Genomic DNA, 54,919 nt, shown 5'->3' with positions numbered 1-54,919 from the left:
TGCCAAGTGTAAAAATTCTAAAGCCCATACAGAAGTAGGTAGCATTTTAGCGGTGTGAATGTTGAAATACCTAGTTCTGTATGGGCTTTGATATTCTTACACCATCTTACTACAACAACCTCCAACCATTAAGCGAAATATTTATGCATGAAACAAATTTACACAACACAGTGAAAAAACAATGTAAAATAATTGCACAAATCAAAAAATCTTTGAAAAAATATTATAGAAAAGAAAAATTATATTCAGAAGTATCAACCTTAATAACAAAATGTATATTTCCAGGGATAAATATGTTAAAACAAATCTTATTTAATTTAATCTAAAAAGTTATATTTGGGCAAAACTTTATGAATTTTAGTACAATTTGTTATATGTTTTCACCTGATTCAAGGTTTTAGTGAAGTTAATACGTTATAACTTGGGTGGTTGTTAATAGAAGGCAGACTAGTGATGTTTGTTAGAGCGAGAAAACCAAAGTGACAGCATTGGTACTCGTCCTATTCTAAGATGACAAATCAATATTTGCATCTCAGTAAATTGCAATCTAACTAAGCGATTTCCACCTGTAAAAGTAATTATTATGAAAAGCATGGACAATGGACATCCCTACTCAGTATTTAAATTAACAAACTTTAATAATAACAAATCATTCAAATAAGCAGAAAACCCACAAGAGATACAGTTTCTAAGTTATGCAATAAAGCAAACTAAAGTTGTCAGCTAGATTTTGAAGTGCCCGGAACATCAGTTGCAGGTTTGTCATCGCTCATTAACGAGTTGGTTTGTTGCAGCTGCGCTTGTTTTCGCAATGTTTCCTGGTGGACAGAGCGTTGCAGTCGGTTCAGACGATCTTGGACGTTCTGAACGATGTTGCTCACCAGCACAACCCGGCGTTTGGTGTTAATTAGTCGACGAATGTACGGGTCAAGTTCAACGTTTAAAGGCTGCTCTTCGCTGATTCGCTGGAGTTCGTTCGCGACAGCATCGATTGTTGTACGAAGCTCAAGCTAAAACATATTGAACAACGAAATCAAGAAAGAACTTAATGTTTTTTCTACTATCTAGGTTTGGTAAAGTGCAAGGACTTTGTTAATGGTGCTGTGCATTGGAAACCAGTTTATGTTAACAGAAAGCATCAAACAATTTAAGTGTTAATAGTGTTATAATATGATTTGAGAGAGCTCCTTAATGATGTTGCGTAACTTCTTTTCTGAAAGGCGAGTGGGGGCAAACATTGTTGAGGGATGGAAGGGACACAACTCATGAAAGGTTGAGAAACACTTGTTTAGTGGTTCAAAGTAAAGATGAAGGGTGCCCGAAGCACAAATATACATTGTTTATTTGTTTTTTTATTTGTCATTTCAGTAAAAGTTTTTGGGATCTGCCTGTACCCGCCAGGGGAAACTATTTATTTACAAAAGATTGAAAGTTTAATCAAACACAGTGGATCAATTAATCAGTGTGAATATTTAACAATAAATTTGACTTCGATCATATCAAAATGAGGCTTATTTTGCTTTTCAAAGAACAAAAAATGCAAAACATTACGAACTTGACAAATAGATAACATAAAAAAATGCCCTTTTTACCTGGCTTTGTCGAACGGCAGCGACGTTTGCATCAACCTTTTCAACAGCAGGTTTAATAATAGTGAAGAGGTTGTCTGCAATATCACTTGGCTTGTTTGCTTGGCTTGTTGATGCGCCAGCCATGATGTCAGAATATTAGCATTACTCAAAAATAAAGTACAACATATATTTCTGCAACCTAGAAGGCAAAAATACATATCAGTGGAAAACAAAACAGAAAGTCAAATTAAGCTGCTAAAGTTATGTTTTTGTTTTAAGCTTGAATTGAAGCGGCATTTGACTTTGCGAAGAGGAAAAGGTTATAAAGCATAAATGCTTGTTTGTTTGTTTGTTGCACAATTTTATGAAAACAAATCAAAGACATTTAAAGACTTTATAAAAAAAATTAAAAATTGTAGGTTTTCAAAAGCCTATACAAACTAGATAGCTCGACATGTTTTTGAAAACAAAACAGTCAACACCAATAAAAGTTATGTTTTAATTGTTTTTAACAGCATTTTCTAAACACATAAGCTAGTTATAAAAAAGACTTTTGGAAAAACATGAGGGTTTTTAAAGACTTTTTATTAGGTAAATTAATTTAAAGACTTATGTCAAACTATGTAAAATTGAAAATACAAGCATTCTCTGTTTTTAATTAAACACATATACATTTAAAATACAACAGGGAAATTGTTCCAATGGTAAATCTTGATTTTTACAACTCTTTGGGTCAGAAAAACAAAGTAAGAACAGAAAGTAATAAATTACGTCTTTCCAATTCAAATACAATTGACACCACATTGGAAACTTAATTCAACTTTCCCTTTGAGTTCATTCTGAGATGTTGTAAAATTCACCAAAACTGATCTTGTAAAAAATTGTCCATCACCACAACAACTTTTTGTTTTTTCCAATCCTCTTAACTCCTTCTTTATTTTTTTTGTTATTTTTTCTCTCCATGCGCATTCTTTTCATCTGGCGTGCGTTGACCCATGAAGGGTACTGTCCGTGGGAGTCCAGTAACGTTTTTTTATTTCTCTTGATATCCAATTCCATTTCCGATTCTTTTTCATCTTCTGCATTAAATATGAAACATTTATAATTAATTTTTCCGCACAATTATCTGAATTTAGAATTTAGTATTTATGATTTCTGATGCTGAAAATTTTCAATTCAAAACTTTTGATTTTGCGTGGGTGGTGGTAGAGATATATGACGCTTAAAATTGTGAGGTTGTAATACAGTTACTTCTAACATGTACAAATTTCATGGCTATTTTACACAACATGTAGGAAAACTATTTAATCTGGTTTAAAGAAATATCTATTCTAGAAATAAAATAATTGTGAAACATTTTTAATATTGAACATTTACACAACTTTTATTATAATTTTATTTAATAATAAAAAAAATTGACCACCACTGTGCAAAGTAGCAATTTTTTACTTAAGCTTCCTATGTTCCATTGTGGAAAGTAAGGCAAGTGCACCCGTGAGTTTTTTTTTAGCCTTTTTAAAGTGCACCCCGAAAAAATCTGAACTGCACACAAAATATGTAAATGCTTGTGCGGAATATGTTTACAGTGCAATGTATGCAATACAGAATGCATCGGAAAATCATAAAGAGCACACGAGGTGTACTTTTTTGACCTTTGTTGCACCCGGTAACCCGAATTTTTTTGGGTGCACCCGCAAGATCTTGTCAAAATCAGCCATACTTTCCAGACTGGCTTATGTTCAAGAAATATTTCAACAACAAAAAATAACAAAACTTAAAAGCTTACCAATTCCCTGCATCTTTTTATCTTTTTCCTTTTCTTCTTTTCTTGCCTTGTAATTTAATTCTATTTCCTCGAACTTGCACATATCCGGCGTCAGGTTTATCTTTCCGTGATTTTTTAAAGTGTCTTTGAGCTTCGCGAGAACTCGCTTTTCATTCTTTTCGCGTTTCACGGCTCGCATTTTCCGTTTCCACTTGCTTCTTAAACTTTTTGCCATCGTATAAATTTATATTAACTGCCCTAAATTCTGTAAAAAACAGATTTGTCAAACCGGCGCTGGTCTAGAATCCTGCGAAATTTATTTTTACACTAGCAAAACGAGTTGTCAAAATTATAATTGCAAGAAAGGCATAAATATGTAAGAATAAATATAATATTAATACTGAATCTACCCAAAACCAAATGCCAACTCTCACCCTAAGCCAAATATTGTTAGCAACATACACCCACGGACGAAAATGAGGTGGGATTCTAGACCAGCGCCGTTAAACCTTATAGTTATACGCGTTTATGTAGAATTTAACTTCGGACTTGGTATGTAATTAGCCGGTTATATCTTAGATTCTACAGTTTAGGTTACATTTGGGCGCTGGTCTAGAATCCTACCACAACGAAACACCATTTGGATTAGGGTGCGGGTTAGCGTTTGGGTTAAGGTGGGTTAAGTATTATTATTAAACAAAGAATATAATAATACTTGACCCACCCACACCCGAACGCTAACCCGCACCCTAACTCAAATTTTGTGCGTTGATTTTAGAACTGTGGTAGGATTCTAGACCAGCGCCCATTTAAGTATTAGCAACTTTACATTATCTTGCGCCTGTCCAAAAGTTTTTTATTTGTATTAAAACACGAAAAATTGTTAGTTTTTGTCACTTTATTAAAACATCAATTTTACATGCTTTTTTTACCGGCTTAATCCGGACCTATTGAGGACCATCATATTTTATGTCTGCCTAAATTTCCGGAACTTTACCCTTAAAAAGTTTATTTTCGGAAAACGGGCAATTTAAAAAAAGATTGAAGTTAAATACGTCAATTGAATATTAAATAAAACTTATGAAATCTGAAACCTAATGGCATTTATAATCTTGCCGTGTAACTTTCCAAAAAACCCAAAATTCCACGAATTTTACTGATGTATTTTAAGTTTGTAATAAAAGTTGTTTTGGTAAGTATAATTGAACTATTAAAGGTACTCGGGCCTTATTCAGTTACACACTGGCATTAGTTCTTACTATGTGACATAAATTAACATGGTACTAGGCATTTTATTCCGAAACCCTATATTTGTTCAAAAAGCATTCTCTAAGGGCTTTCATGAATATGTACCAGGCATAGCACTATAAATAGAAGCTTACTTTCCATTACGGCACTTATAATTGCCGCAAAAGCTCCTTTTTATAATAGGCTTTCATATTTCCAGGACGACTCGTTATAAAATTACCAGGGGTGTAGATAGATAGTTTGTCAGACAAAAATAACCTAAAACCTTCTATAATTTCTCCACGACAAAGAAATACATCGTTATAATAGATAAAAGGAAAAATTGAAAAAACTTTTATCTATATTAGTAGGTCACAATTTGCTTCAAGAGATAAAAGTTTGATTTCCTTTGGTTGTAACTAAATTATTTTAATAAATTGATCTTTGAAGCAGGGAGTCGAACCGTTCGACTTTTCCGGTTCAGCTTCGGTGTACAGCGCACGGCTATAATTTACCGACTAAGAGATTGTGTTTACAGTAACTTTTGTGATGTATTTGCTTATGCCACAGATTTATTGCCTACTCGCTCCAAAATGCAAAGTAGTTACTGGCTTGCATTATCTCTGCTGTCAGCACAGGGATTTGTGTACTTAAGACCGCTTTCCGCTTGTAAGAAGGAACTGCTTCTCAGTTATCGCCCGGTGCTGTTGACAGCGTTGTGCTGTTTCGCCGATATAGTTGAAATTGGCGACCCGACGTGTCTCCGAACACCAGGTACTGTAGCAAATTTTCGCTACCATTAAGCGTTAAATTGAGGGTTAAACCGCGTTATCTGGGTTACCCTGAGGCGGAAAGAAGAGTTCAAGAACATCTGTTTTACGATTTAGCCGTTTGGTTATTTTCGCAGTACCTGGAACGAGTTGGTTCTTGGTGATTTTCTTAAACCTGTTCCAAAAAGGTTAAGAATTCTCAGAAATACTGCGTCCTGGTATCATCTGCAACGACTACCACTCCAACGCTCGTTGTCATCAACCTAACTAAGGACAGAACCTTTGGTTGTACAAACGAAGCCTTGGACCATAACAAGCTTTCTTTTGAACTTGCGGTCATGTTTGGGACCTGCAAGGTGCCAGCTTTTGGAGGAACTGATCTCGTCCCGAGACGCACAAAGCGGAGCGCATCAAAGCACTTGCTGAAAATATGGAACGCCATTGATAAGTACGGTACAAACTAAAGAAAGCGTCGCCGATGGAGGACAAATCACCACGCGGAATCATGAAGAACGCAATTGCCGTTTTCACAAAAACTGATTCTGTCGTGTCAACCAGGTGAAAATACCTTTAAAAATGTTAAAAACATATATAAGTTAATATGCCGACCAAAAGGTCCGTAAATATTTCTTTTTTTGTGTACGAATTTAAGTTGAAACTTTGATCGCAAGATTTGTGATAAATTTTAAAAAAAGCTTACTTTTTTGTACTTGGAGCTCAATAGTTTGAAATCAACGCGTTAAACATGTGAATCACGTTTTATTTTTGTTGTGCACGAAATAATTTTGTGTCAAAATTCCCAATTCTTTTAAACATTTGGTACGTTTTTGGGTTTTAGTTAGGGAAGTCTAAATCAAAGAACGCACAAAGCGTCTAGTTAGGTAGAAAACAAACACGAGACGAAAAAATTCCTCGTTAAAAAGCGTAATGATTTCTCCACGCGCGACACATATGCTTCAATTCGTGCAAGTCCAAACACGAATTTAGGGATAAGCCCATTTCCATGCCTTTGTTAAAAGCAATAGCGAATAAACAGCAATTTAGAATGTATTTTCTTATGATGCGTCGTTTGTTTTAAAAACTTACATTGAACGAATTGTGCAAACTAAAAAAAAATTGTAAAATTATAAGGTGATGTTGCTCAATGTAAAACATTAATAGAATGTTTTTTCGAACAATTTACTGCTCCTTTCTCTTTTATGTTTTCACAGTTTCACGTTTTTGGGACGTGGACGAGACAACAACAAAACACCTGTCGTTCGTTGGCTAATCGACAGAAGAATAACATCTTGTTGTTGAACGTGTTGCTAAAAGCTACAACTCGTGTGACTCATTGCCTTGTTCATGTTCATTTCGCTCTAATCGTCCAAAGCACAAATCTTAATGGGTTGGATAGATATATGTAGCGCGCACGGCTATAATTTACCGACTAAGAGATTGTGTTTACAGTAACTTTTATGATGTATTTGCTTATGCCACAGATTTATCGCCTACTCGCTCCAAAGTGCAAAGTAGTTACTGGCTTGCATTATCTCTGTGCTGTCAGCACAGGGATTTGTGTACTTAAGACCGCCTTCCGCTTGTAAGAAAATACTTCTTCTCAGTTATCGTCTTGCTGTTCGCAACCTTTGATATTTGCAAGTAGCATCTCCTATATGCTAACTCGCCGCCTTCTATAGTATAACTGGTTGTTCGCTTATCAGATAATACATTTCTAATAACCTATACGTCTTGTGGTTGGCTAACGAGTTATTCGCACGCAACCTTAAAACGAGAGTCAGAAACTTCAACTACTAAACTCGTGCCCCACATCGGTTTAGGTTCAAGGATTTTTTCGGAATCTGGTTCAGTTCCGGTTCGGAGCAATTTAAAAGTTCCGGATCAGCTCCGATTCGTCTAAATTTATATTCAAAACTGGTTTATAAAGTTCCGGTTCGGATGCAATACGAGATGAAAACGTGGCTCAATAAATGTAGAGTTACGCGTTCCGGTTAGAATCTGACATTAAACGGTTCAGGTTCGGTTCCGGTTCGGGTAAAATTGGACCAAAACCGGTTCATAAAGTTCCGGTTCGGTTCCGGTTCGACTCCTGGTTTGAAGACAGAAATTGTAGATCCATAATTTCCATACATTCTGTACTAATTCATAAATATGCACAGACAGATTATTTCACAAGCTGTTGCAATAGCTGTGCAAATACATTTATTTCATGATGAATATCTGGAATAAGGACAGAAATTAAAGCAGGTTTTGAAGCAGCAAAGGTTACTCAAACGCTGTCACAGAAATACTCTATAAAACGTTGAGAAGGTTGTGTCTAGCAGTGATTTACATATTATGGGATTCTTTAGAATTCTCTATGCGTTTTTATGTAGTACAAATAGAAGCCTAAACTTAAAGGTAAAAAAAACAGCAGACTATTGCATTCCACATATTGGAAAAAAAATACAGAACAGACAAAATGGCAAATAAACTGGAAATAGTTTTATGCGGTAAACAGTATTCTCTGATAAATATATCTTCGATGGTACATTTAATGTTCTACTGAAAACATACACAAATAAACAAACAACTAATGTCACCAGACAGCCTAAAAGCACCCACACAGAACTTTAAATATTATTAAACATAGAAATTCTTTAGACTACAGGTTCAGATAAATATAATCGAGGCAAGTTTGCTTTTAAACTGCTATCACCACATCACTATAATTGTAGATAAAAGAAAAACTATCTATTTGTGAAAGCGAAGCAAATTAATTTGTTGAAACACTTAAAATGTAGACAAACACCTATATTTTTACAGTAAAATGTTATCAGGAATAAGCTTTAGTACAATTTTGAGGTTTAGAAGATGGAAAGTGTTTTAATAGAGACCAGCTTAATAACATTATCATACAGTCCAAGACAATGTTAGCAATGCCCTTTCGGTTGGCAATTAAAGCGTTTTTACTGAAATAAAGCATAAATATATAACAACATCTTATAAAACAGTTTGACATGATATAGCTAACAAGAAAAAGAAGCAAACACGTTGTTAAGTGTTATTTCTTGAAATATATGCTCCTGTTTTAAAACACTTTCTCTATTATTTTTGCTCTTAGTTGAAAAGGCCTCAAGACTTTTTCTCTGACAAAGTCTTGGAGAGCCAATCCAGGCCTTCATAAAGCCCTGTTCCTTCAGTTGCACAGGCCGCTTGAATGAACCACTGCAACAACAATAAAACAATTAAAAATACCCAGTATTGGAAATAAGTCATTTTAAAAGGGCTTGTGTCCCAGTTGAGTTGTTTGAAAAATAACTAAAAACCTTAAAAAATAAATAAAAAGTAATTTACAAAAAAATAAGTCAAGACTCAGTCAGTCAACAGTTGTCCCCACCAAGACATTCCTGAAATAGCTTTCAAGTCGAGTCATTTGTAAAATAAATTAAGTTTAAGTCAATTTATTTTCAAATAACCCAGTCAAGTTTTTTACAAAAAAAAGTCAAGTCCCAGTTAAAGTCAACAATTGTCCCAGTCAAGTGATTTATAGGGCAAGTCAATTTCAAGTCAAGTAATTGGCAAAAAAACAAAACATTTAGCTTTTAAAGCCAATAAACTGGTCCTTGCTTAACAAAAACGCAATATATTTCAAGCAAATTGTTTTACATGCAAAAAATAAGAAAAATAACCTATTTTAATAAAAATACTCAATTTCAATCGAAGTTATTCGACTCGATGACTGAAGTTCAAGTCAAGTCAAGTCATTTCTTAACTGGACGAACTAAAGAATGCCTTGATGATATTGATCCGACACCAAACGGACAATATTAATAGAAGTTATTTAGGCTGATAAATCTAATGGCAGAACTTTGTAATCTTGCCTCTTACTAAATTTAAATTTTAATTATGTAGAGTCTTTATCAAACTAGGCTTATGTAAGTAATACAAAAATGGCAACACCAAACAGTTCAACTATGGTTCAAACTGGTAATAACCAAGTTAGTGTATCACATCATTGTATTTAAAAAAAATAATGTTTGTTTATTACAGAAAAGATGAATATGTTAGATCATTTAATACTTTTTACAATACTTATGTTCATATATTTGTAAAATATTGTTAAACTTATATGTCCTTGCAAATGAGATTAGCAACTTTAAACGTAAACCAAAAAGCATTATATATTCTGGTTATGATTTCTTCCAATGAATTAAAATAGGCTTTGAGTGGAATTTAACCTTCAACCGTAACATACCTGGGTTTTCAGATTTTGAAGCCCTAATCTTTGCGACATTTCTGAAGTACTTTTTGCATTAGGGAGGTCTTGTTTGTTGGCAAACACCAGAACAATGGATTCTTTTAGGTCCGTTTCTGACATCTACAAACAAAATGTTATTGAAATATGCACTGAGTTTGACTTTGATTCCAAATTAACAAAATAGGTGCCATAGGATTGGGTGCTTCACATTTTTTATTTAAATTGGTTCTCACCAATGTGAGTGCGCTCAATTTATTGATCTGCGACAAATTAATTATCATAAACATTAAAAACTGAATGCTGATAATTGCTTACACTGCAAACAATACACGCTTGTGTAACTTAACCAACCAAGTGCATCAAACGTGATAAAAACTTGCAATTGCAATAATATTTTAAATAGCAACAATGTACCAGCATAATGCTACATGCAACGCACAAAATTCTTTACCATTTTAAACAGTTCGTCTTTTGCCTCACAAATTCGTTCTTCATCGTTGCTATCGACAACAAATATTATTCCTTGTGTGTTTTGATAGTAATGTCTCCAGAGAGGTCGGATTTTGTCTTGGCCGCCGACGTCCCAAACTGTGAAGCTGACGTTCTTGTATTCGACCGTTTCAACATTGAAACCTACACAGGTATTATTGGTTACTCAATGAAAATTCTTAAACATCAAACCAAAATTAGAATATCTAGACAAAATGTAAGGTAAGCAGGTTGCCAAATATTGAATGTAGTTTTAGTGTTAGCTAAAGGCATAAAAGTCTGGAAACAGCATTTTCTAATTAGAATGAAGTGCAAAAAATCAATAAAATTGATTGGGTGCTTAATTAAAAGCTGTAAAACACAAGATTATTTCTCACCAATAGTTGGAATGGTAGTTACAATCTCTCCCAGTTTAAGTTTGTATAAAATTGTTGTTTTTCCAGCAGCATCAAGACCAACTAAGTAAATAAATAAATATATATTAAGTATTAAGTATACAGTAAAATAACTGATTATTAGTGATTTTATAGTTTAACTGTTCACATGACTAGTTGTAAGTGATATGTTCTGATGGCATTATAATACAAAGTTTGCAGTCGCCACACAATATTATAGAAAAATACTTTTTGAAATTTATACTTTTTAAAAACCTTAAGTCCTAATTAGGATTGCTTGATGATGTAGTAGCAAAATTTAAATGGTCAACACAATCTTAACTAATAAAAATTTTGTTCAACAAAGACACTTTCTAAACGCATAGCTTAAGCTGGACACTAAATAAAATCAAAAAACTTTGCAAAAACATTACAAATCAATTTAAAGACATTAAAAAACTTCAAATGCTTTGTGGAAACTAGGGTTCCTCCTTTTCCCGGATGTTTCATTCCCGAGAAACGGGATTGAAAAATGAAAATTTCCGGGAATCTCGAAAAAAATTTTGTTTCCTAATTATGTCATTATATATAATAATGTCGAACTTTACTTTATATTAGCTTCAAACATTTGATTAGACTCATTTATGTTCTGTACTATTGCTTCTGCAATCTTACAAGACCTTCTTGTATTAAAGGCTGCACCCTTATTTGTTTTTACTTAGAAAACAAGCGCATGCAGGGTGCATTTTTAATGGTAATATAAAATCTAAGCTTTTCTGCTAGTAAGTGCAAACTTAACAACCCAGGCAACGACTTTAATAGGTTTGGTAATATTTTTTTCTTTATATTAGTCAAAAGTTTTGCTATGTTGACCAATAACCGGGATTATAAAAAATTTCCAGAGATTTGAAATCTTTATTTCACAGGAAATGCCGGAAATTTTCCGTGGAAATATCCCAGGAGAGGAAACCTAGTGGAAACCGTCTAATAAGACATCGGTTAGAAATAATTAAAATATTTATCATTTTAGGTTACACAGGAAAACATAACTATAAAACAATAAACATTTATAAAATAATTCAATTTGAAAGATACAATTAAAGAAGTATTTTAACAAACACCTAATTATTCTTACCCATCAAAATCCTCATTGGGGTTTTGGAGAAAAGTCGATTAAATATACCGGAAATTGACAATCCCATTTTTCAGCAATAATTTAAAAATGCAGCACAGGAAAAAGTGGGTCGTAACCCTTAAATAATTCTGTTATAAATTTTTTTTGAGATCTTTTCTGAAAAACGTGATTTGACAAGTTGTCCTGGGTGCAGCAAAGGTCAAAAGTGTAACTTGTTTGCCTAGCACCAGGTTGGAAAGTAAGGGTTGCGTGGGGGATTTACCAAATCTGGGCGCATGTCAGAATTTATTTAGTCTGATGCAAGAAAATTTAGCCGGAGTTTTATCCAAAATCAGCGCTTAACTTCAGAGAAAACTGCTGTAAAATGTGTTCAGCACTAAAAAGTTTTAACGCCGCATAAATATCTGCGCCCACCAATTTATATAAATCTTACAAGCTGGTTGATGATCTACAAATAAATCACTTCAACCTAAGTTATTATTTTTAGATAAGATTATGGGCGCTGGTCTACAATCCTAACACAACGCAAATTATTGGGTTAGGAAACGATTTAGTGTTCGGGATTTGGTGGGTGAAGCAATATTATTAATAATAATTCATCCACCCTCACCCAAACACTAACCGACACCCTAACTAAAAAATGTGCGTTGCTTTAATAATTATTTTAACGCTGTGGTAGGATTCTAGACCAGTGCCAATATTTTTTGAACAACGTTTCATATTAATAACAACGCTTTACAACAAAAGTTCGAAACTCTTAAAAATGTTCTATAAACCAATTTTTTTACACACAGATTAACTTGGGCTTTAATAATCGAACCAGGACGAATAGGGAAGCTATTTGATGGCAGTGACAATGTTTTTATTTTACATTTTACAGGATTACGTGACGTTAGTTTCGAAGACACGACACAAATTGCATGCATTATCTCGACACCAAAATCCAACCAGCAGCAAATTACGTCACGAATCTCTGTTCCAGGCACTATAAACATGGAAATCATAAGCAAAAGAGTTTCGGAGATACGTCGTTTTAAAATTCAGATGCAATTAAAATAAACTGCATTTTATTAAAAATAAATGTTTTAGTAAGCTTTTTGTTTTGAAAGTCTCACTTAAACGGCCAATAGATTTGATTTCGAACCTGAACCGGTTTTTATAAGATTTTAAGGAGCCGAACCGGAACTGAACCGAATAATTTGAAAGTACCTGAACCTTAACCGAACCCGAACCTGTAAACAAAAGCGGTTCGCTCCAGCATGACGCCACAACTTCTATTTTAGAAAGTCAAGTTACGCCACGTTCGAAATTTTATGAAAAAAATATGAATATTGAATGAAAAAATTGTTGATTGTTTATTTTTTAGATATTTCAATAATGAGTTGCTGTTTTTTTTAATAAGTCACGTAACTTAGATTAAATGACTTACAATTCAAAGATTATTCCCTACATTTATCAACCCACATTTTGAGATTTATCGCAAATTATATTGTATCTGAACCGGAACTTTATAAACCGGTTTTGAAATAACGATGGTCGAACCGGAGCTGAACCGGAACTTTTAAATTACTCCGAACCGAAACCGGAACTGAACCGGTTTCCGAAAAAATCCTTGAACCCGAACCGAACCTGAACCGGAAAAGTCAAGCGGTTCGACTCCCTGCTTAAAACATACAAGTGAGCTTAAGATAGTTAAAAAAAAGACAAAAACAAGATATGTCCCGAAAATAAATTTTCGGCCCATATAATAACTGATCAGCTACATCAGATGTAGGCAAAATTAGAGAACATTTACGGTTTTTCACGTGTTTAAACTTTTGTGGTGCTATTTTGAGGTGCCTACAATTGAAACTTGAAGATGTGTTGCTTTTTCAGGTTATTAAGACAAAATTAGCGTTGGAAAGTTAACCTTAGATTATTAAAAAATTGAATTGCAAGGTTTAAAACGTTACGCTACTTTGTACCAATGTAGTAATGACTTTAGTAGGTAACTTAACTCAAGTGCACTTAAGTACTGTTTGCAAATGACTTGACTTGTCTCAAGTATTTTAGACAAAATAACTTGATTAAGTCTTTCGGACAAACGACTTAATCTTAATCTTTGCATATTTTGCTGTTCGTTGCGCTAATGAAACATTTTACTTTCAGGTATAATCATAATAGGACTGGGAAAGTCTGCTGCAAATATTCGCTGAAAATTCACGAAAGTTAAAAAATATCTCAGATGGAATTAATAATACTTGACCCACACCCTAACCCAAAAATGTGCGGTAATTTATTTGAACGCTGGGGAAAAAGCCCAAACTCGGGTGGGCATTAGATAATTTCTCGCCCGGGGTATATAGGATTGTTACGTCACACATTGATGTATTGGAGCTAAATTATTATGTAATTATAAAACCAACTCACATTATGGGTCAGGGTGCTGGTTAGTGTTTGGTTACGGGTGGGTCAAGTATTACTAAAATTAATCTTCTCATGCACATTTGTCAAGTCAAATTAGTGCATTGTCCAAGTCCTCAAAGTTTAAAGTCAATCCTCGTTATGCACTTATTGTCGTAGACCTTTTTGCTTAGAATTGCACCACTTTCTGACGGATCGAGTGTGCAGTGTGCACTGTATACCTGTAGCAGCGGCTTAAAAATATTTTTACATGCCAGCCCGCGCTAAGATTTTAGCACCCTCAAGAATTCAAAAAGTGCTCAATAATTTGAAGCAGGGCTGCGGAGTCGGTTAAAAACAACCCGAGTCCAACTGCGGCCAAATGTAAGATTTTGTCGAGTCCCGAGTCCAGCTCTGACTCTACAGCCTGTATTTTACCCATTTACGCAACTGAATTAAGGTGGATTTTCTGCAATCCACTCATATTGGTGTCACAATTGGTCCACCCGCATTACATGGTTTAAAAATATTTCACCATTTGCTATTACACTTTTACAACTTACATTTTGCCTCCTTAACAGTTTTAAAATTTGATACTGCGCATGCGCACGTCGGACTTGGGTAGCTTTACGCGGTCTTACTCGAGTCCCGAGTGCGACAAAAACAAACCGACTCCGCAGCCCTGATTTGAAGTATGTAATGCAAAATAAAAATATATTGAATTAGGTTATAAATTAATTCGCACTGTGTTACAATTTTCACTAAAAAATCGTGTGTGTTTATCCATCTGTTCTATCTGAAGTAACATTTCTCCAACCTCAACCTTCACCAAAATAAACGAGCTTTGACAAGATAAAGACCCATTACCTCCTTAATTGTTGACTTTTCTAAAATCAAGCTTGTACAACTAAAGACTAGATAACCCCTTTTTGGACAATATTTAGAGATGACGCCACAAAGTTAAGTCAGAACGTGACGTAACAGAGTTTGACCAAAAAAATAAGAATACCGGTACTACAAACGCAAACCAGAGAAGTTTTTTTTGCTATTGACGTGGTTACAAAAGCAAAACACAAGAAGCACTGCCTGAACTGAAACTTACTCGACAAAAACCAGACTCGATGTTCATGACGTTGTATTTATAAACAGGGCGCAAAAAACTACGTCAGCATTTAACAAGGAATTATAAAAAATTAGAAAATTCAACATTTGCTGCTAACATTGGACTAGACATAGCGGCAGCGATCGAAAAAAGGTCAAAGTTCGAGTAAAAAAAGTCCAAAACTTCCCAAAGCGGTCTCACCCGTGGGTATTTCCCTCCACACACACACAGAGGCACTCACAGAAGATGAACTATGCGGAACCGGCGCTGTACCAAAGAACATCGGATGGCGGCAGATTGGCCGCCCAAGATACGTATATGCGTGTGTGTGTGTGTTTGCTGTTGGCGTCATTTTGTGCAACACGCGAAAAAAGAACAAAACGCAATTGCGAAGAAATTGTAAGTTTGTTTTTTGAGTATTTGCTTCTTTGGGGAGAAATTTCCGCTTGAAATCAAGTTCTAGCACGGGGCAAGTTGCTATTCCAGGTGCATCACACAAATTGTCTAATATTAAGCCGGTAAACACCAGTTAACCCCAAGAATCGACGTTTAGTGTTGAACAAGGCAATTTTTTCGACTCTAAAATCCCCCAAAACAATCGTTATTTAAGGAACTTGGAAAACGAAATAAATACAAGGCTCTGTTGTGAAAGTGAGCTGGAAACACAATTTAGCAAGATGTTCAAAGGAATTACAATCGTTTTTTTTGTAAAGCTATAAAGAGTAACTGGCAGTTAAGGAACGGTATATTTATTTGTTACTTGAGTTAATTACGCACCGCTCCACTTATATTTCGACGAACCATTTATTGGGTGTTAAGTTATTTTGAGCCCGTAAAACACAATGTTCAACACAGCTTAAAATGCGGATAGGTTTGTGGAATACTGAGGTGTATTGACTATTTAATACGTGGATTTTTTATCAATTTTACCAACCGGTCATAGTATTAGTGATACTTTCTTTTTTATCGCGATATCCGAAGCCCGATATTTTGGTAAGCACGACCGCCGATCCGAAATCAACTTGGTTATTAATGAATCCAAATAAACAAATGGTAAAATGTGCAAAGGATAAGTTAGCCTTGTTGGTCAAAAGCGTTGAGAATAATTTTGATTGGTAGTTTAACATTTTCAGATTTTACCTTGGATCGTAAAACAATTGATATCGGTCGGTAGCGATACAAACCAGGTATCAGGCAGTGATACTTCCACTTCACACCAGGTATCGGCCGCGATCCGATACTATCGGACGTCCGCATTTGTCGTTGCCCGAATTCTCCGAAAAGTTCTTTGTGCGGAATGAGTCGCACTTTTGTTGCAAACAATTGAGCGAAACGCGACCAGGAAGGCGCGAGTGAGGTTTCAGCGGCGACCCGGGATTGAAAATATCTCGGCCTCGTTTCGCTTCTCCGCTGTGTTCACCAACTCACGCTCACGTGAATGCGCTCACGGTGGTTTCGTGATATTGGGGCTTAATTATCTGCGACGGCTTCGACAAGACGCGGCTTTTTCCGCGCCGGTTCGTCCGACAATTCGTCCGACAACTTCGCGCCCGGTTCCGGGATTTTCGCCGCGTTTTCTGCCGTTTTTGTTTCGGCGACTTTATCCTTGAGCGCAGAACCGTCCTCGGGCACAGCGCCACCTTTGTGCGCAGCAGCGCCCCCCGGTGGCGAGCCCTCCTCGTCAGATTCGTCGTCCGAATAATCGACCAGGCCGATTAATCCGTTTGTGATGCCGCTGGAAACTTTCTCCGCTCCGGGTTTGTCTTCGGAGTTGCTGATGTTGATCCCGTTCGAGTGAAGCGACGTTTCTTTGGACTCGGAAGCGAGACGCTCGTTGAGTTTGTCGATATCGGCTTGCTTCTTCGACGCGGGAGTCTCGCTCGCTAGGATGCTGTCGATGTTGATCTTGGGAGTGTCCGAGTCGAACGAGTCGCAAGTTGCAAAGCTCGAATCGACTTGACTCGGATCTTCGTCGTCTTTTTCAAACCACAGCTCCTCGTCTTCGTCCATTGTCCTCGCGTCGCGACGGAATCGGTGGTTCCGCGCCGAATCACCAGACTCCAATAAGCCGAGCTTGTGATTGTCGCGGTTCTTCTGCTGGTCGTAGCGCAGTTTCAGCCCAGAGAAGGTCTTGACGTAGTCGATCTTCTCGAGCTTTTCGTAATGAAGCTCCACGATGTGGTTGATTAAGGACTTTATGTCTTCCATGCGGATAAACTCGAACATTTCGAGGATCGCCGAGTTGATGAGATTGTACCGCCGCCCAGATTTGAACAGCGCTTCCACAACCGGCTTTATGAGGTCGCCTTTTATGATGTAGCGGTTGTAAAATTCGTCCAGGGTGCTGATGATTTTGCGCATGAAGCGTAACGCGGCAAGCGCGAGGAAAATATGCTTAGAGTTCAAAAGCACAAGAACCCTCCGAAGCAGGTCCTTGTTGAGAATGTAGTGCTTGACGTGGTAGGTATGATGCTCTACGGAGAAGGTGACAAGGTCGAGAATCAAGCTGAGCAGGTGCGCCGTTTGGTAATCGTCTTTTCCCGGCTTTTTTTCGTCGGCTGTGTTTGCCAGTAACGGAGCCATGAGAATGTGCATACAGTTTTTGTAAAAAAAGGCGAGAAACTCTGTTTTTTCGTTCTTGTTCGCCATCATGTTCTCGGGATCGAGGAGGATTCGAAGGAGTCCGGTGAGCTGCATCGCACAACTCAGTTCTGGATCAGGATCATAGATCATCTGCTCGATTACGAGGTTCAAGAGGAAGAGCTCATCGTCTGCTGAGTCGACGTGCGCCTCGTTCATCTGCTTGTGCGCAAAGTCGCGCACCATCGAGGGGCTGTGCTCAACGACGTGCGCGAACATGTCGATCGCCAGCCGGTGCAGCTGCGGGTCTTCGCTCGCCAGCAGCGACTCGACGCCCTGAAGGATGCCGAGGTCGCCGAGTTTGGTGAAAAAGTCGTCGCGAGGGATCGGCTGGAGAGTTTGCGAGAGCGAGCAGAGTTCACGGATGAATCCGGCCAGCTCGCGTCTCCTCACATCCTCCAGGTTTTCGTCCTTGAGTTGGCCGAACAATGTTTTCAGGAGGTTCTCGTCTTCTTGCACCATGTTCACAATCTCAATCTAAAGCAAATGCATTTGTTTTTAACGTTTTCGAGTGGAGTAACATAAATTGGACTTTGTATCTAAAATAAAAAAGACTGTTTGGGTATTTATAATGTTTAAAAATAAGTGATTTAATTTAAGATAAACCGATATACCTGTTTGGTTAATAATAAAACGGCTGGAATTTTCATTTGCCAACACACCAGTATATCGCCGAATTTGGGCCGATAATTCAATATTAAAACATGAGAGTTTTTTTTCTATTTTTGGGAATTTTTTCTTTTGTTTAACATCATGTCAAGTTAATATGCAATATAAGAGTTAAACTAGGTAGATAAACAGAAATAAGTAAAATATTTTTTTTAAATTAGCTAAGCTAGAAGGTGCTGTTTAGATGTAATTTAAGCAAATTTTAATAAACTTAAAATTAATCAAAAAATTAAAAAAAAGTTGTGTTTAAAAGTTGCGAAAATTAAAAAAGTTGTTTAAGGTTTTGAATAATAGTTTTAATTTATAAAAAAAATATATTATTTTATTGACGTTATTATGTTATTTATTGACTACTAAGCAAGGTTTCTGGAAGGAACATTAACATGTTGTGGGTTGTTTTAAATTCGCGCTATATCAGACAAAGTTGATAAATAATTGATGCTCCATCGACTGAACACAACACGCAAACATGTAAAGTTCACAAGTTCAACTTTGTTTCTCACAAATGATGTTAACTTAATATTTAAAGGTAACAGCATGTTTTCCTGAGCAGTAGGTTGTGCTGTTGAAATATAAAATTAATCTTTGAATTAATAAGTTAAAGCAGAATGGAAAAATTTTACCCGACAAAGGTTTCAATTAATAGAACACTTTGTATTTATTTTAATAGTAAGCCTGATTTAGTTGTGGCAGACAAATGTATCTGCATCTCTTTAGAATGAATGAAAAACAATTCCCACTTTAATATGTTGTCTATTTCATGTTAATTATTGGTTTTAAAACTTGAAAAGAAAAAAAATAGTTTAATTATTCCATTGGGAAATTATATGGCAACAAATTTAGATTCAGAAATTTTAATAACTCATATCTACATCAACTATTTTTATTTATATTTTCATATAAAACAGCTAAAACTGAGTGACATATTATAACATTTATGGCATCAACTACAAAAGCGACAGTTCATTGGTGGAACGTGGAAGGATTAAACAGTTTAAAGACGTCAAACAACAATAGAATTACGTCAACAGGAAGTAAGAGTTGTAACAAAAATCAGAAGGCTTTCGTGGTAAACAGTCTGCTACTTTACACCAGTGGTTGTCAAACTTACATTTTTGTGTCCCCCCTTTAACAAAGTTTATTGGACTTGCGATTGCGACACACCAAGCTACCACCAAACAAAATGAAAGAAGAGTATTTTTAACTTTTTTATTTGTTTGTTTGTGAAGGTAATACAAATCTAAATTGATTGCTCCAGTTTCAATGATTTCAGGTGCAAATATAAAGGGTGTAAAAAGATCTGTTAAGATATCTTTCAAGTATTTTTTTACCAGAATTGAGTTTAGATTTGAAACGTAATCATTGCGCGCCTTTGAAGTGAAAAAAGGGCGTCGTGGCAGGTAGCTTGAGAAACTCTACTGCACACTATAAAGTGTTTTTATAAAATCATTCTTTTCCTTACTGTTACCACAACATTGGGGAATAATGCAAGGGCTGTATGGTTTACCAGCGACAATTATTGTTTGTCCATTTGTCTATGCATTTAGGCTTTTGTAGGGGCTGGCGATTAAAAAATTTCACCTTTTCAAGTTTATGGACAGAAATAGACAGAGAAATATTAAATCCGGCTCAAACCAAATAGAGTATTTACCAGTTCTACAAAAATGAGTGTCATATAAAATAGTTTATTTTACACCGTTCACCTATTAAACATTTGTAATTATATCATTTCGTTTCTTTTTTAAAACTTAAGACGCCTGTTTGATTTGACAAGAAATATATTTCACTTTATTTCATGAAATAATTTGTTTTTTTTACCCATTTTATAAAAAGTTTAAAGATTAACACCTAGAATTTATGTGAGCTTTTAAATTGAAAATCTTAGCATATTGCTTTCAGCAAAAATCTATTTAATTTTCAAATAACTAAATTCCACCTGGATTAGCTGACACTAGTAAAAAGAGTTAAATCAGTCAGTCGTGTTTATGCAAAATATTAATCTGTCCGACCCCAATTAACCCAAGACAGGAAGTTAGTTTAGTTCCAACCATTGACTGGTAACATAATTTGCTGGCAACTTGTTTTTAGAAATCTAGATTGTATTTACTACAACAATCTGTTATCTCTTTAAATGCTTGTTTTGCAAAGTATGCATAAATCTTAAATTTCATTTAAATGTATATTATCACTCAATTTGTTGTATGAAGTTATAATGCAGGTTGTGAAGTGGCCACAATGTAATAAAATGATAATATGCGTTAATCATAATTCAACAGTTAACTATCACATTCCCTCACGATGATGTTCTGTTTAAAGCAAAATACCAATAACCTTATATCTACTGTATAGGATTTGATATTTGATTATCTAATCTATAATTTAGGAGTGCAGAATAGCATCTTAATGCAGTGTTTCAGAATTTACAACCTATTTAAAACACATTTACATTGTGGGTGTGTTGCTATTCTTAGGGAAACTTTACTCTTTTAAGTGCACTTACATTTGAAAAGACTAGCAAACTGTAAACACAACTTTGCAGTCAGATTTAAATAAAAAATGCTTAAACACAAAATGCTACGTTAGAAAGCCGTTGCCAGGCATTTTAAAAAGCTGTCAATTTCGCGGACCCCCTGTAGATTTTTTATATCCTCTTTGATAACTACTTCTAAGTTTATTTGTTGTACCACCAAAATTATAGCTGTTTACTAAGTAGGTCATTTAAAAATTAAAAAAATAGGCGACAAAACCATCATGCTTATAAGTATAAGCTATTAGGTAATTTAAGCATAATAAAATTGAATTGTTTCTAGTTGTGAATGTCCTATTTTTCAAAAAAAGTTTGGCACATCATGTACGGACCTATTATGTAAAGAAGGTCAAGTAATCGACATAATCTTCAGAAAAAAATTTCGATACTTACTTCTATCATCTACATTAAGGATGATAATACAAGTGCGTATTGAAATGTCCTAATCAAGATGATGTCGATCTACTCAACCTTTTGGCTTTGACATTTATTTATCAAAGTAACAAACATAAAATTGCTTATCTGGCAAGTAGTTTATTTTTAATGAATGTGCCAACGTTTCGACCACCTATACAAGCAACCTTCTACAGGGTAATATTATTCCAACTATGGGAAAATATATCACAGGTAAACAATAAAAAAAAACTAAAAATATTTGGTGGAAGAGCAATTTTACAGTTCATGCAATGTCTTGCATCAACGAATTTAGGTGCACATGCACAGATCTGTAATGTAGATTATAATGTAGATTATAATGGATCGCAAAGTCAAAAAGGTCGAGTAAATTGCATTAACGGATGATAACACAAGTGCATATTGGAACGCCTTTATTAAGATGATGTTGATTTACTCAACCTTTTTGGCTTTGAGATTTATTTTTGAAGTAGGTTTACCTTGTTGAAAAAGATGAGCGAGCTTAGTGTTGAAAGTGTGTTCTCCTCGAAGACTGAAGGAGTAGGGAGCACAACATCCTGGATGTACTGGAGACGAAACGTCTGGTGGATCTTCGTTTTAAGATCGGGATTCTTAAATGGGACTACCTCCTTGAAATTTACTTCCTGTCGTAACAAAGCAAATAAAAATAATGACAATTAAGCAATTTTCTTCAGATGAGGGTTTCATTGCTATTCAATAAGGATTGACTTGATTCTATTGAAGCAATTTTTTGGTGTTCAGATACGGGGACCATTTTATTTAATGTTTATATTTTTATTGGGTTAAATAATTTTTTGTTCAATTATAATTTTTAATGAGAACCTGTTACAAACTTGTTTTCATTAAAGCAAAATAAAAATTGTTCCTTTTCTTAAACAATGACAAAGAAATTTACCAGATTGTTAATTTAAAAAAGTTTAGTCTTTAAATAAAATAGCCCTTAGTTTAATAGTTAACTAAATTTATAAAATAATTACCTGCAGCAAATAATCCCTGTGTTTTCTAGGTTCAGGAAGTGCTGGATCGTACTCCAAACATCCGACAACTTCCATAATGTTTGAATCTTGAAGCAGAACGTCAAACAAACTGTTCCGGTTCAGTAGAAAAATTCCTTTCATGATCTCATAAAGGCGATTAAGTCCTTCGCGGTTCTCCAAATCTTCGCAAGTCCGAAACAAGCCGAGTAGTTTGGGAATGTACTCCGACTCTTCGACGGCTCGTGCCAGTTGGTCGCGACGAACGAGCGACGACAAAGCGACTGTAAAAAGTTCTGCGATGTCGTCTAGTTCTCCTAGCTCACAAGGTGGCAGCACATACGGGGAAATCGATTGTCGCTGAAGGGATTCAACGCTATCGTCAAGACGTCCGGATAGAAGTTCATCTTCGTCGTCCATATCATCAACGATATCTTGCGTGATTTCAACCGAAGGGTCCTTACCTTGTACCTAGCAATTTACAATAGTGCGATTAGGAAATACTAGCAATAGGAAATAGTGCGAATATATTTGTTCTAACATCCAATACAAATAATTTGGTCAGGGTTTCCAGCATAAGAATCACTTTTTTCAGCATATTTACCGAAAAAAAACACAACCTAATAATACCACCAGGGGATATCGGCCAGTGTGATAGCATATTAACTTTGTTGGTTTTTTTCCCATATTAACACTAAAAATAATTAACACTTTATAATTGTTAGTAAAAAAAATAATGGTATTGGACTCTTATTGTCCCTTAGCAGGAAGTGAGTAGCCTTGGAGGCCTGAACATTTAATATTTTATTTGATAGTCAAACTTAAAATTGTGTTTTTTATAACATAATTAATTGACTCCCTTGTACCGTTGACTTTCTTTAAAACAAAAACAACGGTGGCCACAGAGTGTGGAGAATGAGTAAATAAAGGTTTAGTTTTTCGCTAGATAAGAAAGTTGACCCTAAATTAAGAGAGGTTAAGACAACTTAAAAAAAAATTATCCTTAAATTTCATCTGTAAAAAAACATTTGTTTACCTCGCAAATCTTCTCCCATATTTCATCACATCCAGCTTTTTCCTGAAAGCTCAGGGCCAGATCAGTATTTTCTCCCTCCGACCAAACGATCAATGTTTCCTGCTGCTTCTGATATGCTGTGTCCGTCAAAATCTTCGACTCGAGCAGCACCGAGCCGTCCTGTTCCGCTCGGACGATTAACGTCATGCCCTTTAACCTCTCGACATGTGCGGAAGACACGTGACCGGTTCCTTTGTCGTCCCATTGTCGGTAATCGTTAAGCGTGTAAACCTTGACCCTTCGTCGTGTGTCGGCCATCGCAATCTGCACCATTCACACTTTTTTGGTGGATTTTTTGTCTCGTTTTTCGTCGATTCTTTGACTTTTGTTGATACAAACTTTGGTGGACACAAAAATTTTATCGGCGTTTGAGCGCTTTCGTGATTTCAAAGCGGGTTCTTCAGTGGATAAATCTTGCTCGCATATCGCAGCAAACGGCAAAGAAATCACTTCGATCTGGGCAGACAAGGTTTCCACAAAGTTCTTAACAAGCAAATGTTCAGGGTCTTTGACAAAAGCGATCGTAGAAGCGCGTTTGAGTCCAAGAATTGCAGATAACGTCTCGCTGAGGTTGTAGATGGAAGCAGAGGTGATTTTTTGTAGCGACGAGGACACGAGAACGTGGTTGACGAGGTATGTTGGTTTAATCGAGCGACAAACGAGAACCAAGGAGAGGTTTTTCTTCTCAAGTTGTTTCGTGATTTCCTGGAGACCCACCACAACTTGCTTGCTACAAGAAAAAGTTTGTATTTTAATATTTTATTCAAATAAATTATTTAAAAAAAAATTAAAACAATTTTTTAGTTAAATTAATTTCTTTTGAAACTTGTTTAACACACAAAAAACATTTCGTTTAAAGTATTTTTCACTCCTTGAATGTATTTACTGCAAACATATTGATTAAAAAAAAAAATATTATTAAGTGTTTTTCTGAATTGTTTTTTTAAATTTGGAATCAAAATTAAAACAGGCCTACTGCAAAATGAGTGGGGTAGTTTGTTAGGTTTTTTTACACTATAACTGTATTTTATAACAAAAACATCGGTTGATTTTTAAGATAAAAAATATGGTTCATATATTTTATAACTTTTTATTGCAATTGCTATTTTTTTAAAAACATCATCTCCTATATTCTTGACTTAGAAAGAGATAAATTGAAACTTGAGTGTGAGTTTTGTCTTCTATTAACAATTGTGGAATTAAGGTTAAACTTTATAAATGCAATTGTATTAAAAATAATAATAAATAGGCAACAATTTCGCACATTAATTGAAATAGTTAGTCAAACATTCTTTATAGCCATCTATTTTTCCACAGCCTAGCATTTCCTAACATTGTCTTATTAATAATAAGTACTTACAATGTACTTACTTATTATTAATAAGACAATGTTAGGAAATGCTAGGCTATATTATACAGGCCTTAGCCTTTCACTTCTTTAAATTCGGTGAATTGACTGTGTACCAATCCTACAACCCTATGAGTCATATGAAACTGAAATAGAAATGGGGAAGTAGACTCATTCCAGTTTATTAAAACACTCAAATGCTTATACAGATAACTTTGTTGTGCCCATAAGCACCAAACATTCAAAAATCCAGGGCGTTGTTTTCCAACCAGTACAAAATTGATTTTTTAAGTAAAAAATGTGAGCTCTTATATAAGAGCTTTTGCATTGTAGCATGTTATCACTGAAACCACCCATTTCTTTATTTAAAACTAAACAAACCATTCAGTCTTCTAATACTTTTGTACAGCACCTATAGGCTAAAAACGTTTCCATTGAAATGGGCAAACATTTTAGTAAAATTAATAATATAGTTTGGGGGTTTCATGGCTTCGCGCAGCATGCATATGGCAATTCGCGAAAGTTTCGAACACTTAAGGAATTAATTTTGCTTGTTTCAAGAGATTAATTCTGCGTATTTATTAATAACTTGGTCAAATTCTAGAACGTTTTGGCCCTACCAGAACTCCAGGGCGCTTTAAAACACACCACTTGTTGAAATTATTGTGCAGACCTTTAAAACCTAAACACAAGAAATCATGGATTTTACCGCAAACTTTAGAAATTTAGAAAACAAAGACATTATTATAATGTAACCAACTAAATAAAGCTAGGTGTAGTTTCCTTTATTTTGTGTACATTGTTAGTTGTTGCAAGATTATCATACGTTATCGATTGTTCATTATTTACAAAAAAAAAAAATTATCCATTAAATCAGTTGTTCTTAACCGGGGTGCTGCGGCACTCTAAAAGTGCCATTTTAATGATCAATGGTGCCAAGAGATATGTCAAATCCTTAAGGATTCCGATTTTTGCTCTATTGGTATGCTCTTCTTAATAATTTTTTTTTACGATAAACGTGCCAAAACTTAAAAAGGTTTTTGCAACTTTGTTGCAGTTAATGTGTTGTTTCAATCTTGTTTATTGTAACATTACAGATAACCACTCGGCAAAAATGTGAGCAAGGGTGCCGCAGACTATTTATAATTTCTGTAGGGTGGCGTAAGTCAAAACAGGTTGCGAAAGACTTGAACCTTTGTTGTCTTACAAACAAATGGATATTAGTAATATTTTGCTATCATTTCAAACTTTTGTAATGAAGGGTTTATGGAAATTGGATATAACTAGAACAAATTTAACTTAATTTCAATGAGTTTGAATAAAATTAATTGTAAAATATAAAGTTAGATTTTGCTACTTTAAATTTAAAAAGTGTTTATAAATATTTCTATTTGCTACAGTTAATAGGCAATAATTGAACCTTACTATGGCAGTATTATATGTTCACACAGTGGAATAGCATGGCCTGAAAGTAATGATTCACTAAAAATTCTGTTGTAGGTAAACATTGGCTGTATTTGTGCAAACAAAGGTGCTTGGTATAGTAGTTCGACTCAACTATCACTTGCTGCAATACTCAATTACAAGTTTGGAAAACTTGTTTCTACGGTTTGGTGTGAAACTGTGATGCAATGAAAGTAGATCATTTTCAAACTAATACACAAAACAATGACTCATATTGGTATTTGCATATTAAAAGTTTGATCAATTTTGTGCGGAAAAGCAGCCCATTACTCGTTAGTAGGAATGAAATATGACAAATAAAGAACTAAAAGCTAAAAAAACAGATTACGAATCGAAATAAACCTATAATTAGGATCATTTAAAAAGTGTGTTTAAAAACCTTGAATAGAATGTTGTATTTTACTACTAAACTTTAAACTAACATATTTTTCAAAGTAAATATTCATTTCAACTTACAGGACAAATCCTATTTTTTCTTTCCTTAAATTAATGAAATCATATCATCATAATCATATTTTTTAAAAGTACCTTTCCTTAAATTAATGAGGCACTATTCTGCTAGTTTCGCCTTTAGAACAAAACCTATTTAATCTATGTCCTGAAAAAGAAAAACTAGCTGAATTGAAAAGAAAAAGGGTAATTTTTATAGTGTTTTTGGGGCTTTCTAAAATATTGCCAATAATTATGAAATCGCAGTAGAAAATTAGCAATTAGGACTAAGATAAAATAGTTGCAATCTATTCAAGTGGTCACCAAAACAAAACCTTGAAATAAATGGACAGAAACATGAATAATAACTCACCCGACTGAACGCTTTAACTTTGTAATAGCAAGTTGTGGTTTGAGATCGCCGCAGCTTTCTGCGTCCGATTCTATCAAAGCACTCAGTAACCTGACAATAAAAACATGAATCAGTTGTGTTTGAAAGCTGTATTCACGTTAAATCACTTTTTGACTTAAAATTAATGTTCATCAATAGGGATGTCCGATAATAATTAACATTTTATCCCAACCCGAAACTCTAATACAAAAAATACCGCGATTGGATAACAAATGATGTCATTATTATGCTCAAACAAGCAAAAAAGATTTTTTGTAGTCCCAAATTTGCAAAAAGTTTAGTTACTTTTAGTTGTTAAACTACAATTTTAGATAAATTTACCTTTTTGGTAAAATTTACTGCAATATAGGAAAAAATCCTATATACAATTAATATCGGATCAGAACCAATATCAGCCATCGGACGGACAAGTAGTGATACTAACTCTTGGCATCGGGTCAAATCCGATATTTTAAATTTGCTCAAAAGTAAAATGCCATGTTCAACAACCCTTTATATGTTACTACAATAAAAGAAATGAAATATTCTAACATAATTGTGTTAGGTTTTAAAACATCTATCACAATTCTCTATATTTTAAACATTAAGTTAAACGAATAAAAAATATTTCATCCAGAAATCGCAATTATTGTACACAGATTTGTACGTATATTTTATCAAGTTAAACAATTCACATAGATAGCTCTTTAAACGCCACATGACATGGCTGTAATGAATCCATAAATAAGTTTGTATCACTTGAATAAACTGATTTTATTTTTGGACTGTCAATTCAATTGAAAACAAAAGGTCAATAACACAGATTAAAGACTTACTTACTTTTTCAGTTCTGTTAAAATATGTGGGGCAGTTCCTTTATTTAACTGAGGCCTAAAAAACAACAAAAATATTTTATTTTTAGATTACTATTTTTCTTAAATTTCTGGACCAACTTTTTGAAGGTTTTTTTATAAATATTCATTTGTTATTAACAATATTAACACAGTCAAAGTACTCTAAAATTAAAGAAACACTGACTTTAAGATGCCAGTTTGTAAAATATATTTTAATACATTTGATTGCAACCTGCAGATTTTGCCACATACTGGCACACAATTAGCAACACATTTCTGTAACCACAAAGCAATGTTTTAAACCGGAATAAATATACAACTTTTTATGACCTATTCATATTTATAAATTGACATTTACAAAGGCTGTAGACACCTTGTTCTAGCTGTGCCTAACAATCATGCCTGGGGCTATTTTACCTGGAAAGTATAACAAGTGAGACTTTCTACAAGACAAATTGACATTTATACATCCATGGACATTGGACATAACCTATAAAATGGGAAACCTTTTTATTACTGGACATGTGTTTTTATTAATGTTGCTAAGATATTACACTTACTAGGTTTGCAGAAAACACGCATTATATTACCTATACATGTGGCATATATTTAAATGATTGTTAAATCATATCTGTCTTAATTAACTTATCAATTGTTTTGGATTTTAACTTTTTTTTAATTTTGTACTGTTTGCCACTTAAAGTTTATATAATATTGCTGTAAATTGTATTGTTTTTATTTAGTTTTATTTTTAATTTTAGACAGTGTCCATCAATCATATAGGATTTCAAGTTAAACTTATTAAAACTCATAGCAAGTTCTGGTGCTTTCCATAATTTTTAATAAAAGTAAATTATTGATTTTTTAAAACACATAAAATAAATGGAAAATAGGTTTATATAGAAGCAGTATAAGTATATTAAAAGCTGTTTAATAATAAAAATACTTTACCAGTTCAATATGTAGGGGTGAAGCAAGCTACTTTTCAAAACTGCTTTTTGAACCTTCTTTTTTGTTGAAGCAACTGTCACTCGTTTGGACATTTCGCAATCATTTTAACTAATATTTAACAATAGGCATGCTGAAAAAATGAAGTGTTTAAAATTAGCACTTCATTTTCAGCGGCAAGCAAATAATGAATTAAAGAACTGTTGCACATTTTTAAACAAAAATGGAATAATTTTGATGAAATGTTTTTCAAAATGAGTTGTAGATTTATCAATGTTGTTTGGTTAACTGAGGTCTGATTTTAGCAACCGCGTCCGGTTGCTTTAGATATAGACAAATTTTATGGTTGAAATTTTCAGAAAAAAAATAGCTTTATTACAAAGCTTAAGTTAAAACTCCCAAGAAATTTAATGTTGTTTAATAAAATGCGATACATTAATAATGAAGTTATCCCCTCACAAATTGACATTCTTAAAAACTATTAAAGTTAAGCAAACCATTATTGGTTAAATTATCTCAACCAATTGTATAATTTTTACTCAATGAAAGTTAATACCAGCGACGTGGCACGATTTCTAGACCAGCACAGTGCTTATTTATTTTACTAAATGCAAAGACAGTTGTGGTAAAGTTGTAATAACCTGGTGTTTAGGGACATTTTTTTAATTTTTTTTATGGGTTATAGTTTTGTAAAACGGCGCTGGTCTAGAACCCTACCACAATTTCGTCCAGGGGTTTATATTGCTAACATTATTTGGTTTGGGTGTGAGGTAGAGTTTGGATGGGTTAAGTAGTATTGTGATATTTTTTCAACCATATTTATTTCTTCCTTGCAATTTCAATTTGGTCAACTGACTTTGGTATGTTAAAAAAAGTGCTAGGATTCAGAAACCGTTTTAGCTAAAGTACTGTTAAGAAATTTCTTTCACTAAAAGCAAAGACATTTGTGGTTAGGTTGTAATGAGTTCAATATTTTGGTACTTTGCCAAAACTAAAACACCAGTTTTATGAATAATCTGAATAGTGTTAACATATAACGAAATGCGCCGGTATATTACCAATAAATAAACACTATTATTGTAATATAATAAAAACATAGAGTCCTGCTAACTACGAAATGCATCATTAAATCACAAGTGAAAGTTAATTACAAGTTGGCGCGTATTAATTAGGCAACAAGCGAACGAAATTTAAACGCATTCATGTTTGGCGCACATTAAAGAAAATCATTATGCGGTTTCAACAAAGTGATTATTTACAAAAACGCCGCCTTGTCCTAATTTTGGCCAAATATCGGAGATAAGATAACTGCACGAAAAGAAAAAAAATCACAAAGGAGAAAATAGTTTTTTACTTTTCTGCAACAAATTTCTTGAACGTGAGAAGAACTTAATCGCAGCCCCCACTCACAACGCTTCGTGCACTACCATCGCTTTCTCTTGTCTAAGATGGCATTTTTTTAACATTTAGGGGTTGACGAAATAATTGTAAAATACAATTGGTTATCCGAGTTTAACAGAAAATTCAAGATAAGAGTTTTTTAGCAATAATAAAGCGCTTAAAATTTTATATTATTTTTGCATCGGAGATTTTTAAATATCATTTTTATCCTTGGTTAAAAATAGTGTTTTCTGTGTCAATTGCTTTAGTTTATTTTTTTAACTAAAGTCTAACAAATCAAAATATATTTACCCAGTTTTATGTATAGGGGACATTTTGTCATTAATCTCTATCATTTAATAGAGATAAGTGGTTGTTTCGCCGAATCAAATTGTTATTATTATTCATATGCGCATTTTATTCAAGCAGAAACTAAAAAAAACATAAGTTGTTTATGTTTGTGGTCGAACACTAAATTTCCCAATTTTTTTGTTCGTTTGTGAATCAATTTACTAGCCGACCTATTTTGAAATTTTATTGTTAGAAATGTCTACTAAATTACATGGGACCTATACTTTTTCTATTAGTTTGAAAGCACGCGTTTTCGCATACTTTTTGTGCTAGACTCCTTCTTAAAAGCTCTCACCGAATTGTAAAGACAGATCAGGGCGCTCGTCTAGAATCCTACCACAACGAACATTATTTGGGTTAGGGTGCCGGTTAGCGTTTGGGTTTGGGTGAGTCCAGTAATAGTGTTAAACAATATTACTTGACCTACCCACACCCAAACACTAACCGACACCCTAACCCACATATTATGCATTGCTTAATAATCATTTCAACGTTGTGGTAGGATTCTAGACCAGCGCCCAGATCAGTAATCTCCGAAAATTTAACTTGTTAGTCAACTGCAAGACACAAATTAAGCGAAGTGTAGCAGCTCGACATATAGCCCACTATTAATGGTCGTGACAGTCTTTCACAGTCTCAGCCTAATAATAACCAACAAGGAATAGCTTTTCCGGTTTTAATCGAGTGAAGTTTTACAACTGTACGTGACCCCAACAACCGCTATGATGTAAGCTTTACTATTGGCAATGTTTTATGATTCAGATTTTTTTGATACTCGGCATGTTTTCTTTTATCTTAATACACGCTTGGATTCTTTGGTTTGCGCACTGAACCCATGTTTAGCTTGCAAACAAATGTATTTTTGATTATGCTGATCACATGGCCTATGACTGCTAATAAAACATCACACCATGTAGAATGGTGATTTGACTGGAAACATTTCAACAGTTCAACAACAGCTTAATAGCAAAGTCGTAATTATGTTAATTCGAATTGATTTATGTCCTGTTCAAGTCATTTTCAACAACTAGCAAGTCACGTCTAAATCATTAGAAGACATTTGATCAAGCCAATTCCAAGATGAGCAATAAATCAACTAAAAGATAATAAAAATAAAATCACGTGCAAATATTTAGTTAAACAAAACAATTTGGTAAAAAATGTTACAGAAAGCAGCTACAAGTTTAACACAAAATGACAAAGTCCAATTCAAATAACTTTCCCTCAAAGACCTGAGTCAAGCGATAAAAAGAGTGACTTATATGCACATAAGTCAGTCATTGACTTAAGTCATTACAACAGCTTAAAACTGAATCAGCGTTTTTATATTCTGCCAGTGCTTCAAACATCGTATAGCAGAAGGAGGAAACCTTTTTCCAGTGGCGAGCCAAACTAAACTCTGCAAGATCTCTGCTGGCCGTTATCATTTTCACTAACAATGTTGATTTAAAAACCTATGGCTTTTAGGTATTTTAACTGTGGGCTAACATCTCTATCACTCTCAGGGACTGAGATAGTTTTTGGTATGAAATAGAAAATGTCGTAATATATCAGTAGGACTATTATACCCAAGAAGTCACACAAAGCGCAAATTGTATTAAAAGTGCGTTAGTTTGGTTTATTTTGGCGAAACTTTCATTTAGAAAGAACAAGTGACGCAATAGGCATGTAACGCGAAATTTGGTCCGGGGCCAAAATTGATCCGGGCAGCCGCTAAAACAAGCCCGGCCTAACCCTAACCCTAACCCTAGCCAGACCTGTTTTAGCGGCTGTTCCAACGCCAAAATCGATCCGACCGGACCAGTTTTGGCCGGACCAATTTTGGCGTGACAGGCGCACATGGAAATGCACATATTGTCATTTTTTATTGCTATATGGTTATTATTAAAGTCAAAGAGCACACAAATTGGGTTGAAGAAAATTTTAGTTTTCCGACTTCAAAAGTAACTTTCCATAGTTTCTATGCGCATAGGGTTTTGGCTTATAGAAATTTGAATCAAAACGCAATTATAGGCCTACTTTAAAGGCAAATGAAATTAGTGAAATATGCTTTCAGTTGTTTTTTCATTGGCTTTTAGTTTTCTTGGATTTACGTTCAGATAAAAAATAACTGAGCTTCAAGGCATTGCCGCGTGCTCATGCAGTTTACAAAATAGATCGCTCGCCGAGTAATGTAGCCTACATTGGCTCGCCACCCCTGTGGCATCACATCGCATAACAGACATTATGAATGAGACGACTATACAGATAGTTAAACAAACAAATTAACAAAGGCTCTTTTATTAGATAAGCAGTTCATTGTGATTTCAAGAACTGAAACGTATATACAATGTTTTTTAGACGGACCTTGCTTGCACTAATCCTGACCAGGTGGATTGATTTCGGAAAGCCGTTGTGAAAGCACCCGGATGTCAGCGGTTGACTTGGGAGTTAAAAACTAACTTATTTTGACGTTAATTATTTCAAATGACCGATCTGTTGTTATGCCTGCCTAAATGGTAACTTCGGTGTAAGCCCCTGTTTAGCTTTTTGATTGAAATAATTGTAACTATAACTAAAATTGTATCGCAAACCGGGTGCAGCTGCCTCGATGTACCTTACAGTCGTTCGCTGAAGCCTGGAACAACTGCAGATTCTACTGCGTCCAAGATCTTGTCATCTATCAACTTTCAATCTTGTGTAATCAACCATCCACTTATCACAAGGTTCGCGCTCCCAGCGTAAAAGCTTGTAATAATTTGTTTGTACTCGTAAAATCGTGGCGACGAGGAAATAGCAGAGATAGAAAGAGGGGGAGGGGGGATTAGTGGGGGTATTTACAGGGGTCACGGTTCAGCGCGCACATAGAAATCGCACTCACACGAGTAAAATCGGGAACAAAACAAAGCAACGAAAAAAACGAGGTAAAAATGAAATTTTCTCAAAGAGCACAGTCGGTGTGGGTACTTTCCCCAAACTGGAATGAGATAAGTAAGACGAAGGCACCGGCTCTTTGGTGTCCGGAGGACCTTTGTGTCCGGACGTTGCGCTCTTCGGAGGACTGATCATGCTGGAGTCTCTTGCTCACTTGAAATTAATTTGAAGAGACAATGTTTCGTTCCTGAAAAAATAATTCCTCAGGAAATGTCACTGGAAGAAGATAAGGATGACAGCATCTTCCTTGGGGAGCCGATCCTGGTGGTCTTCCAGAAGGATCTCGTTTGTTCCTTTGAATGCTCTCTTCTCTTCGGAGGAAGTCTTGGTGGAAATCCGATATTTTTGAGGAAATCCAATTTTTTCGATTGACTCACATTTTCTCTTCGGGGTTGGTTTCATCCTTGGGGTGGGTGAGCGGGGGACTTCCCCGTGGCACCCCTGGCCTCGTGCCAGCTGAGAGCGGAGACGACTTCCTTGACGGCGTGGTAGATGATGTTCTTGAGCTGTAGCTTGTCCTCGTGGTTGGAGTGGGCGCTAGAAAGATGTCGGAACTCTTCCATGAGACGATGACACTTGTCGACGTGCTCCGGGGACACAAAGTCCTCGGCGACCTTGATGCAGCTGTGCAGGTTGAAGACCTGAGGAGGAAGAATGTGGTTAGTAAGGAACAATCAAATCAAAAATATCTAGTGCAGACAAATCTACAATGTCATAACGACATAATAAGCCAAATACACAGCAAGAACAACCACAGAGTAAGATCGAAATCGTCTAAAAAGACATAAATAGATAAAATAACACTTTTAACAGTTGGGAGCTTCTAAAAAGGAAGATTAATGTTGGTAAGTAGGTTTGTCCGATACTAGAGATTTGATTCCATACCGAAACTCAGTTTTAATCGAACACACGATAAGATCTACAGAGCAACAATATCTAGTGCAGAATACTTTATAATGCCAGTGTATTAATAGCAACGAAATAAGAAAGCAAAATACACAGTAATATCCGTGACAGAATAAGATCTAGCATCGTCTGGATAAGTCCTAAAACTGTTGGGGCTTCCCAAGAAGGAGGATGTGGTTGGTAAAAAGCAACCATATATAATCCAAAATGTCATTGTTTCACGACCCACCGAGATAGTAAAAATATACAGTAAAAGCAATGACAGAATAAGCTACAAAATTGTCTGATTAAGACTTAAATTCGAATAAAAAGGCCTGAATGGATAAAATAACACTTGTGACAGTTGGAAACTTCTAGATTGTGGCTGGTAAGTAGGGTTGTACGATGATATACATTTGATAGCAAAGCAATACCCGATGTTTTTAGACAAAAAGTTTCGCGGTTCGGTACCAAATGACGTCATTACAATGCTCAAACATCAGAATATATGAAAGTGAAAAGTGCAATGTTATTCTAACACAGCATAACATGCCTATTGCCTATAGCACAGTAGATGCCTTAACTGATGTCGCGCTATCGGATTGGATTGCCGACACCCGATTCAAACTTTTTAACGCTAAGCAAATTTTGGCCTTTATTTATTATTTAAAAATAACTTGACAACGTTCAAGTATAGTAATGACGTCATTTGGTATCGGACACTTTTTGTCCGAAATATCGGGTATCGGTTGTCGAATATATAGCATATCGAATATCCCGATATAGAATACGAGCCAAATAATTGCTGGGACGGAAAAAGTTGCATTAATAACCAACTTTGATGGCAGCAGCAAGGCTTACTACTAGCGTATATGTTGGAGGTTTGTTACCTGATGTGGCGCCCCTGCTGGGATGAATACACTGTCTCCCTCGCACTGGACAATAGGGTAAGCCTCGACTCCGTATTCATCAAGCAACCTCTTCCTTAACTTCTTGTCCAGGTAGATCTGCTGGTCGTGAATCGGGTCGTGGTCGTGGTCGTTCCCGGGAGAAGAGCCGGACTCTTTCTTCACCTGGAGGAACAATAGGAGGTTGAGGAGAAATAAGAGGTTGTTAAACCGAACCGAAAATAAGTTTCATTATTGGTCGTCTACTGTTTATGAAAAAAACATTCTAAGCACTTAATTTATAGCTATTTAATGACCTAAATTTCGATCGCTCGACGTTTTTCTAACATAATTCTAAAAAACATAAACACCATGGTTAAAACAATAAAAAATTGTTTTACGACGACACTTTCTAGACACATAACCAAGGCTGCATATAAAAGAATAAAAGCAATAGTCAACATAATTGAAACAAAAAAATGTTTGTTTTAACGGCAAAGATTAAACTTGATACTCCGACCTGTGAATTTAGGTCAAAGGTCCCAACATTTACACATTTAGTGCAAAATAAATCAGCAAAGGGTGAAAAAGCTGCAGTTCAACTGAACTACTACTTGATTGACACCTTAGTAATAATGTTTCTAATCCTTTTTTCCAAAACACGGTTAACAATAAAATCAAGGGATGTGTAGGGTATTTTGGTTATTTTTTCAACCAACGCTTTTTACAAATTTAAAAGAACGGAAGACACACAAACAAGCGCGAACAAATTCAATTCGAACTTTACATTTGTGCTTGTTGCTTTTGCTTGAAAGGTTTGCGCTATATTCTTTACTTGTTTGTCGAATGCAGTGTTTTTAAACAATTGATTATGACTAAATTGCTGTAAATAAAGTAGTTTGCATGGATATATTCAAAATGCTACACGTTTAAGAGGTTAAAGAATAACTACTATTTGCTCGATACAGCGTGTTATCGTGTTTTTTAAATGCAGTATTTTTAAACAATTGATTAGTTATGACTTACAAGTGTGTTTAATTTTGCTAAATTGAAAATGCTACACGTTAACGAACTTCTACTTGATAGCTACCTTAGTGATGAGTGTTCTTATCTTGTCGGTGTCGGAAGCCTTGAAGATGTGCCACAGAGCCCCAGCTTTGTGTTTCTTGGCTCGCTCGATCTGAGCATCGTCCACGTCACCCTCCTTTATGATCTAACAATGGGATAAAGGGGTAAAAAGTGTCTCTCGCCACACAGTGTCGCTGTGAAGGACACGGTTCGTTTTTAAAAGTACAGAATTAAAAACTTATCATTTTTTAAGTTCTGTTGCGTCGAAGGTGTTCATAATTATATTAAAGTAAAGCCAATAAACTGGCTTGACAATACATTATGCAATACACCACACTTAACACCACACGTGCGCTTTATTGCGTTCTTTGTTTGTTAAATGTTTTTAATTTGGACAAGAAACAAACTGAATTTAAATTATGCTCTGCGGGTGATTCCAAGCCCAGAAAAAGCGACCATGTCGTAATTAAACCTAATAAATTAATGTATAAGGCAATGTATCCATCAAACGTGTTTATAAATTCGTTGAACTAACACCTTTAGTGAAACTATGCACTTTATGCTCTGTGGCCATTCTAAACCCAATAAAACGACAACACCAACATATATACCCGTGTATTACTCCCCAGTGCGAAATAATTACCTTGACAAGTGTGTCTAGCGCCCCCGGTGGTTGGTCCCGGGGAACCCCCACATACACCATGAGGTTGCAGGCGTCTGAGATGTCCAGGTGGAGGTTGGTCGTACCTTGGCTCCAGTCGTCCTCAGTAACCCAACCTAACAACATAATGGTGGTTAAGTTATTGGGCAATAAGCGGCTTGGTTGGTATGAGGCGCCTGGGTTTATGGTGTAGTTTTACAGATGTGTTTCTCCGCCCATGCGTCGCGACCCAAACATTGGTCTCACTTTGATTTTGTTGGGTCGACGACTGCAGTAGTTTTACATGATTTAGACTTAATGAAATTGTAAGATTTCTCTCTCTTTTTCATTATTTTATTATTTTCTACTCTTTGCAATGAGTTTTATTCACAATAAGCTCACAAAAAGTTCGGTGAAGGAAATTGGGTCGACATAGCTTCGCTGTCATACCTATCGTTTAGTATTTATGCTGCCACGAAAAAAGGTTTGAGAAACACTGCTTTAACACACCGCTCCACAGAACATCAAACGTGAAAGCGCCAACATTCCAAGCCAGTTGAATATTTGATTCGACTCACCGTATGCGATGTACATCTTGGGCCCGAGGTCCGGTCTCACGAAGAACTCGGGTAGATGAGCCGCAAGGTTGAATTTACCCTCCCGTGACGTATAAGGGGGGAGGGGGAGCGCCTTCATCAAGTCCTGTGAAAATATCAACGGTTAAACCTACTCCTGCATGGGCTTTTGTATCCATTCCACGTTTAAGTACATTAGTACAACCTGCAGGCATTATGTCTCAATGAAGCATTAACCTGCTTACATTGCAGTTTATGTTAAATGTGAATACATAACCCTAACATTTGTCACGTTTTGATTTGATTGATCGATTTAAAGAACACTTATTTGGTTATTTGATGGTTTAATTAGGTGTTGTTTCATAAATTTGAACGCGCAAACCTTATTACTTTATGTGCACCGAAATAGCTAGTTTTTCACCTTTTGAATTCAGGCAGGGCATTCAAGGGCTGTTTTGAGAAATAAATTGATCCAATGTCACTGAAAAGGAAACACTGAAAAAAAGCTTTCATTCTAATTTCCCAGGTTTAAAAGCTGCTTTGGATGGTATGATGTCATCGACAGCAGTGGCCAGCAAACCTACCTTGAACATTTCCGGCATTGTGTCGATGAAGTCTTCAGTGGTCGGCCAATCCTTCAACTTCAAGATCATCTTCTCACCAGTATGCTCGTCACGCAAGCGATCTAAACACATTGGTCAGTTAATGTTGAACAACATTCAAGTCAGAACAACATACATGCTATTGTGTGGAAGTTCCAATTAAACAATAGGCTTTGTTTACGTCATAATGGGAGGAATTTAAGAAATAACAAAGCACACAGCATTAAGTTTTCAAAATGTGTTTTTTCATGTTTATTTTATGTTTAATTGGTATAAGTAAATCACCATAACAGCAACAGTTTTTCTTTTAAATATGGAAATAAGTCTGTGGTAAAATGTCGCAAAAGGAATAAAATTGGAGTTTGACCTAACTATTTCTTATTGTGATTGCCGAGTCATTTAATAAACTAAACAGATTTTGTAAAAATAAAATTGATTAAAAAAGAAAAAGAACTCATTAATAAAATATTTTTACCCTAATATTGCATAGCACCCTTCAATTTGAAAAAAAACATATGGTTTTTCCAATATTATAACACACAAAATTCAAAAGATTTCCACTTACTCGCAATGCATTCGAAGCCGTTCCAGAAGTCCTTGATATAAGCGTTGGTGATAACCGAACCCTCCCTACAGTTGATGAGCGCATTACGAGTTGGTTCATCTCCGTGTTCAGCGCATATCGAGTCAGGAGTCCACAAACTTCGATCCAGGTTTTTGGTGGCGCCAGATGAAACAACAGGCTGTGGGTGAAACACGGAATATTCATTAAGCGGATAACTTTGTTGTCTAATAAATTAGATGCTAAAGACATTTATTCAAAACGTTTACAAAATGCTTCCTACTTCTGCATGAGCTTTGATATTCTTATTACGTCTAACTACAACCTTCAGCCATTATGCTCCTTAATCCAGTTTAGTTATTAAAATGTGACTAGAAGTATAAAAGTTTATTTAATGGCCTTCTATTGCTGTCAGAGTAGTGACTTAATATTTCATTTTTCAACAAAACCGATTGTTTAAAAAAATATCTTTACAATTATTTACTGGAAATTGCAAGGGGCTTTATTAAATTAAATTGTCATTTAGTCTAAAATTCATAAAAATTTGTCTTAGCCACTATCTGCGCATAAATAAGACGATCTGTTGCTTAATTTATAGATTCTCCACATATAATCGCACATCCCAACGTACACCAGTGAACCACTCACCATTCCACAGAACCAGTGCATCTGGAAGTTGTCGATGCTTATTGTGCTCGAGTGGTCGTTCAGTGTCGGGAACTTGCCATTGCACATCCAAGTGTTGCTCAGGTGGCTTGGGATACGAGCTGCTCAACAAATAAACTAAGAGTTAGTCACTAACTACAGTTCTGCGAATCTTTGTTGCGAGATTCTATGTTTTTAGGATAAATTTGGAACCAATTTTAGTAGAAAAACTTGAGTTGAAAGAGGTCGCAGTTTTAATTAAAGGTGTGGCAGACTATTTAGGTTATGTTGGTCACAAAAAACAGAAACAACACTTTTTTGAAATAAAAAGAAAATCGAGTATCTAACATGGTGCGTCCTCAACTATTTTTTAAAGCAGGCGCGTAGTCACTTGATGTCGCAACAGAGCAAGCCACGCAGTAAGCATTTTTATTTTATCAAAAACGACCCGTATTTTTACTTAACTATAATAGGATTCAATCATGTCGGGAAACCTAAGGTAATTTGAAGACATAATGAATATAAAATATATCCGGTGTGGATTTGTGGGTAATAAAATGACAGCATTTACGAATATACGAATCGGCCAATCAATCAGACCTCTTAATCGTCGTACTAAATGTAGTAATACCACTTCATGCAGCGGAGTGGCGGTTTTTTATCGATTGTGGCTTGTAAGTGCAACTAAGGCGGGTAGTTTGATTTTAATCCCGTGAGGTTTCTTCCATTGTGTTATGGATCATAGTTGCTTGTATACTGCAATCGTAGGACATTCATTGCTGGGTTAAAGCTTAATGAAGGCTCGCCTAAAATAGAACCAGGACATAAATTATTGAATCCATCCACCTAATAACATAATGTGTCGTGTAGGAGGCTGCAGTCAAATTTAAGTCCTACAAAGACATCTCCATGCAAATAGTTAATGTAGAATGCTAAGCATATTCCAACGCTGTATGCTTTTACTGCAGCAAACAACCATAATTTTTTGGTTTCTAAATTGACCAGATTCCACTTGATGTAATATATTATTTAAGTTTCTCAGAATAAATACAAAACAATTACGTGTCCTTTCCCACAAAACAAAACATAAATGAAACTCTCACTGACTCACTATTAATACAAACAAAAACTTTTTTTTTCAGAAATACTAATTAACCTTATTACCCTACACCTCTTATATTACTATTTCCATGGTAACAGCCCAATCTCCATGACAACCGACCACCGTTCCTATAGCAACGCTCTACCCACCTGTTTGTTTGTTGTTGTTCGTGGAATCCGTTTCCTTTTCAGCGGAGTTGCTGTTTTTGTCGTCACTAAAAAAACACAAAAAAATCACAATAAATTTAAAGTCTACAAATATCTGGAGAGTGAAAGTCTGCAAAGAAGGATTCAATGCCCGGAGCTAATATTAAGCTTTTTAGCGATTTTTTAATTATTTACAGTGAACTAATTGGCCAAACAACGCTACGTCGACGCACAAACACGCAGAATAAGCAGGAAAGGGTTATCGGGAAAGCTTTCGACTAAAGTTTTAATTATTTAGGACTTTATTTATTTGTTCGTTAACTGTCTTCTTTCATGACGACCCGTCTAAAGTTTGGAACAACATAGACAAACCAAGTTTGACTAAAAAAAAGGTCATTTTTTTGACAAAATTCATTTATTTATTTATTTTATTATTTTTTAGTTGCACAGCAGTGCTGGCATCTTAATTAGAAATGTTCAGAGCTAGTAGTGATGGAGGTCTAAGGTTAGTTTGTCAGGTGCTTTACTCGTCAGCCCCACCTTGGGTTGGGTTTGGATGTGGGTGACGACTTTCGTTGCTCCCGGAGCGCGATGCTCGCCAGCCAATCGAGGGGGGAAGCTGAACTCTCGCAGTCGTAACTCTTAAAGCGGTTGCTGCAAAAAAAAATGAATATTTCTTACTACTTATTATGTTGCTAGAGGATTGCATACTATGCACGGATCTGTAATGTAGCTGGATAATGAATCGCAAATCAAAAAAGGTCGAGTAGATCAATATCATCTTCTTTCAAATCAGCACTAACTTGTTCGATTATTAGTTGTTAATGTTTCGCAGTAAATGTCGGCTCGTTAGTTGATGTCGGAGAAATCTATTTAACCTCGCTTATAAAAGGTGGTGGGACGCAATTCTTATCTTGTTTGTTTTACAAATTTTGGAATATTTTTACAAATTTTTTTAGGTTCAAAAACAAAGTATATAAAGCAATTAGAATAATTGCACTGAAAAAGCATCACAAGATATTAGCATATTAACCTTAAATGAACAATGGAATTTAGTTTTGAAATTGTTACATTGTTCCACAAAATAAAGTTTGCAAGAATAAGGAATAATATAAATATTTACTTACTTGTCACGATTCTGTTGTTTCGAATCGCTCTTGTTCGGACTGGCATTCTGCTTCGAGTTGTTCTGCGACATCATAGCGTCTGAAAAGAATTCACTTTTTAGGTAAAATACACTTTGAAGAATAATGGCTGGAGGTTGTAGTTGGACGTAAGAACATCAAAAGCCCATACAGAAGTAGAAGGCATTTTATGAATGTTTTAAATAAATCTTAAGATAATGGTTGGAGGTTGTAGTGAGACGTAAAATACATATCAAAGCTATATGGAAGTAAGAAGCATTTCGAAGGTTTGGAAGCTGTCTTTATTCATTTTCTCAACATGGTCACCTACTTCATTCTTATTAAGAGGAATACAATTAAAGTATATAAACCACTGCTACCTATATTGATATTTCCTCAAAATACTGTGTTTGTGCATTATTGTGTGGTGTTACATTTAATACAACATAGGAAATAAACAAAATGCTCTGATATTATTGTTCAACAAATTTAAAAATACATTGCAAACTTGACACACAAGTAGCGTTTCTAAATATAATAAACAAAACTTTGTTAGGCATAAATAATTAAATTTAATTAGGTAAAGAGTTAACTGACAAAATTTTTTAACATGGCTTGTTTTTGCCAACTTCATTGAGTTCACATGAAGTTGTTTGTTGAAAGTAATTTACTGGCGTCATAACATAAAGTAAGTTTGCACAGCCGGCCATTATGGCTTAATGTTAAACACCTTGCTTTATTGCGACATTGTTTTATTAAACCTCGTTACACATTAACATCACTATGCGGCACTATGCGCAATATGCGGCACTATGCAGCGTACAGTTCAAGGTCAAATGTTTTGACACAAGGTCAAGTTGTCAAATTTGCTTTAAGGCGCGAATCAACAACTTTGCGGCATTCGTCATGTTTATCGAGCATTGTTCAATTTGTTGAAAATTGCAAAAAACTGCAAAATGTTAAAGTTGGCTTTATATTCATTGGCCTCGAAATTTTTTTTAATTTTGAACAATTAAAAAGGGTTGGCATGTTAAAAATCTAAAATCTTTTTATTTTTTATTTTTGAATGAAACAGACTTTTTTTAAAGTAAATTAAGTGCAATAAAGTTGGTTCAGCAGTTTCACTTTTATTTATTTTTAAAAACTTTGAAAAATAAGTTGGAAATAAAGAGACATATATATGCCAAACGTTGAAAATTTTACCTACTTCTGTACGGCCTTTGAAATGGTTGTATGATTTTAGATTTACTTACTGTGACAGTGATTTTTGAAGAGTGGAGTTGGGTTGTTTGAGCGTTGGGGCAGGATCGGGGGCACAGTGGGCTTCTTGCACCGACATTGAGACCCTATGTCCCACTTGGTACGAGCCTGGTGGGTCATCTCACACAAGTCAAACAAGCTGGTGCTGAAAAATATTAACAAAACTTATATAATGTTTTGTTTATTTGAGGAAAACCGGCTGTGGAGTCTGACCCTGCACTCAACGAAATATCACATTCAGCCAAAGTCAGTTATTTTTAATAAACTCCACAGCCCTGCTTGATATTGCAGCCACTTAACATTTGCAAGTTTAATATTTGGATGTGAACATTATAGTACCGATTAACATATGAGTGGTAGCAATAAGAAGTTTAAAAAAAGTTTTCAGTGTTTCGTCAAAGTCCATAAAGCAAAAAAAGATAATTTCTACTCGATTCATTCAGAGAAAATTTACACAGTTTTAGTTTGGTAAGACTGGCTCCACTTAAACCTATACAGTAAGCATCGTTAAAGTTTTGATGTCTCTGTTACCTTGGGATGATCTGTGTTGGCATGAGGTGCTGGGGAAGGTGGTGCTTCCCCTTGGTACAACGCATCCACCGGTACAAGTTGTTCTTATCGCTGTCATAAGCCTCAAGTTCTGCAACAAATGAACAACAATAATATTTGCAAGGCATCCGCAAACAGCTTTATTTAAGTTTATTATTTTAAAAACTTTAAAATGCACATAAAATTCTTTAAGGGTAACCTATAACTATATTGAAAAAAGGGGTAAATGTTTTCGAGTTTTGTACAAATCCAATTCGCAAATTAAAGCAGTCGCAGGTCAGTTCACTATATTTGACACACATTAACTCAATGTAGGAAAGTATAATTTGATCTATTGTACTCTAATTGCATACAAATAATTGTAAGAGGCTAAACAATTGCGTAGAATGGGATTCCTAAAGATTTCCAAATATTGTTTGGCACCCTAGAGCATTAGAAACGGCATCCCAGTTGTGAACCAGTGTTTAACAAAATACTACAGGTATTTTTTACCCAAATCTGAAACAAAATTCCCTTTACATGCTATGCAAGCATTGTTTTTTGTTTTGGTTTTATTTACCTTCTTTCTTCATGGCAAGCCTTGCGTTGTAACAATCACAGCAAACTCCGAAGCCACATTTGGGGCAGACCCAGTGAAGGTTGAACAGGGTCGTCTCGCAAGCGTCGCACATCTCACGAACCCCGGCCACAGGACGCTTCCAAAACACTTTGGCTGGAAACGAACAAACAGTGCATTAAAACTGGTGTTTGTTGTGTCATTGTTGTTGCAAAACACGCTAATCGAATGAAACAAACAATGCAATAAATTTTATTTTATTTTTTTTAATTTAAATTAATTTCATTTTTTATTAATCATTAGGTTTATTTGTCATAAATTAATTTCTTTTTGACAAAAAGAAAAAAAAGGGTTATACCAATGTACATAAATAACTTTGAGTGCAAATCAATTTTAATAAATCCACAAAAAATATCTTCTTCTTATATGTACAAGCAACATTATTGTCTTACTAATCAACATCATTAAATGCATGTGGCAGTTATTGACTATATCTATATAGCAAAATATGTTTTGAAAAAGTTCTGAATAACTATATCTCTTAATCCCATGTTGGTTACTGTATTATGCTCAACCAATTTTATGAATATTTTGTTCAGAATGTATATAATTCTATCACATTTTTTTGCTGGGAGGGAGTGAATTACCTTGTTTGTCGACACCAAACAGAGCTTCGCGTTCCTTGTTGACGAGTTCGCAGAATTGACCTCCGATGTGACTCATTATGTACTTGCACGCTTCAAGGTCAAGTGAAGGTTGTTGTTGGGTGGTGGTTATGACTGCGCTGGAGGCTTTCACCTGGTCACTGTACGTCGGGAGCCACAACATCAAGTCTTGGTGCTTGCTATCTTCAGGATCGCAAAACCCGGCTCCTTGCAACGTTCCGTTCATAAATGCTAATCTGGAAATTAAAAAGTTCAAATGTTTATATAAATTGAAAAAAATTTAAATGTTTATGGAATCTTGAAAAACATAATTTACTGGGAGTTTATGATTGAAGTTTTTTAATAACGCTGCAACATTCCATTCATGAATGCAAAAGTGGAAGTTAAAAAGTTTAAACGTTATGTAAATCACAAATTTCTGAATATTAGCTCCTGAAAAAACATATTTTTACCCAATTCACCAGGAACATATGATTAAAAAAAAGTATATATGTTTTAAAAAATATATTTCTTGTGTGTGTTGTTGAAATGTTAAGACCTCAAATGCAAATCTAAACGCATTCCATTTATAGAGATTTAATGTCTTTAAAAATGGGACTAAATATATAGGATTTTCTTCAGATTAAAGTTGGCAAAGCTAATTGATTTAAAAATACTTTGCTTTGGTAATATACAAGGTATGTAATAAAATATTTTGCTGTGTAAGAGAAACAGATTACATAGAAAGCCATTTAGCCTAGTGACCCCGACCCAAGGCTTTATGTATGAGCTCTGTGAAACATTATTGGCATGTCAGCTATAAATTATTCAATATGTTGGATGGCAGATTAAGGGGGATTGTGTTTACACAAGCTCGTGCTTCTTCCTTGTTTAAATTCATAGTTATAGTAGGTAAAAAATTCCATACAAAAGAATGTCAGAATAACCAACGCAATTTTTTTAATTTAAATAATTTTTATACAGAAAAAATGCCTTTAAAAAAATGCATTTAGACAAGTCAGTTTAAATATAAATCAGTTTTAAAAATTGTTACCATTTTTTTTTCTTTGCATGTATATTTTTTTAATTACCAACATTCTCACATTATAATGCCATACAGTATATTGTTCCTACTTCCTAGTCAAGCTCTAACTTATACTTACTTTCTAAAGCCGTAGAATCTGCAGAATATCGTCGTATTTTCTTTCCGCTTGATGCTGCGGCACTCCCGGCACCGAGGGAGCGAAGGGGTTCCGTTGGAGCCGGACTGAGTGCCGGTTCCAAGGATGACTGCAATCTCGTGGCAGGCCGCGTCCTGGATGAACGCCTCGCCCGATCGTTTCAACTTAGATTGTTGCTTCTTGCAGTTGAGAACCGACATGGGCAAGCCATCTACAAGCACGTTGTTATGTTAGAATTTGTTTGTTAGTTACTGAAACACTCGTACATATGCAATACTGTTTTAAGTGGTTTTGAGGGGATAAATCAGTCTTTCCAACTTTACAAACAATATAAAAAAATATGGACTTCCTGTAAACATTAGCAAAAATGTGGGTCTAGTTGTAGGCTCAACGACATACCTTAAAAATCTGCCCTAATATACTTTCAATCAACCACTTTCAACTAACCCTTTGCATTACAGATTGCAATAATAAAACAAAACCTACTTTCTCCTAATGGCATTTCCTCGACTTCTTTGCTCTTCTTCGATTTTTTCTTGGTCTTTTTAGCATCACAGTGATCTCCGGTTGCAAACGATGACAACTCCTTATCGCTCCCGTCATCCTCTCCACCAGGTGACCTCGGAGAGTTCATCAGGCCGAGCAAATATTTTTTACTGTTCGATATTTGGCACTTTGCTTTCCTCAACGACGACTTCAGCTCGTCACAGGCGGCAACAAGACTATTGTCATGGTTACGCTCCTCGTCATTGGGATGCGAGGGGGAGGACTCACTGTTGTGATCTGGGGACTTCTTGCTCTTCTTTGCATCCTTGTCCTTGTGTTTGCGCTTCTTCTTGTTCGGATCTTTCGTCTTCTTCTCCTTGTCTTGCTTCCGATGCTTTTTCTTGGGTTTCTTCAGGGGAGGTGCGAGCCCCTCGTCGCTCGGTTTCACGTCGGTGCTCACGCTTAGCTCGGTAACCTGGTTGACGGGGGCAACCTCGGCAGGAGGTGAGCCGCAAAGGTCACCGGAGTTCTTACGTTTCATCGGATTGTTTGCTGGAGATCGAGTGGCGTCGTCCGACTCATCCGACATGCGAGCTAGCCACGCTTTCTTCAGCTTGGGGCAAGAGGCCGGGGGTTTCGACACTTGGGGGGCGTTCGGGGCAGATTCAGCCACCGGGGGGTGCGTCTTGCTCGACGAGGAGCTGCACGAGAAGTCGGAGATACTTGAAGCGTCAGAGCTGGGGCTCACAGCAACTGTAGGGGTCTTTGCTTTCGGGGGTTCTGCAGGGGGTGAAGACGTGTCCATGGGTAAGGTTTTTGGTTTGATGTCGTCTTGCACAACTACGGGGGGTGGGGGGTCTGTGGGGGTTTGCTGGGGTTGTTCGGGGGTCGTCTGGTGCACGGGATGCGACTGGAGCGGTTCATGGGGTAACTTTTCTTTCTGTTGTTGTTGTTGTTGTAACTGATTTTGAAGTTGTTTCTGTTGTTGCTGCATTTGAATTTCTTGTTGCTGTTGTTGTTGCTGTTGCTGTTGTTGTTGTTGAATTTGCTGTTGATGTAGTTGCTGCTGAAATTGCTGTTGTTGCCTTTGTTGTTGCTGTAGCATTTGTGGAGGCGGTTGTTGTGGCTTCGAGCAGAGATTCATCGGAGCGACGTCATTGTTCCGAGATACTTCAACCTTCTTGGAAAGTGGAACAATAGGAGATGCTTTCTCCGTAACTGGAGATGATTTTGTGACGGGGGTTTGTACGAAGGCCGACCCGTTCTGTCTTGGGTGCGCCACCGAGTGTTGGGGCTCGTAAGATTTAGGGGTGTCCCCTCTTCGACCTAGAAGCGCATCTTTTAGTGCGAGCTTGCTTGGGGCTCCTGGGTAATTCCCGTCCTGGCTGGGTGTGCCCCATAATATGTCGTGAGGGCTCATGTTCATCAAACCAGCCGCTGCCAACTCCGTGAGGACTTTGTTGGCGACAAAACTGATTGGAGCGGTCGTTATAGGAGTCCGGTTCTTGTCTTGCACGACCGGCTCCACTTTAGGTGGGTCTGGACATGGTTTCTTGTGCGCAGACGTTACAGCGTTTGTGTCGTGGCTGAGACGCTTGCGATGGTTTTTGTCAGCCTCCGATTCACTTGAGACAATTGGCTGCGGAGGAGGTGTTTTGCTGTCGTGGACGACAATTGGTTCGTCGGACTTTGAAACTGCCGGTGAATGCTTTGGGTAGAAGACGTGGCTTGGTTTGCTCGTCGATGTTTGGATGTTATCGTTGCTTCCGTGCACCTCGGTCACTTTGTAGTGTCCTCCGTTGATTATCACTGAAGTTGACGGTTTAGCGGCAGCAGCTGCGGCCGTTGATAACGCCAGCTTCGCTTCCATTGGTCCGGGGAAGCGATAAAGATTGCTCATCGCTGATTGGCTGAGAATCCTCGCGTGAGTTCCGTCTGGCATCAGAGGACCCAGGATCTCCGGGCTCGGCGATTGCTGGAGCGGCTTATGGTTAACAGCGTCACGCTCGTTTATATATTTCACCGACTGCGGGTCTCTGTATGATTTGGCGGGGGCTTTTAGGGCCAGTCCCTTGTCAGGATGTACCCCTCCGATATGGATGTCATCGTTTGTTGCTTTCGGAGAGGCCAGCTTCTGACCGGACGGACTGTACTTCAGCGAGTTGATGTTGATCACCGACTGGCCTACGGAGGCAGGTGCGCTCGATGTGGGGCGATTGTGAGCCTGCGAGGCCACCAGGTGGTGCTGCACAGCGGGGTGGTGCTGGTAATACGCCCAAGGGGGGTAGGGGACGTTGGCCGAGGTTGTTGGGAGGGCGGCCGTGGCAGCGGGCTTCTTTGGAACCGCTCGCTTCGGGGAGGTTTTCTGTCGGTTATCCCTCGAAGGGTCCTCCTTGATTTTAACCGGTTCTGGCAACACCGGCGGTTGCCATATCTTGCTGCTGCTTGCCACCGACTGGGGTGCCACAGGTGCCAGCTTGCCATGGTCGGGTGTCGATGCGGCAGATCTGGCAGCAGTATCGTTCATGAACTTTAGTTGCTGGTTATTGTCGAATAGTCGTGCCGCGTGTGCTGCCATGTACGTAGCGGGGTCCACCATGCCAAAGGGTGTGTTGTTTATGATGCTGTTCGGCTTGCTATCCATGTACTGTGCTGCCCTCTGGTGGATCGTGGTGCTGGGTTCGGGCTTGGGTCGATGCTCGACTGGCCGAGGACGCTCGATGACTAAGTTCTTGTTGTCAGGAATGTTCGAAGCGAGAAGGCTCTGGAAAAAAAATAAAAGTCCATTAGTTTTAATGCTTTTAAGAAATGAACAAAATGTTTGGTCAAAATATGGCGGTTTTATAAGATCGATCAATGATTTGAACATCAATGTAAATGTTAACACCCGAGTTTTATCTCCAGAAGTCAAATGTGGAAACTAAACTTAAAACCTCAAGATAAACATCCACTGTCAAGCTAGTAATGTGTCAAATAAAAACAAAAAATGTTTGCAACACCCATGCTTTGTTGTAGTAATTTCTTTTTTACCTGTAATTTTTAGTGATTAGTTGCTGAAGGTAATAACCAACTTTAACATATTCACCAAATTGCTACCCTTTAAAAATTGTTAGTGCTACGCTTTAAATTTTTTTACTAAATCCAATAAAATAAATTGTTTCAATTGGTCGTCGTTTGCAAATTAAAAAAAGAAACGTACAAGTCAGGTACGACATATTTAATATTTACATGTGTGTTTGGCACTTTGTGCTGCTCTTTTCTGCAGGCCCTGAGCTTTTTAAGAAAACCTACATAAAGGCAAGGAAACAATATTTCCAACTCACTTTTCTCCACTTCTCCTCTCTCTTGTTCTGCTCCTCCTCGAGCCGCATCAGAGCGATCCTCTGCTTCTCCTCCAACATCCTCTTGTCCTCCTCCTGACGACGGAGGATCTTCTCTCGTTCCTTCTCCATCAACTCGCTTGACAGCTGACCAGGGTGGGGGGGCGCACGGTGAGGGGACATGGTACGGTTCGGGGAGAAGTGGTGGGCACGGGAACCCCGGTCCGGACCCGGTTCCATGGGACGACGGGCCGGGGCTTTTGGCATCTGCGGAGGTTGCGGTGGAGGCTGAGTGGACTTCTTGATGATGTTGCTCTTGGACGAGGAAGGAGAGTTGAGCTGCTCGCGATGACGATCTTGTTTGTGCTGCTCGCTCACAAGTTTCCTGCGAACAAGTCCTTGTAGTTAATATTCTTTATCGACTTTCCTGTCTTTAATCAAACTTAGTCATTAATAATTTCTAGTCATTTATAAGAAAAAAATATTTCGCCACAAAATACGCATCATCACTCATAAGTGTCTTAATTCTAAGTAAATCCGAATAAATGAATCATTCTTTCCAAATGAAGAGGCTGGTGATTCCTTATGTTGTGGCGAAATGTATTTCTCTTATAAATGAATAGAATTTAATAATGACTGACTTTGATTATGACAGGGAAAGTCTTAAGAATATTTGAAATCATTAACAGTTGCTGTATATTTTTCGTGGAGAAACAACAAGTAAAATATTTCAGAAGGTGCTTTGGATTTAAGAACACACAAAAAATTAAGGTAATTGACAAATGGGGTGGGAAAGGTTACATGAACGCCCTAAAAAGATCGACAGGCAAAAAGTTTATTTTTTTTAAACAAAACATTTTCTTCTCACAAACAGGACCAGACATGGTAGTATTCAAACTAGAAGTTGATAAACAAAACCTTTAAGGCGGTGTAAGTGGAACTCAAACACTGCAGCCTTTTTTAAGTTTGTTTATGTCCCATTTATTTCTACTTAGAGTCCATTCTAGTTTTGTCAGCCTACCCCATATGTTCCTTGCTTAGTTGGGCCGCGGTTGCGTCCAGGATGGCCTGGTGGTGTTGCTGGACCTTGGGGGAACCGGTTCCGGCAGGGTCAAGACGGTAGCCTGGGTAACCGGCCGCTGCGGCGGCCAAGGCATCACGGTTGGCGCCGAGAAGAGCGTAACTTGCAAGCACCTGTGAATATTTCAATTTATATTAACATACTGCGTAAATGGGGTAGCATGAAAATGAGCGATGTTGTTGTGCCTTTCCTTCAATGGATAATCATGGTCGAAATGTTCGCAAGTCTATATTGGTTATTAGATTTGTGTAAAAAATATTTCATGTTATAGTTTACAATTTAAAAAATTGGACAAAAATTCTTTAAAAAAATCCAGCTTAAAAACGTTAGCAAAAAACATGGTAATTCAAAATAAAACAAATAATGTATGAAATCTGGCAGGGATTTAAAATGCAATGTTTTCTTGGCAATTAAATATGGAATTTTTGACATATTTGCTTCAAAAATAATAAATTAATTCCGAGACAGTTTGGCAACTTCTGCTCAAGCAAATTACACTTTACAGTTAAGATTTCAAAATTTATGAGCACAACTTAAAAACAAGTTCTGCATTCCCGCTAATGTGCTGCTGTCGGTTGAGCTGCATTGCTTATAAGAAATAAGCATTAATCAGTTAAATTTAATTAATATAGGCCATATCTTTGCAATGCTTCAGCAATTTCCTAAGATGTTAGAAAAATCTTTCTCAGTACGTATATTGCCAGATCTAACCATTTGAACTATTGTAACCGGCGACCAAACCAAATTAAACAAAAATCTAATTTTAAATGCGACCCATGGTTAAAAACACTTGTCACAAGACAAGACACCGTTTGCCTTCTTGCTCACCTGCTGCTGTTGGTTCAGTTGCATTTCTTTTTCGAGCATATCTTGCTGGAGACTTTGTTTGAACCACGAGGCCAGGTTCGGGTTCACGATCCCGTTGCTAGCGGCGACAGCTTGCAGGTGAGCCATCGCTGTTGGGTTTAGTCCGGTGGCCGCAGCAAGTGTCTATTGTCAAGTCAGAAGGGTGGTTATAGTAAAATTGTACAGTACATAAAAAACACATGAGACAGCATTGAGCTTCAGACATGTGAATAAGCTAGATAGCAAGTTCACTTGTTTAAACCGGTATCTGATACTAATATTTTTTTCTTTTTTTTTTAACCTTGGTTATGGTAATAATTTAAATTAATTTAACATAAAATAAGAATAGCATTCAGTTTCTCTGCCCATTTAGTTATACAAGTCATATTTTGCATATGAATTGAACTATGAGGAATACAGTAAACTAAACACATGAAATCATTTTTTTCAAAGAAATCAATATAATATTTTGATAGTATCCACATAGAAGTGGAATATTGGCATATATTTTGCTGAATGCAAATCTAGTTATATGCACTTACAGGGTTGCTGTAGAGAAATGGAAGGCCGTAGGGGTTCAAGTACGGGTTGGCCAGGAAATGTGGAGGGACGGAAGCCATTTGTTGTTGTAACTGTTGGCTTTGGGCAACTGCCTGTTGTTGTTGTTGCTGTTGTTGTTGTTGTTGTTGTTGTTGCTGCTGCTGTTGTTGTTGCTGCTGTTGTTGTTGTTGTTGCTGTAAGGCCTGCAAAATCATCAGTTGTAAAATATTGGAAATAACCAGTAAGCAAATTACTTAATTTAGAAAGGTAATTTTAATGCTTATTTATAAAGTATATTTATTACACAAAAAAAAAAACAATGGCAATTTATTGTATCAGGTCTTGTGAACAAACAACCTGCACTTACCAGCACAGTAACAGACTTAATAAAAAAACATAACAAAACATGAACCAGTTGACGCTAAAGGTACAAGTAATAAATTAAATACCAATTGTTGGACATTGGAGAGGTATAAGAAAGCACATAACAAAAGTATAGGTAACATTTTGAATACATTTTCATTTATTTTTTAATGCCTGTTAAAGTTAAGATTAAGGCGAACAAGTGTGCGTTACCTGCTGCGTGACCATTGCCGACAAGGTTCTGGCATTCGGGCTGCTTTGGTGCATCGTGGCGATCGGGTTGGCGGCAGTCGTCTCTGAACACAGAGACTCAACACTTTCGGTTTCTGGAAAGTACAACAAATAAAGTCTGTATTGTTATGATGCTGTTGGGTAAAATAACTTTTGTAAATTTATGAAATTATTTTTATACTACATTTAACATAAATCATTTGGAGCAAACAAATAAAAAATCGCTGTTTGTTTGGGTCAACTACAAGGGTTTGCAAAACTTCTAAAATCATTTTTGAATTCAGTTATTAAAATAAATAATTTTTTGCAAAGAAAAACGGAATTTGTTTAAATGAGAGAAAGTTCATTTATATTCTATGTTTTTACTGTTTTGCCTGTATTGTATAGATAATCAAAGTAATTCTGCTTAAAGAACATACTTGCAGAGCAAACGCTATAATAGAGAATGTCCATTGGTATGCTGTTAAGCAAAGACAAGTTTAACAGAAAAATTGAGACAATAATGCCACTTCTTACCGCTTCATTTTGTACAAAGGCAATGAAACTTGGCACAACGAAATAAGAGAAGAACTTTTTTACAAACTTTTACAAATTTAAACTCTTGTTTCTATTAACAAAACCTGAAAGAAAATAGAAATATGTATATCATGGGTGAAATAGTAACAGCAAAATCTAAGGATTAAAATAACAGCTTGGTACACTTATGTTTTTGCAATGTGATACCTTCCATTTGCGACTCTCTTACCAGGAGACAAGCCCTCCAGGAAAGGTATTTACGTGTCACAGAGCCCATTGTTAGTGGCTTTGTGAAGTGGAGAAATGCGTCACTAACATATTGGATGTCGTAAATCGGTTACGATCCGAATTGAGAGGGTGAAAAGGGTTTTTATGACAGCAACAAAGGAATTGTCTTCCTTTGTACAGAAAGACCAATGGGATGTTGGAAATTCAATATGGGCAGGAGTTTCAGAGGACTGTGAATTACAAACAGAGCACAAGAATAAAATTAGATTCAATTGCAATGAAAACAGTTGAACAATTGCAGCAATAATAGTTTACTAGCAAACATTTGCTGCTACATTCCATAAAACTTTATTTTCCGGGTTGCTATGCTCTGTTTTCATCAAGCAAATCAATTTACAACGACTTCATAAACAAAATTTAATCCTTTGCTTTATATTTGACCTTTAGAAAATTACAAGTAAGGTTCAGTTTGATCTTTTATGTCAAAAACAAAAACATGTGATGGTATAAGCAAACAATAATAAATTTACAAAATCTAATTTAATGACTTCCTTGTTTAAATTTAGCTGTAGCATAAATAGCTATTATTGTAATTCAAACTGCGAGGTCGTAACAACATTTGAAGAGACTGAATCATTGGGTGGTTTAATTGATTCAAGTGGGTCAATAATTATCATCTGCTGACACTAATGGACTTTGCCACAGAAATTCAGCTTAAAGTGCTGAATTGATGTTCACAGAAACAATCGATGATGCTTTGTTACATCACAATACATTGATCCTTAACAGAAGGTAGCGATTGTTTAGCTTTATGACCTCATAAGGGTGACAATCAATACACAACGTTGGTTGAATTAATGCCAGTTACCAACGCTCGTGCTTATTATCAATAGATTGTGCCATTTTAAGATGTTTTAAGAACAAACGAACGTTAACTAAATGACGTAATAAAGAGCGGTAAATACTTTCCAGTAATAAGCTATTCACGATTCCAATTTAGGATGGAAAGCGCATATTTGGCGCATATCCCGCTACTTAATAGGAGTGGCTGTAATGTTAGGTTCTACTGAGGCGCCTATACAGCCTTGGGCTAAAAATACAAGCAAATAAATACTGTTGGATTAAGCAGCTTTGAACAGGTCTGGAAAACACGCGCAAGGAAAATTGACCTTTCAATTAAAGTCGGCAATTATAACAACTATATTCATACAAATGCACTAAGCAGATAAACAATGCTCATCAAAACTAAAAATAATGCTCTTAATTACGGAATAAATCTGAAGAGTAAAGGTTAAATCAAATAAAATCAAACCCAAACAAGCCGTAACATAATCAGCAGACTAAACAATGCTCATTGTGACGCGCCACAATCAACAACTGTGACCCAACAATGAGAGTGTAATGACATGAGAATAGCAGGAGACAATGC

General features: G+C 36.2%; 6 protein-coding genes across 6 annotated transcripts; all 6 read right to left on the bottom strand.

Moving 5' to 3' along the window:
- Positions 1 to 712: 712 nt before the first annotated feature.
- On the bottom strand, positions 713 to 1,766 carry LOC146165682 (SNARE-associated protein Snapin-like). Its single transcript, XM_083381160.1, has 2 exons — positions 1,593 to 1,766; positions 713 to 1,010 (listed from the first exon to the last, which is right to left on the bottom strand). The coding sequence occupies exons 1-2, from the start codon at positions 1,713 to 1,715 to the stop codon at positions 720 to 722; spliced, it is 414 nt and encodes a 137-aa protein (XP_083237286.1). The 5' UTR covers positions 1,716 to 1,766; the 3' UTR covers positions 713 to 719.
- A 4-nt stretch (positions 1,767 to 1,770) lies between these two features.
- On the bottom strand, positions 1,771 to 3,597 carry LOC146165681 (protein LLP homolog). Its single transcript, XM_083381161.1, has 2 exons — positions 3,358 to 3,597; positions 1,771 to 2,650 (listed from the first exon to the last, which is right to left on the bottom strand). Exons 1-2 carry the CDS (start codon positions 3,569 to 3,571, stop codon positions 2,460 to 2,462), a joined length of 405 nt encoding a protein of 134 aa, XP_083237287.1. The 5' UTR covers positions 3,572 to 3,597; the 3' UTR covers positions 1,771 to 2,459.
- A 3,915-nt stretch (positions 3,598 to 7,512) lies between these two features.
- On the bottom strand, positions 7,513 to 11,723 carry LOC146165680 (ADP-ribosylation factor 4-like). Its single transcript, XM_083382055.1, has 5 exons — positions 11,572 to 11,723; positions 10,440 to 10,520; positions 10,025 to 10,206; positions 9,571 to 9,693; positions 7,513 to 8,540 (listed from the first exon to the last, which is right to left on the bottom strand). The coding sequence occupies exons 1-5, from the start codon at positions 11,636 to 11,638 to the stop codon at positions 8,448 to 8,450; spliced, it is 546 nt and encodes a 181-aa protein (XP_083238181.1). The 5' UTR covers positions 11,639 to 11,723; the 3' UTR covers positions 7,513 to 8,447.
- A 3,356-nt stretch (positions 11,724 to 15,079) lies between these two features.
- On the bottom strand, positions 15,080 to 23,648 carry LOC146165679 (serine/threonine-protein phosphatase 4 regulatory subunit 3-A-like). The gene is made up of 4 exons (XM_083382946.1): positions 23,337 to 23,648; positions 22,304 to 22,771; positions 21,785 to 21,949; positions 15,080 to 18,172 (listed from the first exon to the last, which is right to left on the bottom strand). Exons 1-4 carry the CDS (start codon positions 23,646 to 23,648, stop codon positions 16,526 to 16,528), a joined length of 2,592 nt encoding a protein of 863 aa, XP_083239072.1. The 3' UTR covers positions 15,080 to 16,525.
- LOC146165678 (ribonuclease P protein subunit p38-like) lies at positions 23,649 to 28,944 on the bottom strand. Its single transcript, XM_083382947.1, has 4 exons — positions 28,813 to 28,944; positions 27,848 to 27,898; positions 26,990 to 27,079; positions 23,649 to 24,105 (listed from the first exon to the last, which is right to left on the bottom strand). The coding sequence occupies exons 1-4, from the start codon at positions 28,902 to 28,904 to the stop codon at positions 23,649 to 23,651; spliced, it is 690 nt and encodes a 229-aa protein (XP_083239073.1). The 5' UTR covers positions 28,905 to 28,944.
- A 4,311-nt stretch (positions 28,945 to 33,255) lies between these two features.
- Positions 33,256 to 53,539, bottom strand: LOC146165677 (uncharacterized). The gene is made up of 23 exons (XM_083380999.1): positions 53,470 to 53,539; positions 52,729 to 52,841; positions 52,155 to 52,355; positions 51,595 to 51,756; positions 50,707 to 50,879; positions 49,689 to 50,070; positions 46,366 to 49,129; positions 45,862 to 46,090; positions 44,702 to 44,955; positions 44,058 to 44,210; positions 43,481 to 43,589; positions 42,943 to 43,094; positions 41,693 to 41,771; positions 41,106 to 41,219; positions 40,569 to 40,633; positions 39,321 to 39,439; positions 38,676 to 38,853; positions 38,093 to 38,193; positions 37,512 to 37,635; positions 36,937 to 37,070; positions 36,316 to 36,438; positions 35,229 to 35,411; positions 33,256 to 34,094 (listed from the first exon to the last, which is right to left on the bottom strand). Exons 1-23 carry the CDS (start codon positions 53,537 to 53,539, stop codon positions 33,852 to 33,854), a joined length of 6,225 nt encoding a protein of 2,074 aa, XP_083237125.1. The 3' UTR covers positions 33,256 to 33,851.
- Positions 53,540 to 54,919: the final 1,380 nt, after the last annotated feature.

The sequence above is a fragment of the Ascidiella aspersa genome, chromosome 2, assembly GCF_963924565.1.
Source record: "Ascidiella aspersa chromosome 2, kaAscAspe10.2, whole genome shotgun sequence".
NCBI classification, from domain to species: Eukaryota; Metazoa; Chordata; class Ascidiacea; order Phlebobranchia; family Ascidiidae; genus Ascidiella; species Ascidiella aspersa.
Note: the sequence above shows the minus strand (reverse complement) of the source record. Positions and strands in the feature narration are given on the sequence as shown.

Excerpts from the sequence above, each read along its gene's own strand:
- LOC146165682 (XM_083381160.1), bottom strand. The coding sequence starts at position 1,715 with ATGGCTGGCGCATCAACAAGCCAAGCAAACAAGCCAAGTGATATTGCA. Across the intron at positions 1,011-1,592 it reads CTGCCGTTCGACAAAGCCAG|CTTGAGCTTCGTACAACAAT; the intron begins GTAAAAAGGGCA and ends AATATGTTTTAG.
- LOC146165681 (XM_083381161.1), bottom strand. The coding sequence starts at position 3,571 with ATGGCAAAAAGTTTAAGAAGCAAGTGGAAACGGAAAATGCGAGCCGTG. Across the intron at positions 2,651-3,357 it reads TAAAAAGATGCAGGGAATTG|AAGATGAAAAAGAATCGGAA; the intron begins GTAAGCTTTTAA and ends TATTTAATGCAG.
- LOC146165680 (XM_083382055.1), bottom strand. The coding sequence starts at position 11,638 with ATGGGATTGTCAATTTCCGGTATATTTAATCGACTTTTCTCCAAAACC. Across the intron at positions 10,207-10,439 it reads AACTACCATTCCAACTATTG|GTTTCAATGTTGAAACGGTC; the intron begins GTGAGAAATAAT and ends ATACCTGTGTAG. Across the intron at positions 8,541-9,570 it reads TTCAAAATCTGAAAACCCAG|TGGTTCATTCAAGCGGCCTG; the intron begins GTATGTTACGGT and ends TTGTTGTTGCAG.
- LOC146165679 (XM_083382946.1), bottom strand. The coding sequence starts at position 23,648 with ATGGTGCAGATTGCGATGGCCGACACACGACGAAGGGTCAAGGTTTAC. Across the intron at positions 22,772-23,336 it reads TATGGGAGAAGATTTGCGAG|GTACAAGGTAAGGACCCTTC; the intron begins GTAAACAAATGT and ends GTAAATTGCTAG. Across the intron at positions 21,950-22,303 it reads ACAGGGATTATTTGCTGCAG|GAAGTAAATTTCAAGGAGGT; the intron begins GTAATTATTTTA and ends TTGTTACGACAG.
- LOC146165678 (XM_083382947.1), bottom strand. The coding sequence starts at position 28,904 with ATGTCCAAACGAGTGACAGTTGCTTCAACAAAAAAGAAGGTTCAAAAA. Across the intron at positions 27,899-28,812 it reads CACCCCTACATATTGAACTG|GCCTCAGTTAAATAAAGGAA; the intron begins GTAAAGTATTTT and ends GTTGTTTTTTAG. Across the intron at positions 24,106-26,989 it reads AAGTTAAAGCGTTCAGTCGG|CAAGCAAGTTGTGGTGGGTC; the intron begins GTGAGTTATTAT and ends TTTTTCTTGTAG.
- LOC146165677 (XM_083380999.1), bottom strand. The coding sequence starts at position 53,539 with ATGGGCTCTGTGACACGTAAATACCTTTCCTGGAGGGCTTGTCTCCTG. Across the intron at positions 44,211-44,701 it reads GTTTGGTGTCGACAAACAAG|CCAAAGTGTTTTGGAAGCGT; the intron begins GTAATTCACTCC and ends GTTCGTTTCCAG. Across the intron at positions 39,440-40,568 it reads GAACAACAACAAACAAACAG|CTCGTATCCCAAGCCACCTG; the intron begins GTGGGTAGAGCG and ends TTTGTTGAGCAG.